Below are 72,089 nucleotides of genomic sequence, written 5' to 3'. Positions count from 1 at the left end.
TGTGTGTGTGCGTGTGTGTGTGTGTGTGTGTGTGTGTGTGTGTGTGTGTGTGTGTGTGTGTATTCACCTAATTGTACTCACCTAATTGTTATTGCAGGGGTCAAGACTCAGCCCTCCTGGCCCCGTCTTCACTGATCGCTACTGATCCTCTCTCTCTGCTTCCTGAGCTTTGTCATACCTCTTCTTAAAACTATGTATGGTTCCTGCCTCCACTACTTCACTTGCTAGGCTATTCCACTTGCTGACAACTCTATGACTGAAGAAATACTTCCTAACGTCCCTGTGACTCGTCTGAGTCTTCAGCTTCCAGTTGTGACCCCTTGTCCCTGTGTCCCCTCTCTGGAACATCATACTCTGTCTACCTTGTCTATTCCCCGCAGTATCTTGTATGTCGTTATCATGTCTCCCTGACCCTTCTGTCCTCCAGTGTCGTCAGTCCGATTTCCTTAACCTTTCCTCGCACGACATTCCCTTGAGCTCTGGGACTAGCCTTGTTGCAAACCTTGTACTTTCTCTAACTTCTTGACGTGCTTGACCAGGTGTGGGTTCCAGACTGGTGCTGCATACCCTCCAGTATGGGCCTAACATACACGTGTACAGTGTCTTGAACGATTCCTTATTAAGGTATCGAACGCTTATTCTCAGGTTTGCCAGGCGCCCGATGCTGCAGCGGTTATTTGGTTGATGTGCTCCGGTGATGTGCTCGGTGTTATGGTCACCCCAAGGTCTTTCTCCCTGAGTGAGGTCTGTAGTCTTGGTCCACCTAGCCTATACTCTGTCTGCGGTCTTTCGCCCCTCCCTCCCCTCAATCTTCATGACTTTGCATTTGGCTGGATTGAATTCGTGAGCCAGTTACTGACCACATGTCCAGCCTCTCCAGGTCTCTTTCTTTTGCAGTCCTGCCTCATCCTCGTCCGATTTAATTCTTTCTCATCAACTTCACGTCATCTGCTAACAGGGACACTTCAGAGTCTATTCCTTCCATCATGTCGTTCACATATATCAAAAATAGCACTGGTCCTAGAACTGACTGTGGGACCCTGCTCGTAACAGGCGCCCACTGTGATACCTCTTCACACCATGACTCGTTGCTGCCTCCCTGTCAGGTATTCCCTTATCCATTGCAGTGCCCTTCCTTTTACGTGTGCCTGATCCTCCAGCTTCTGCACTAATCTCTTGTGGGGAACTGTGTCAAAGGCCTTCCTGCAGTCTAGGAAAACGCAATCCTACCCAACCCTCTCTCTCGTGTCTTACTTCTGTTACCTTGTCATAAAACTCCAGGAGGTTTGTGATACAGGATTTGCCTTCCATTGAATGAACCCATGCTGGTTTTCATTTATAATCTTGTTCCTTTCCAGGTGTTCAACCACTCTCCTCCTGATAATCTTCTCCATGACTTTGCACACAATACATGTCAGAGACACAGGTCTGTAGTTTAGTGCCTCGTTTCTGTTTCCTTTCTTAAATATGGGGACTACATTAGCTGTCTTCCATTTCTCAGGTAGTTGCCCAGTTTCAAGGGATGTGTTGAAGATTGTGGTTAGAGGCACACACAGCATCTCTGCTCCTAATCTCTTGTGTGTGTGTGTTTGCGTGTGAATGTGTGTGTGTGTGTGTGTTCGCTACCAGGTCACTCTCCCTGAACCGTGGGCTTTATCATACCTATGCTTAAAGGTATGTATGGATCCTGCCTCCACTACAACGTTTCCCAAACTATTCCACTTCCTGACTACTGTGTAGCTGAAGAAATGCTTCCTAACATCCCTGGGATTCATCTGCATAGTCAATTTCCAACTGTGTTGTCTTGCTTCTGTGTCCCATCTCTGGAACATCCTATCCTTGTCCACCTTGTCAATTCCTCTCAGTGTTTTGTACGTCGTTATCATGTCCCCACTATCTCTCCTGTCCTCCAGTATCGTCAGGTCGATTCCCTTAACCTCTCCGCGTAGAACATACCCGTTAGCTCTGAGACTAGTCTTGTAGCATATCTTTCCACTTTCTCTAATTTCTTCATGTGTTTGGCCAGGTGAGGGTTCCAAACTGATGCTGCATACTCCAACATGGGCCTAACGCACCCGGTGTACAGGGTTCTCAACGATTCCCTGTTAAGATTTCGGAATGCTGTTCTGAGGTTTGCTAGGCACCCAAATGCTGCAGGTGTTATTTGGTTGATGTGCGCTTCAGGATATGTGCCTGGTGTTATACTCACCTCAAGATCTTTTTCCTTGAGTGAGGTTTGTAGTCTCCGGCCCCATAGACTGCACTCCGTCTGTGGTCTTCTTTGCCCTTCCCCAATCTTCACGACTTTTCACTTGGAGAGATTGAACTCCATTAGCCAATTGCTGGACCAGGTCTGCAGCCTGTCCAGATCCCTTTGTAGTTCTGCCTGGTCTTCGATCGAGTGAATTCTTCTCATCAATTTCACGTCATCTGCAAACAGGGACACCTAGGAGTCTATTCCTTCCGTCATGTCTTTCACAAATACCAGAAACATCACTGGTCCTAGGACTGACCCCTGTGGGACCCCGCTGGTCACAGGTGCCCACTCTGACACCTCGCCACGTACCATTACTCGCTGCTGTCTTCCTGACACGTATTCCCTGATCCATTGTAGTGCCTTCCCTATTATCCCTGCTTGGTCCTCCAGTTTTTGCACTAATCTCTTGTGTGGAACTGTGTCAAACGCCTTCTTGCAGTCCAAGAATATGGAATCCTCCCACCCCTCTCTCTCTTGCCTTACTGCTGTCACCATGTCAGAGAACTCCAGTAGGTTTGTGACACAGGATTTCTCGTCCCTGAAACCATGTTGGCTGCTGTTGATGAGATCATTACTTTCTAGGTGTTCCACCACTCATCTCCAGGTAATCTTCTCCACGATTTTGCATACTATACATGTCAGTGACACTGGAACTACATTTGCTGTCTTCCATGCCTAAGGCAATCTCCCTGTTACAAAGATGTATAGAATATTGTTGTTAGGGGTACACATAGCACTTCTGCTACCTCTCTCAGGACCCATGGGGAGATGTTATCTGGTCTCATTGTCTTTGAGGTATCTAGCTCACTCAGAAGCCTCTTCACTTCTTCCACGGTTGTCTGTACTGTGGTGTGCCCCACCTCTCCATCTTTCTGGAGCCCCTTCTCTCTCCTCTGTGAACACTTCTTTGACTCTCTTGTCGAGTTCCTCACATACTTCACGGACATTTCTTGTTGTCTCTCCTCCTTCCTTCCTTAGCCTGATTACGTGGTCCTTGACTTTTGTTTTCCTCCTGATGTGGCTGTATAAGAGTTTTGGGTCACATTTGGCTTTCGCTGCTATGTCGTTTTCGTATTGTCATTGGGCGTCCCTTCTTATCTGTGCATATTCGTATCTGGCTCTACGACTGCTCTCCTTATTCTCCTGAGTCCTTTGCCTTCTATATTTCTTCCATTCCCTAGCGCACTTGGTTTTTGCCTCCCTGCACCTTTGGGTGAATCATGGGCTCATCCTGGCTTTTTCATTATTTCTGTTATCCTTGGATACAAACGTCTCCTCAGCCTCCGTGCACATTGTTGCTACATATTCCATCATCTCATTAACTGGGTTCCCTGCCAGCTCTCTGTCCTACCGAACCCCGTTCAGGAAGTTCCTCATTCCCGTGTAGTCCCCTTTCTTGTAGTTTGGCTTCATTCATCCTGGCCTTCCTACTTCCCCCTCCACTTGTAGCTCTACTGTGTATTCGAAGCTTAAAACCACATGATCGCAGGCCCCAAGGGGTCTTTCATATGTGATGTCCTCAATATCTGCACTACTCAAGGTGAATACTAAGTCCAGTCTTGCTGGTTCATCCTCTCCTCTCTCTCTCTTGTAGTGTCCCTTACGTGTTGGTACATGAAGTTATCCAGCACCACCTACATCATCTTAGCCCTCCATGTATCTTGGCCCCCGTGTGGCTCCAAGCTCTGCCAATCGATCTCCTTGTGGTTAAAGTCACCCATGATCAGGAGCTTTGCACTGCATGCATGAGCTCTTCTGCCAACTGCAGTCAGTGTGTCAACCATCGCTCTATTGCTCTCGTCATACTCTTGCCTTGGCCTCCTGCTGTTCTGTGGTGGGTTATACATCACTGTAATTACCACCTTGGGACCTCCAGAGTGAAGCGTTCCTGCTAAGTAATCACTTGCTTCTCCGTTGTCTCCTTTCTCCAGTTCATCAAAATTCCATCGGTTTTTGATCAGCAGTGTCACTCTTCCACTCCCCTGTTCCCTCTGTCTTTCCTCTGGATCTGGTATCCCATTGGAAAGATGGCATCTGTTATCATACCTGTAAGCTTGGTTTCTGTGAGAGCTATGATGTCCGGTGATGCCTCTTTGACTCTTCCGTGCCACTCCTCCCACTTATTTGTTATTCCATTAGCATTTGTGTACCATACCTTCAGTTTCCTTTCCAACACTGTGGTCTGGGGGTCCTGTGAGGGTGGGAGACCTGGTAGCATACTGTGGGATTCTATAGCTGGGTTGTGGGGTTCTGAGGATAGTTGTGTGTGTGCTTTCCCTTGCTGCTCTGTTCTGCTCTGACTGACCTCTGCCGGTTCCATCCTTGTCTCCTTTCCTAGCTCCTTTCGCTTTTTTTGTCCTCTCCCTCAGCTGCTGTCATTCTGTTTGTGTTGTCTCTGTCTAGGAACACCCTCTTGTACTCTTCTGAGCATTTCAACCGTGGTTTCTCTTGGAGGATCCTGTTCCGCACTGTTTCTGTTCTGAGAATCAGCTTGATCGGTCATTTTCTCCCTTTCAAGTACTCCCCTATTCTCTGAAAATTTAAAATCTCGTCCATGTCTTCTTCATCTATTTCTGTGATAATTTTCTCAATCTCCTTTCTTTCTTGATGCCATCTTTCAGTGTGTGCCCTTTCCTCTCTCTCCTGAAGCCCATGGATAAACACTGATTTTGCCCTTTCCTCCTCCCATTACCTCTCCCTCTGTGACTCTGGTTCCTGTCTGTATGTGGTCATTTTCTTCCTTGATTTTTCCAGTGGCTTTTGGTAGCCTCATTTAGATTATGCTGCTCAGTTTTGGTCCCCTTAATACAGGATGGATATAGACTCATTAGAGAACATACAGAGAAGAATGACTAAAATGATTTACTGTGTAAGGAACCTCCCGTATGAAGATAGACTTAAAGCCTTAAATCTCCACTCTCTGGAGAGGCATAGAATGAGGGGAGATATCACTGAAGTGTATAAGTGGATGACAGGCATAAACAAGGGAGATATTAATAAAGTACTGAGGGTGTCGAACCAGGTAAGAACCAGAAATAATGGATTTAAGTTGGATAAATTTAGATTTAGAAAGGACATAGGTAAGTACTGGTTTTCTAACAGAGTTGTAGATGAGTGGAACAGTCTTCCCAGTAGGGTGATAGAGGCTAGAACCTTGGGTGGCTTTAAGAAGAGATTGGACAAATATATGAGTGGGAGGGGCTGGGTTTGATTGGTGTCATTGGGTACGGGAGTTATTTCTTGGGTAGCTTTAGGTAGAGATCGTTTTGATAAGGACCTGCCTCACATGGACCAGTAGGTCTTCTGCAGTGTTCCTCCATTCTTATGTTCTTATGTTCTTATGTTGTGCCTCTGCATTCGACCTACCGCCCTCTCTATCTGCACCCAGCTGCTCTTCCCTTTCACTCCTTGGCCCTTCTTGGCAGGCTGATATGACCTTAGCATAATTCATACCTCCTTCCTTCCTGTTTGACCTTTCAGTTACATATGCTGTGTCTTCTCCAGTCACTGCCCCTGTAACTCGCTTCAGCCTGTTTACCTCATCTTCTAAGACCCTTATCCTGGCTACTGCAGTTTCGACTTGTGCCTCCCAATTCTTCTTCTCCTTCTCCAACCTCTTTTCCAATTTCACAGAGAGCTCTTTCTCCATTTTTTTCAGAAAGCTCTCTTAATTTTCTCTCCCACTCTTGTTCCATCCTTTTCCACTGCATCTCCATCCACTCCTCCCTACCAGAACCATTCTCATCTGACTCTGATTCCTGTGAGTCCCCACCATTCTTTTTTTTTCTTTTTTTTGAGTGAGAGAGAGAGAGAGAGAGACAGAGAGAGAGAGAAAGAGCGAGAGAGAGAGAGAGAGAGAGAGAGAGAGAGAGAGAGAGAGAGAGAGAGAGAGAGAGAGAGAGAGAGAGAGAGAGAGAGAGAGAAGGGAAAGGCAGAAAGAGAGAGAGAGGGAGAGAGTGAGAAGGGAAAAGGGGGAGAGAGTGAGAGAGAGGGAAAGAGAGAGAAGAGAAAGGTAGAAGGAGAGAGAGGGAGAGTGAGAAGAGAAAAGGGGGAAGAGAGAGAGAGTGAGAGAGAGAGAGAGAGAGAGAGAGAGAGAGAGAGAGAGAGAGAGAGAGAGAGAGAGAGAGAGAGAGAGAGAGAGAGAGAGAGAGAGAGATAAAGAGAGAGAGAGAGAGAGAGGAGAGAGGGGAGGGAGAGAGGGGGCAAAGAGAGGGGAGAGAGAGGGGGAGAGACAAGGGAGAAGGGGGAGAGACAAGGGAGAAGGGGGAGAGAGTGGGGAGAGAGAGGGGAGGAGGGGATATAGAGGGGAGAGAGATAGGAAAAGGGAGAGGGGAGAGATGTTAGAGGGGTGGAGGTGTTAGAGGGAAGAGATGTTAGAGGGGAGAGATGGGAGAAGGGAGAGATGGGAGAGGGGACAGATGGGAGAGGAGAGAGAGAACTTGACAAAGTAGAGAACAGAGCGAGATGTCTCATCTCTCGCCTGGACCAATCCTGGATAGATCTGTCATTTCAGCAGAGCCTTCAACACAGGAGGGATGTGGGTGGCCTTACTGTTATGTACAAGGCCAATATTGTCAAAGTACCACACTTGGATCTACTTCGAGGACAGCGTGAAACAAGCTTTTATGCCACAAGACGGGCAGAAAGCAGCAACTTCACTCTGGCTATACCCTTCTCCAGAACATCACTCCATCTGAGATCATATATACCCAGGATGACTCGAGTATGGAACACATTCGTACAGCATAATGATGTCAACGAGGTAAATTCAGCTGATCAAATGAAAATGCTGGCCCACAGATGGCTCCAACTTCATCCTGTTCCCTACTTGTATGTCTCATAACAATAAAAATGCTTTCAAATGAGCTGATGTAGGTAACAGCTCTTAGCTTGTTAATAAAGCTAGGGATCCTTAACCTTGTCAAACCCTGTGTAAAAATAAAAAGAGAGAGAGAGAGATAAGTAGAAAGAAAGAGATAGGTAAAGAGAGAGATAGGTAGAGAGAGATAGGTAGATAGGTGTGTGTGTGTGTGTGTGTGTGTGTGTGTGTGTGTGTGTGTGTGTGTGTGTGTGTGTGTGTGTGTGTGTGTGTGTGTGTGTGTGTGTGTGTATGTGTGTGTGTGTGTTTGTAACCCAACAATTAATATTTGCACCAATAACTCATTACAGTTGTGACCGGGTGTGGACATGTGAATTGCTCATTACTGTATAATTTATTCATGATTGTAACCATTACTGTATAATTTGTTCATGATTTTAACGTAAGTAAGTAAAGTTACTTACTTACATGATACATTACCTTTGTAACTTGTTCAGCTATCAAATCTTTGGGGCCCAGTTCCTGGACCCATTATGTACCTCTGTAATCTTTTGACTACCGCCCACAGGATGGGTATGGGATACATAATAAATGTATTAAACTAAAAAAACCTAACCCACATATCGTTACTCCACTTTTTACTATTCCTATCTCTGAGTCTATTCCCTTACTTCATAATACAACAGTTACCATTGTGGAGGTTCATCCACCCCACGTACATTTGCTCCCTCTTCTGTCCTCACTCAAGTTTCTTCCTACCAATATACCTCTGATATCTCGTTATCTTCTCCTTATTTGTCAACTAATGATGTCTCTCCAATATTTCCTCAACCTACATCTTATGCCTCTAACACCATGTTTCCTGCAGCGTCCTTGTCAGCTGAAACAATTGAATACATCCCTGCATTTATTAAATAGATAAAACCAGTGGTGAACATCGACCCACTTACCAGAACTTCACAGTCACACTTTCCTCAACCTTCTACACTAACATCTACACAACGTCTCCTCAGAATTCTCGAAATTCACTTGCTATTTTCCCGCTGCCTCCACAAGTTGGCTTTACAGACTTTTTTCGTCCGATGACGACTCCTGCTTACTGTTATACCTCTAATCACAATTCATGGCTTATTGTGAAATATTAGAGGACTCAGGGGTAATCTAGAGGAGCTTCAGGTGTTGCTCTCTCAGTTTTCCCGCATGTGTCTGTCTATTCATAAGAATTAAAACTGCCCTCAGCTGTTGTCTTCCCTCCCCCTTCCTTCAGTCTTAGGCTGTGTTATTACCATCACCAGATCTGTCTCCTGATGGCACATTTAATGAAAGTGCGCTTCTTATGCGCATCGATATAGCACATTCTCATATCTTTGCTCATATTGCACTACATTATACTGTTACCCATACCTAATTTAACAAGTGGTATTCGAGCCACATTAACTTTCTCCTCTCGGCCGCTGTCTATTCCTGATGTAGATTTCCTCCCTATCTCCGCCATTCCTTTTATTATGTGATTTTAATGTTCATCATCTTTTACTGGGAAGAGTCCTAAAGTGACTCTTGTGGTGATCCGTTAGAGGCTTGTCTCACTTCTCTTCCCCTCGACATTTTAAATACTGGTACCGTTACACATTTTGAACATCGCACTCTTTCTTACATAGATCTTTCTATCTGCTCTTCCTCCACCGCACTTGACTTGGTCTCTAGTACCAGATCTACATGACAGAGATCATTTGGCTGTTCTTCTTACTTTCCATTCATATTCCCGACCTCATGGCTCACGTTGGCAGTTTGAACGAGCAGATTGGGCCCTTTACTCGAATCAAACATTTTTTAGTAAGGATCCTCCTCCTTTGTCTTTCCCAGATGACCTCTTAACCGCAGCTTTAAATGCAGTCCCCACAACCTTGGATAGACATCCTCGGAAATGCGCTCCTTGGTGGACTCCTACTTTAGCTCGTGCAGTGTGTAATGTACTTGAAGCGTGCTGCGTGTGGCTGCTACCATTACAGTAGGACCACAGAGCGGCTCTTTGATTTTAAATGAGCGAATGCGGTTGTCTGGCGTGTAATTCGAGAAGCAAAACGCACTTGTTGGTGGGATTATATTTCTACTGTCACTTCCACTACTTCTATGAGTGCAGTTTGGAAAAAATACGAAAATTAAGTTGCAGGCATGTATTATAACCTATGTAACCATATTTGTGTATACCTGAATAAACTTACTTACCTGGAATTAAGTAAGTTTATTCAGCAATTGGAAATCATCTTGTCCGTATATCTTAGGGGTCCATCTGTGCCCATCGTTTCTTTTCTTCAATTCTGCTAGATTTAACTTACGCTTCGCGAACTTCAGTCAACATTTTCCACTTTCCGACCTTCGGCGGCTGAGCTTGATGACATTCATATTTGTATGTTTAAACATTTACATCCGACGGCCCTTGTAGCTTCTTACGTCTCTAATCTTGTCTAGTTGCAAGGAGTTCTTTCTTGTCCATTGAAAACTGCCATTGATTTCACTTTCACAAGCCGGATATTTCAGACCATGATGCTCCTCCCTATCGACCTATTGCTCATAATAGTGCAGTTTGGAAGTTGTCGGAACGTCTAATAAATAAACGTTTGGTGTTTTATTTGAAGACCCATAACCCTTTCCACTCATCAATTTGGCTTTCGTAGTGGCCGATCTATTATTGATCCCTTAATATTTTTAGATACCTATATTCGTAATTGCTTTGCTAGTAAACACTTGATTGTTGCAGTCTCTTTCGATCTTGAAAAGAGTATGACTACCTGGCGTTATAACATCTTCAGGCCTATGTGCAACCTGCCGCTTTCCCTAAAAAAAAATTCGCGTCCAAGAGAAATTTCCGTGTCAGGGTTAATAATATTTTTCCCTTACTTTGCGCAGGCAGGAGTCCCTTAGGAATGAGTCTTTAGCACCACTCTTTTTCTACTTGCCTCTCTTCTTATATTTGATATTTGGCCGTCACTTTACATCGGCGATTTTGCTATAACTTGCGCAGGTGCTGACTGTAGCCTAGTAGCAGTCTCTATCCAGAATACTACCGACCGTGTTTCCCACTGGGCCACTACACATTGAATTAAATTTTCTGTTACTAAAACACATATGATTACTTTTACAAGACGCCCTGTTTTCCCTAATACCACGTTGTACCAGTATGGTTCCCGTATCCCTGAGGAAGATACAGTCGAGTTTCCAGGCCTTTTGTTTCGTCGCCGGTTTTCAGTGATACCTCAAATAACCTCCCTGAAACCAACTTCTCCATAGCCACTTTGAACCTCGTTAAAACTCTAGCCCATCTTTCTTGGTGGACTGAAAGACGAACTCTTTGTCTCCATTTTGCTCTAATCTTATCAAAATTGGGTTATGGTGACCAGCTATATTCTGCGGCTTCTCCCGCAACTTTTTCTAAACTTGATCTCATTCATTATCAAGAGTTGCGATTGTGTCAAGGTGCTTTTCGTTTTTTCCCGGTTTAGAGATTATATGCAGAGACGGATGTTCCAAGATCGTTGCAAAATTGGTGTAATGCCCATTGTCTCCGTTATTTTGTCCGCTTCCATGACCTTCACAATCCTATACTTACAGGATGGTAACAGACGTTAGAAGAAGTTCTTTGTTTGATAACCTCCCTTATTTACTACTTCCCTTTCTCTCCGTATTCACTATCTCTTGGCTTCTCTTCATTTACCCAGTCTGGATGTCCATCCAGCATCTAACCTTTCTATTTTCCCTTGGGAAGTTCGGAGGATTCGTGTCATGTTCTTCCCTACTTAAGTTTGCGAAAACTCAATTTCCTACTTAGCTTCTCACTCCCTTTTTTTTTTTAAATATTTCCGAACTCATTCTCGTGTCACTGCAGTTTACAATGATAATTCAAAATCCTCTGAAGATGTCGGGTTTGCAGCAATTTTTCCGGACAGAATTGTACGAGAGCCTTGATTAGACTCAGCTAGCATTTTCACAACTGAGATATTACCTGGAGTTTACCTGGAGAGGGTTTCGGGGGTCAACGCCCCCGCGGCCAGGTCTGAGACCAGGCCCCATGGTGGATCAGGGTCAGATCAACCAGGCTCTTACTGCTGGCCGCACGCAAGCTGACGTACGAACCACAGCCCGGTTGGTCAGGTACTGACTTTAGGTGCCTGTCCAGTGCCTTCTTGAAGACAGCCAGGGTCTATTGGTAATCCCCCTTATGTATGCTGGGAGGCAATTGAACAGTCTTGGGCCCCGGACACCTATTGTGTTCTCTCTCAGTGTACTCGTGGCGCCCCTGCTTTTCATCGGGGGAATGTTGCATCTCCTGCCGAGTCTTTTGCTTTCATATGCAGTTCTCATGGTTATGCGAACTGCATCCCTGCCTACCTCAACATTTGTAGTATTTTCAGACTCCTATAGTGCTTTGTAGGCTATTCAAGAATTTGATTCTCCTCATCTCATCGTTCTTCGTATACAGCCCTGGTTGTGCCGCATTCCTAGTAAACACAGACATCATTTTCTGCTGGGTCACTGGACATCTGGATGATCGAGGCCACTAGCTGGAGGACTCTACTGTACGGTCAGCCATTCATGACCTCATTTCATATAGGGGTATTCCATTCTCAGACTATTTTACAATAGCCTCTAGACAACCTCGCAAACCTGTTTGGGCTTCTGGTTTTCTTATCAACGCTGTGTTCGAAGGACTACGCTCTCTTGCCTACGTATGGGAGACACGTCTCTCTCATGGGTATCTCATGAAGAAATGCTCAGTGCCACTCAGTGAGAATTGTCAAGTTCCATTGTCAGTTCACGATTTCTTAATAGACTGCCCTGTCTATCAGCAGGCACACAGAATCTACTTCCGATGTCGCCACCCCCCTAATGCTCTTACACAAATAACCCGCACATAAAAGAGAGAAGCTTACGTTTCGGTCCGACTTGGACCATTCACTTTGTAAATGGCCCAAGTCGGACCGAAACGTCGTCGTAAGCTTCTCTCTTTTATGTGCGGGTTATTTGCGTATCGTTCCAGTCACGGTATTGTGCCTTTTTTGTTACTAATACTCTTACTTTATTTGACCTCGCTGACAGCCCCAGTTGGCAGAGAGGCCCTGGAGTTATCAGGTAGGGAGTTTCAGTTTTTGGGTCCTTTTATGCACATCGAGTTTTTACAAAGGTTTTGAAAAGCTGTGTTGTGTTGTCTGGCAGCAAGAGTGATCTTTTGTACTGCCCCTTTTGTTGAGTTATTATTGGGTTAATATTAATAAAATAATCTTTATTTGTGCAAGTACATGTACTAGTTATACAGGCCTAGCTGACATCAGTGACATACTACTATATAGAAAGCCCCTTGCTATGCAGAGCATTTCGCGCAAATTAGGTCGTTTTTGTCCCAGGATCCGACCCACACCAGTCGACTAACACCCAGACACCTATTTTACTGACAGGTGAGTATGGACAGCAGGTGTCTTAACCGGTGAAGGTGATTAGCTGTATCCCCAGGCAACAAATAACGCAGGTAATGCAGGGATAGATTAGAGAGTAGTATAATATAAATACAAGTACGGGTGTTTGAGGTATACGTATATATGTTGAGAGCCTATTTTAATCCCTACTTTAAAGATTAAATTCTTGAATTGGAGTTACTGGATTATGGGTTATCCTGGAAGGTTCTCTACACATATGCTGCTATGATAATCTATGTAACTGTATTTGTGTATACCTGTATAAACTTACTAACAGGTGATATGTAGCCTTAATGAGTGTAACTGATAGGCTTTAAACCGCACCAACCAAACAACTAGCTCTCTGATTAATTATTTCAACTATTCCATGAGAATATAACTGAGATCACAAAAGTGCTTAATAATCTCTCAGTGTATATATACACTCGGAGACACCCTTCACGGTGTATATATCCTGTTTCAGATGTAGTATACACAGACTTTGCGAAAGCCTTCGACAGGTGCGATCATGGTGTTATAGCACACAAATGCGTAATAAAGGAATAACAAGAAAAGTTGATAGATGGATCTATTCTCAGTAGTACCAGTTACCAGTAACCAGTTACCAGTAGATGACTCACTACCAACTGTCTGTGTGAATCACTGACTGTTATTCATGTTGCTGCTGACCATAGCATGTTTTTGAATGCTGTTCACCAACTAGGCACTGGTGGGTCAGTCTGAGATAGGGAGCAGAGAGAGGCAGGGCAGCTGATGGCGCTTCCCATACTTTCCGTTATAATTATACGTACTACCCAGCCTACATGAGTGTTTTTACCCCATCCACGTTATCGAACCCACATGACGCTATAACTTTCTAATAGAACACACAGAGAATTAGTAAATTAAGTCAGAGGTGGCTACAGTGGAAAGCTCTGTTCTGCTAAGCACAGTACTCGCTCCCATCCTGTTCCTTATCCTTATATCTGACACAGACAGTGATGGAAGCCACAGCACCGTGTCATCCTTTACGGATGACATCCGAATTTGCATGAGCGTCATCCGTGGAAGACGGATGACGCCGATGTCTCCGAGAGGACATCAACCAAATCTTTAAATGGGTCGCAGAAAATAAATTGAAGTTCAATGAAGACAAATTTCAATTACTTCGTTATGGAAAACTCGAGGAAATCAAAACTGTAATGGAGTATAAAACAAATTCCAACCACACAATAGATCGAGAAACTAATGTGAAGGACCTGGGAGTGATAATGTCAGGCGATCTTATTTTCAAAGATCACAACAATGTATCTATTACATCTGCTAGGAAAATGATAGGATGGATAATGAGAACTTTCAAAACTAGGGATGCCAAGCCCATGATGATTCTCTTTAAATTGCTTGTTCTCTCTAGGTTGGAATATTGCTGTACAATAAAGGTCCCTTTCAAGGCAAGCGAAATTGCAGACCCTAAGAATATGCAGAGAACTTTCACGGCATATATAAGTACAATACAGTACCTTAATTACTGGGAATGGTTAAAGACCTTGATTTGTACTTCCTGGAATGCAGGTGAGAAAGATACATGATAATATACACTTGGAAAATCCTGGAGGGACTAGTCACAAATTTGCACATGAAAAAAGCACTCCCTACTAAAGCAAAAGATTCAGCAGAAAATGTAACATCCCCCCAATGAAAAGCAGGGGCGCTACGAGTACGTTAAGAGACAACACAGTAAGTGTCAGCAGTCCAAGACTGTTCATCTGCCACCCTACATACATATGGGGCATTACCAATAGACCCCTGGCTGTCTTCAAGAAGGCGCTAGACAAGCACCTAAAGTCAGTACCGGGCTGTGGTTCGTACGTCGGTCTGCGTGCTGCCAGCAGTAAGATCCTAGTTGATCAGACCCTGATCCACCAAGAGACCTAGTCACAGACCGGGCCATGGGGGTGTTGACCCCCGAAACCCTCTCCACTCTGTACACTCAATGTGTGAGGCGAGACCATTGCCAACCATTCCACTGGATAACTTGGGCTACTCAGGTTCGTACACAGATTTTATAATATAATACGTTTATTTCTACATGTACAGGGTATACATCCCTAGCTGACATCAATGACATACTACTATATAGAAAGCCGCTTGTTATGCAGAGTATCTCGGGAAAATTAGGTCAGTTTTTTTTCCCAGGATACGACACACACCAGTCGACCAATACCAGTTTTATTGATGGGTGAACATGGACAACCGGTGTAAGGAAACACGCTCAATGTTTCCAACCCTTCGCCGGGAATCGAACCCGGACCCTCACCGTGTGAAGCGAGAGCTTTAACCACCAGGCCACGGAACACCGTGATGAAGGGCTATGAAGAGTAGACACACTTGAAGGGAATAATTTTTCTCATTATTCCAGAGATTGAGAAAGTGGTATTGCTTGTATACCAAATGTTTCCTGAGAAATATAAACGAACATTCAGGAAGTTAAAACTTGGGGACTAACATTACGTGTCCCGTAGCTCGATCGCTAGCTCACTCAGCTCACACATTGGGGTCCGGGATCAATCCCCTGGTACGGCTGGAAACATTAGGACGTGTTTCATTAAGACACCTGATGTCCCTGTTCATCCATCAGTAAAATGGATACCTAGGCGTTAGTTGACTGGTGTGGGTCGCATCCTGGGACAAAACTGACCTAATTCACCCGAAATGCTCAGCATATTATTATTATTATAATCAAGGGGGAAGCGCTAAACCCGGAGGATTATACAGCGCCTGAGTGGGGGGATGTGGAAGGCATTCAGGCTTAATTCGGGGAACTGGAGCACAGATCCAATTCCTTAAATCAAGAGCCCCTCACCAACATCAAGGTGGCCCGGTGGTCTGGTGGCTAAAGCTCCCGCTTCACACACGGAGGGCCCGGGTTCGATTCCCGGCGGGTGGAAATTCCGACACGTTTCCTTACACCTATTGTCCTGTTCACCTAGCAGCAAATAGGTACCTGGGTGTTAGTCGACTGGTGTGGGTCGCATCCTGGGGGACAAGATTAAGGACCCCAATGGAAATAAGTTAGACAGTCCTCGATGACGCACTGACTTTCTTGGGTTATCCTGGGTGGCTAACCCTCCGGGGTTAAAAATCCGAACGAAATCTTATCTTATCTTATCTTATCTTAACCTTCCTTGAGGGGATGCTCAGCATAACAAGCGGCTTTATATATAGTAGTATGTCATTGGTGTCAGCTAGGACTGTATACCTCGTACTTGTACTTGTAGTAAATAAAGATATAATTATTATTAGCATTCATTATTGACTTTGAAAAGAAGAGATTGTTTCTCTTTAATAAAGATGTACAAATAGGAATTTTGAAAAATTAGATCTTGTAGATGATCTGTATAATACACTCTCTGTTTACCTCGGAAGTTATCTGCAGGAAAAAGATCAAGATAATTTTAATGTAGCTTTGGAATTAGATGAGAAGTTCCTAGCTAATAAAGAGCTAGGAGGTAATAATCATTCTCATTAACATTTGCTAGGTTCCAATTCATTAGCATCTTAATCCCTTCAAGTTATTTATTAAATTTTACTAATAGTGGGTAAGCGATTTGATATCTAAATTATTTTACATTTCATACCTTTGCTATACCTTTGAAGAGTTTCGAGAGTTTCACTACTCTCGGAGCCCGGCCATGGGCCAGGCTCGTCTGGTGCTTGCCTGATTAGTCAGACTGTTGTTGCTGGAGGCCCGCTGCCCCACATATCCATCACAGCCTGGTTGATCTGGCACCTGGTGAAGATATTTGTCCAGTTTCCTCTGGAAGGCTTCTACACTTGTTCCAGCTGTGTTTCCTGTGTTTCTGATATCTTCTAGTAAGATGATGCTGACAGATATTTCATCCAATCTGCTTGATTTGTTAACATTTAGCTTCTCCAAGTGTTTTATTATATCTACTCTGCAAATTTCGTCAATACTTAATTTGTCAGTGTCAGGTCCTGAAAGAAAGTTTTGGGTCCTGGGAAAGTTAGTGTCACATTCACTTGTAAATACCGACTCAACGGCTGTGTGTGTGCTGAGCACAAACACCATTTCCCTGTTATTTATTATTCTGCTATTATAAATAAGTTTATTCAGGTATTCACAAATACAGTTACATAGATTATCATACATAGCAACATTAGTCTCTCAACCTGCAGGCTGGGAGGAGGCTTTCTGAGCCTGCTCCTGCATACACCTGGTGGCAGCCCGTGTACTACAATACCCAAGATGGCGGACCGTCAAAGTCGGAGAGTAAACACAATCTGTGTTGAGTTCATCCGTGGCTCCCTCAGTAGTGCTACGATGCATGTATTACTGCCGTGCATTATTCGCGATATTTACGGCTTCCCCAACGAGGAATTATATAGTGTAGCTCTCAATGGGATGTCGATTATATTGTGAAATTTGTGAATGCTGGCTTTTACACCAAGATTGTGCAAGCTTTTCAAGAAAGAAGAATGGTGGTGAATTCAGCTGTAGAGGTTTGTCTACATGATGTCTCCACATATGTTACCTGGGTCAAGGTGAGGAATGTGCCTTTCGAGGTTGGGGAGTACGATCTTCGGAAAGGTTTTGGCAGATATGGAACGGTGCATACAGTGGCCAAGGGAGCGTGGAGAGAGGGCCCATACGAGGGGCTCCCAGAGGGCTCCTTCACCATTAAGATGTTAAAACAGCCAATTCCTTCTTATGTACGTCTGGAGACATACAGGACCCAGGTGTTTGTTCATTATGCAGGCCAACGGAAGACATGCAGGTTATGCAACTCATATGACTATATGGCTGCTCAGTGCTCCCGTCACCTGGTTGTCCACACCTGGGACCCTTCACCTGTGGGCCTACAAACTGAGGCCTTCGAGCATGAGTCTGGTCTCTAGGTTGGGCAAGGTACCAAGCTTTGGAGTGAAGAGATGCAACAAGAAGAAACGCAGTCTACAATGTATGCCACCCTGTCGGTGGATGCCACAACCATGCTCGGGCCTTCTGTGGGATCTGAGGGTTTGACACAGGAGAGGTTGCTGGAGGACGTGCTGCACAACCTGCTGGATGGGACAGAGCATGGTCCTGTTGTTCACTGGAGTGTCGTGAGTTGGCAATGGAGGAATCGCAGAATGTGGGGGAACAGGACGAAACCATGATGGCACGAATGCATGGGGTGGTGGTGGAGGTCCACCAGGAGGCTTCATCTGGCGAGGAGATGTATGTGGATGGTGGCTCCTGCAAACGATCGGCGGGAGTGTCGGATATGGACAAGGTCTTGACACCAGGACAGCGTCCGGGGAAGAAATCGTGGATGAAAGTGGCTGAGGTGCCTCTCACGGAAGGGGTAGTTGCATGCGCCCAGCATACGGGTAGGGCAGAGGGGAGTGAGGGGTCTTGAGAAGTCAAATGCCAAAGAAGGTCAGTGTAATGTATGAGTGGGAATGGGAAAGATCCACAAACATAGAGGAAAGCCACCATTTTTGTAAATTCAAGTGTGTAACCATCAATGACAATGGCCAGCGTGTGGAGGTTAAGTGTGTATGGATGGAGTGGTTTTTGCGACGTTATGCTGTGGATGTATGTTTTATACAAGAAAACAATTACAGCTTTGGTCGAGAGTTACGGTTAAAAGGCTACCGAATGTAAGTAATTCTTTAAAATTTAAGGGTGGGGTGGCTATAGCGGTGAAGGAGTCCAGCCCTTGGTGAGTCTTGGGATGGGAGGAGGGGGAGGTGGGAGGGTAGGAAGGGTGGATGGGTATTGGTGTGGGGTTAGAGTTTGTTTTATTGGAGTTTATATGCCCACAGAAAGCAACAAAAAAGTAAAAGTGGATTTCATGAGGAATGATTTAATGTATCACATTCGGGGCTTGCCTTTAATGACAGTCATGGGTGGGGATTGCGTTATACGACATGGCAACATTGAGCCGAGGGGGGCTGGATGCATTTTGCCTGTCTTACCGAATCTGCTGGGGGATGTAGGGGTCAATGACGTGGTAGGGTGGGGAGGATGGGGGTGTGGAACATACGTTTATGTGAAGAGGCTACTCAGCTCATCTGGATAGACTGTATGTAATGCAAGGAATTCGGGTAGGGTGTGTTCATACCTCTGATGTGGGGTTTTCAGACCATCGTGCAGTGCTAGCGGACTTTAGGGTAAGACAACAGGCAACATCCCTCTTGCAATTGAAAGTATAAACAGGTTTGGGTGGTTACCTGCCAGGTCAGATACTCACCACCACAGACAACATGAGTTTTTATGCTGATCTTTGGTTTGGGGAAAAGCTCCAGCAGGGCATAGGGGGGGTTCATTCAGGTGGCCTGGTAGGGGGGGGGGCAGATTTCAGAAAAGTTATAAATGACAAGGATCGGCCGGTACTAGAAGGTAGGATTTGAGTGGAGGTGGAGGAGGCGATTTTTAGGATGAGTAAAGGAAAGGCACCAGGTATGGAAAATTTTTTGTGGTGGTTACTTGTACATACCTCAACATTACATGCATATGAGTAATCTTATTGGGAGACTACAACTATATTGTTTACCGTAGTCACCCGTGTAGACATGTGAGAAAACTTAACCACCTCTGGTCACTGCAGGTGGCCCCTCGACCCTCACAATCTTATCCATATATATCCGAGACCAGTATAAATTGGATAGCACCCTCAAGTATGGCACTACTAATTAATTGTGGACTGTATAGATTATATTAGTTTAACTGAATGAAGGGGAAGGGGGGGTAGGTTACACATGGATACATCCATCAAGAAAAAACATTTGTACATAATCCCACCACTTAGCAGATATTCTCTGGTGGTCGCTTGATGTAGCTGGATCACCCATAACTTATCCAATTACAACATACCTAACTGGCCATTATCAGTCTGCTATAACTAGAAGGGTTACTTAACTGTGGGTGATTGATACTCCTTATTTCCTCCATTCACTATCTCATTTCAATGTCCTGCTACACCGACACGGTTCTTATTCTAGCAAGACGAGGTATCCATTGGTTTGTCCTGGTTTAGAAGTCATGACTCCATAAAAGTTCACTATCCTCGGACCAATGAGTAATTACCTTATTTAACATCTTGAACTTATCACTCAACACGGTCACATTATTGTAATCCTCATCACTTCCCTCGGGATTATCTCTATAGATAGGTGCAGCTTCTAACCTTTGTCCACATATTAGGTGAGAGGGAGTCAGGATCTCGCTCATGTATGACAGAGGGCGATTGTTTATCCGATTCTCTGCCTCCACCAACACTGCACGGAATTCCTCCAAATTAATTCTCTTCCTGTGTAGCACCTTACGAAGACATCTTTTCACTGTACCTATCATTCTTTCGTACAGTCCTCCCTGCCAAGGGGCTCTGGGAGTAATAAATTTCCAGACACATCCTCGATGGGTCAACAAAGACTTTACATCATCACTCTTATTTAATTCCATCAAGTGTTGAGCACCCGCTACAAAATTGGTGGCATTATCTGAGATCATCAATCTTGGACAGGATCTCCTAGCTGCAAATTTCTGGAACAGCTGTATGAACTGTTCTGCAGACAAGTCCTGAGCCACTTCTAGATGAACAGCCCTAGTAGCTGTACAAGTAAATAGACATACATACACCTTCAAAGGAACACCATCTGAAGTACCTGCAGAAATGACTGGCCCACTATAGTCCACTACGGTCACATCAAATGGTTTTACCAACTGCACACGTTCCTTGAGCAATGGTGGAGGACCTGGGTACATGTAGGTTCTGGCATCCACCCGGCGACATATTACACACGACTTGATAACCCTTTTTACAATTTGCCGTCCTTGTGGAATCCAGAAGGTTTCCCGAATACAGTTTAAGGTATCCTGTACCCCACCATGCATCACGTTATTATGGGCATTAAAGACAATCAAGGTTGTCAGGTGATGAATTTTGGGCAGCAAGATAGGGTGCTTAGCACATTTCCCCAATTCAGCATTTTGTAACCCGCCTCTGCACCTAATTACATCATCCTCTAAATACAGCCCCAGCTTTTCTATTATTGAGCCTTTCACAATTTTTCCTTCCATCATTAATTTAATCTCATCTCTGTAGGTTTCTTCTTGTACCCTCTGTAGCCAGTATTTCAGGGGATGGGGAAAATTATATGAGATATTCATCTTACTTATAAATTTAAACACTAACCTTGTCACGCTAATCAGCTTGGATAAGGAAGAATACCTATTCATATCAATGGCTAAGGAGGGACTACTGACTGGAGCGGTGCTCACCGTAATTTCGACAGGAGCAATATGTGCCTTTTGCACCGGCCAGTTAATTTTGTCCACCAGCCAACTTGGCCCTTTAAACCACGACAAATTATTATTATTATTATTATAATCAAAAAGAAGCGCTAAGCCACAAGGACTATACAGCAAACCACGACAAAGCACTCATAAATTTTTCATAAGTCAAGCCTCGAGACAAGAAGTCAGCCGGATTCTCGTCACCAGGAATGTGATTAAAGGTTAACATATGCTGACCCAAACTGTTATATTTCTCCTGTATTTGATTAATTTCAGCGACTCTGTTTTGTATGTACACAATATTACTGTTGCCATTACGAATCCATTGTAAGGATACCTCATTATCAGACCAAATTACGGTGTCGCTCATACTTATCTCTCGCAATTTATTTCTTATATAATTGGCTAATTTGACACCTACATAAATGGCCGTTAATTCCAACTGAGGTAAGGTACGTGATTTGATTGGAGCCACCCTAGCCTTAGACACAACAAGAGAAATGGCACTATTACATTGAAGGTAAGCAACTGCTCCATCTGCTAATTTCGAAGCATCGCAAAAAATGTGGAGTACATTTTCTCCATCTTGACTGGCCACATTACGTGGGAACTCCAACATTGGTAATTTTACATATTCACCTATTAGTTCTTCCCACCTTCCAACAAATTCCTCAGGTAGGGTTCCATCCCAAGCACACATAAGCTTCCATGCTTCTTGTATTAAAAATTTTCCTCTTATGGTAAGTGGCGACACTAAGCCTAGTGGATCGAAGCATTTTGAAACTTCTGCAAGTAATACTCTCTTGGTTAATTTATTGGACATGCTGTAGTTATTCGACTTTAACGATAACAAGTCTATCTCTGTGTCCCAAGACAGTCCCAGCACATTACTATATTTAGACACTTCAACTCCAGGGTTGTCTTTATTTATTTGAGCCCTTAAATTGGACGAATTACTGTTCCATTCCCTCAGGGGCATATTTGCACCTTGCATTATTTCATTAGCCCCTTCATATATGCTTATTAGTTCCTCTTCAGTAGACATCACCCCTAGGAAATTGTCCACATAAAATTGTTTACCCATTACTCCACTCAGTGGACCACCCGTACGCTTAAGGTGTGCATTTATCGTTGCCTGGAGTAGGAACGGACTGGAGGTAGCACCAAACAATACACTCCTGAACCGAAAAGTCTTCAGGGGACTAAGTGGGTCACTAGGATTCTTGGGCCGTAAGAACCTTGTGCAATCCCAGTTAGCCTCCTGCAGACCCACTCTCAGGAAAGCTTTACTTATGTCTGCCATAAAGGCATAATTCTTAACCCTGAAGTTTAATAATATGTCTACCAGTTTTTCCGTCAACGACGGACCTGTCATCAAAGTCATTCAAACTAGGTACATTTTTGTTACTCCTGGCACTACAATTAAACACAATCCTCAGAGGAGTAGTCTTAGAATCCTTCTTCACTCCGTGATGTGGCAAATAGTGACCATAAATCTGGGCTTGCTCGGGAGGTACCTCCTCTATGAATTTATTAATTAACTGCTCATTAATTATATCATCGTAAGCAGTCAACAGTTCTGGTGTCTTGCTCAGTTTGCGGAGCTGAGCCTTTAATTGTCCATACGCCGAGACTTTGTCCAGGTAGTCAGGAATTATACGCAGGAAGGAATACATATAAATGACCTCATAGGGGATAGGAGCCATAGTAGGGAAACAAGTGTAGTCAAAAATAAGATAAAACCAATATTGCAAACTAGAAATACCGCAGGAAATAGCAAACAAGAGGACTCCACTAGCAATAGTGAGGATATATTACCAAAAACAACTGGTGGGAGCTCCACTGTTGGTGCTAGGTAGGATAGAAGTAAGACAGGGAAACATGCACCAACAGGGAATACAGTCACAGAAACCCAAGGCAAACGGAAACCAAGCCTGTGCACATACTATGCACTTGGTATCTGCTGGCATGGGAAATCTGGAAAAACAGATGGGACGTGCAACTATGACCACCCTAGAAAATGCCATGCCCATATGACAACAGGAAAATGCAAACTCCCTTCCTGTAAGCTTTTTCACCCTGAACTGTGTACCTCTTCAGTACAGGAAAGACTGTGCTATAACTTAAATTGCCAGGCATACCATCTAAAGGGGACAAAAAGATACAAAACATCCAGGCCATGGGAAAACCTGGGTAGCCACAGCCACTCAAGAGGGAGAGGTTTTTTAGTGCCAGGAAGGAAAAAAAACTGGCAGGAAATGGCAGAAATCGTACACCAAATCCAGTCATTCCTGAAGTGGAACCACAGTCGATGGCCTCCACTCCAAACCAACAGATACAGATACTAATGCCGGAAAAAAAATCCCCCCCCAGTACCAACAATACCACCAGTCCGATAACATTCTTCTTGGCAAATATACAGGGTCTAAAGCCAGCAACAAACAACAAAATACCTTTCATCCGTGGACTGCTTGCAGAGGCAAAGGCAATGTTCGCGGCTTTCACTGAGACCCACATAAAGGATCACTTGGACAACGAAATATGGATCCCATGTTACAACCTATACAGATGTGACAGAGTGAACAGGCAAAAGGGGGGGGTTGGCCTGTGCATTGCAGAGTCACTTGTTTGCACAGAACTGCTAAATGCCTCAAATGATGTAGTGGAAGTTTTAGCAGTAAAGGTCGAGAACCAAAACCTAGTTATTGTGGTAGTCTACAAGCCTCCGGATGCAACATCCCAGCAATTCCAGGAACAGCTGTTAAAAATTGACCACTGTCTGGAAAATCTTCCAGCTCCTACACCCAACATCTTGCTCCTGGGGGATTTCAACTTAAGGCACCTAAAATGGAGGAATATAGCAAATAATATTGTTGCAGTAATAACACCAGGAGGCAGCTCTGATGAAAACTCACACTCACGCGAGCTTTTAAATCTCTGCACAAAATTCAATTTAAACCAGCAAATAATAGAGCCTACTAGACTGGAGAATACACTAGACCTCATCTTCACTAACAATGATGATCTGATAAGAAATGTCACCATATCAAAAATAATATACTCAGATCACAACATAATTGAGGTTCAGTCATGTATGCGCTGAGCCCCAGACCGACATAATGAGATTAGTCATGAGGGAGCATTCACCAAATTCAACTTCAATAACAAAAACATAAAGTGGGACCAAGTAAACCAAGTCCTAACCGATATAAGCTGGGAAGATATACTAAGCAACACAGACCCCAACTTATGCCTAGAACAGATTAACTCGGTGGCACTCGATGTATGCACAAGGCTTATTCCTCTAAGAAAAAGGAGGAGTAGATGTAAAATAGAAAGAGACAGGCGCTCCCTTTACAGGCGACGGAAAAGAATAACAGAGCGGCTAAAAGAGGTCAATATATCTGAAATGCGTAGGGAGACACTGGTCAGAGAAATAGCAAGCATCGAACTTAAGCTAAAAGAATCCTTTAGGAGTCAGGAATCGCGGGAAGAACTAAAAGCCATAAATGAAATCGAAAGAAACCCAAAGTATTTCTTCTCCTATGCCAAATCAAAATCGAGAACAACGTCCAGTATTGGGCCCCTACTTAAACAAGATGGGTCCTACACAGATGACAGCAAGGAAATGAGTGAGCTACTCAAGTCCCAATATGACTCAGTTTTTAGCAAGCCGCTAACCAGACTGAGAGTCGAAGATCAAAATGAATTTTTTATGAGAGAGCCACAAAATTTGATTAACACAAGCCTATCCGATGTTATCCTGACGCCAAATGACTTCGAACAGGCGATAAATGACTTGCCCATGCACTCTGCCCCAGGGCCAGACTCATGGAACTCTGTGTTCATCAAGAACTGCAAGAAGCCCCTATCACGAGCCTTTTCCATCCTATGGAGAGGGAGCATGGACACGGGGGTCGTCCCACAGTTACTAAAAACAACAGACATAGCCCCACTCCACAAAGGGGGCAGTAAAGCAACAGCAAAGAACTACAGACCAATAGCACTAACATCCCATATCATAAAAATCTTTGAAAGGGTCCTAAGAAGCAAGATCACCACCCATCTAGAAACCCATCAGTTACACAACCCAGGGCAACATGGGTTTAGAACAGGTCGCTCCTGTCTGTCTCAACTATTGGATCACTACGACAAGGTCCTAAATGCACTAGAAGACAAAAAGAATGCAGATGTAATATATACAGACTTTGCAAAAGCCTTCGACAAGTGTGACCATGGCGTAATAGGGCACAAAATGCGTGCTAAAGGAATAACAGGAAAAGTCAGTCGATGGATCTATAATTTCCTCACTAACAGAACACAGAGAGTAGTCGTCAACAGAGTAAAGTCCGAGGCAGCTACGGTGAAAAGCTCTGTTCCACAAGGCACAGTACTCACTCCCATCTTGTTCCTCATCCTCATATCCGACATAGACAAGGATGTCAGCCACAGCACCGTGTCTTCCTTTGCAGATGACACCCGAATCTGCATGACAGTGTCTTCCATTGCAGACACTGCAAAGCTCCAGGCGGACATCAACCAAATCTTTCAGTGGGCTGCAGAAAACAATACGAAGTTCAACGATGAGAAATTTCAATTACTCAGATATGGTAAACATGAGGAAATTAAATCTTCATCAGAGTACAAAACAAATTCTGGCCACAAAATAGAGCGAAACACCAACGTCAAAGACCTGGGAGTGATCATGTCGGAGGATCTCACCTTCAAGGACCATAACATTGTATCAATCGCATCTGCTAGAAAAATGACAGGATGGATAATGAGAACCTTCAAAACTAGGGAGGCCAAGGCCATGATGACACTCTTCAGGTCACTTGTTCTATCTAGGCTGGAATATTGCTGCACACTAACAGCACCTTTCAAGGCAGGTGAAATTGCCGACCTAGAAAATGTACAGAGAACTTTCACGGCGCGCATAACGGAGATAAAACACCTCAATTATTGGGAGCGCTTGAGGTTCCTAAACCTGTATTCCCTGGAACGCAGGAGGGAGAGATACATGATTATATACACCTGGAAAATCCTAGAGGGACTAGTACCGAACTTGCACACGAAAATCACTCACTACGAAAGCAAAAGACTTGGCAGACGATGCACCATCCCCCCAATGAAAAGCACGGGTGTCACTAGCACGTTAAGAGACCATACAATAAGTGTTAGGGGCCCGAGACTGTTCAACTGCCTCCCAGCACACATAAGGGGGATTACCAACAGACCCCTGGCAGTCTTCAAGCTGGCACTGGACAAGCACCTAAAGTCAGTTCCTGATCAGCCGGGCTGTGGCTCGTACGTTGGTTTGCGTGCAGCCAGCAGCAACAGCCTGGTTGATCAGGCTCTGATCCACCAGGAGGCCTGGTCACAGACCGGGCCGCGGGGGCGTTGAACCCCGGAACTCTCTCCAGGTAAACGCCATCCGGTAATTAGTTGGTAGGTCTGGATGGTTCAGCTTCCACGGAAGTCTCACCCAGTATTGTCCAGATTCAAATTTAACATCCTTCTGGCATTGTTCTTGAGTAAAGGAATCATCTGGACTTTCTTCATTTACATTGATCCCTATGCTGTCCAATTCCCATAATTTATACACAGGTTCAACTTCATCCTCTATTGAAGTATATTTATACTGGGGTGATATTTCATGAGTAAGACACATCGTAACTGTATTTATGGCTTCCTCCAGTCATTCATTATCAGTACGAGGAAGCCTACCATACATCACGTGACCTCCTGCAGTCCTTAGAAGGGTGACTCCGCATTTCTTTGTCATACCCTTTACAAAGGTGGCATAATGGTCACTACCTATCAAAATATTTATTGGCCCCACAGAATCATTATTTACACCAGAAGATGCCAAATTTACCTTACTTGAAAGCCTTTCAGTAGCGTTACCAAGCCCTATTGTAGATATTTTCTCTGGAAGCCTATCCACAATTACGGCATTAATACATTTTCTCTCATTGCCCAGCCTGACAGTTACATAAACAGTGTCGTATGACTGGGCCTTCTTATGCGAGAGAAAGCCAGATAACTTGAGTATAGCAGGATCTCCCATTTGTACCTTCATTCCATTAAAGCAATTATGTTTTATGAAGGTACGTTGTGATCCCTGATCCAGTAATGCTGTTACAGTTTTGGATTTATGCCGTTTATCATTAATCACCACATCCAACACAGGTAAAGCTACCTCAGCTAGGCCATCATTACCGACATTAGCTGCAATCTTTAGGTTGGCTACTGTTGTGTCCGGGTTATTATCTCTATCAGTACTATTGTTACCATCATTACGATTAGATCCGCCCTTACACATAGCTATGTGGTGTCTTCCCTTGTTACACTGATAACAATGGTTCAAGTTAGCATGGCAATCCCTTACATTATGATTTCCTAGACACCTGATACATCTAGCAAGCTCTTCCAATCTTTCCACTTTAACATCCCATGAATTATAGGCATTACAGTTCTTAGAGAAATGAGTACTGTTGCAGAAGATACAATCTCTCCTTTCTTTGCCTGACCTCTTATCAATTGGGCTACCCTTATTGTGGTACTTTCTCCTCTTGCTTTGATGGAGAACCACTATTACTGGCCCCTGTCACTTGATATGTGCCTACATAACCCCATTTAGTAGGTGACTTATGATTATTGATATTGGGATAAAGTTTCCTTTTGTGGAACTTGACAGGTGCACTGGGGTCTGTAGACGTGGTATTCCTATGACAAAGTCTTGGGCCATTTTAGGGAAGTGTTAAAGAGATGCCAGAAACAGAGCTCTCTCCACAGTTATTTTGTGAGACAGGACTCCAGTGACTCTCAAGGTTGTCCTAGTGGCGTTAAGAAACAGAGAAGAGAAGCAACCCCAGAAAAGCAAATGGTACCTGAGGTGTTGATGGAAGGGGATTCCCCTTCCAAACTATAAACAATCCACTCTCTCTCCTCCTCCAGTCTCCCATACACTAAGAAGAATCTCCAATAAAGGTAAGTGTTATGCTGTTAATGTTTCATTCATCATTTCCCATTGTATTGTTTATGTACTACATGCATATTTCATGTTAAAATTTTTTTGTTTTAATACTTCTGGGTGTCAGGAACGGATTAATTGTATTTACATTATTTCTTATGGGAAAAATTGATTCGTAAATCGTAAATTTCGTTTATAGTAACGGCTCCAGGAACGGATTAATTATGAACGAGGGACCACTGTACAACTGTGAAATAAGCTACCATGGTGATGGATGGTGGTGGTGGTGGATGGTATTGGCAGATGGTGGTAGTGGATGGTAGTGGTGGTGGATGGTGGTGGTGGTGGATGGTACTGGTGGATGGTGGTGGTGGAAGGTGGTGGTGGTGGTGGATGGTATTGGTGGATGGTAATGGTGGTGGATGGTATTGGTGGATGGTGGTGGTGGTGGATGGTGGTGGTGATGGATGGTATTGGTGGATGGTGGTGGTGGTGGATGGTATTGGTGGATGGTGGTGGTGGTGGATGGTATTGTTGGATAGTGGTGGAGGTGGATAGTACTGGTGGATGGTGGTGGTGGATGGTATTGGTGGATGGTGGTGGTGGGTGGTGGATGGTGATGGTGGAGGTGATTGATGATATTGGTGACTGCTGGTGGTGGTGGTGGTGGTTGATGGTATTGGTAGATGGTTGTGGTGGTGGTGGATGGTATTGGCAGATGGTGGTGGTGTTGGATGGTGGTGGTGGATTGTGGTGGTGGATGGTGGTGGTGGATGGTGATGGTGGTGGATGGTGGTGGTGGTGGATGGTGGTGGTGGTGGATGGTATTGGTGGATGGTGGTGGATAGTGTTGGTGGATGGTGGTGGTGGATGGTGGTGGTGGATGGTGGAGGTGGATGGTGGTGGTGGATGGTGGTAGTGGATGGTGTTGGTGGATGGTGGAGATGGTGGGGGTGGTGGTGGTGGATGGTACTGGTGGATGGTGGATGATGGTGGTGGTGGGTGGTATTGGTGGATGGTTTTGGTGGTGGATGGTGGTGATGGTGGAAGTGGATGGTTGTGGATGGTGGAGGTGGATGGTGGTGGTGGATGGTGGTAGTGGATGGTGTTGGTGGATGGTGGAGATGGTGGGGGTGGTGGTGGTGGATGGTACTGGTGGATGGTGGATGATGGTGGTGGTGGGTGGTATTGGTGGATGGTTTTGGTGGTGGATGGTGGTGATGGTGGAAGTGGATGGTTGTGGATGGTGATAGTGATAGTGGTGGTGGCGGTGGATGGTGGATGGTGCCTTCTTCAGAGATTAAGGAGATTTGTGTCATGTGGAATAGGGTGAAGGCATTTGCTGAAAAATATCACCTTGAGCAAGCTGAAACAAGCGATCTCTGCAACAAGTTCAGTGACAGAACCATGTCCCATTTTAGGGAAATCTTAAAGAAGGGAAGTAACCCCAGGTAAGGACTTGTTACCTAAAGTCTTTATGGAAGGGGATTCCCCTTCCAAACATAAGTGCTCCCTCACTCCTCCCTAACTTCCAGATGCCATCAACAATCTTCAATAAAGGTAAGTAAAAATGTTATTTTACAGTGGAACCTCAAATTCCAAACTTAATCTGTTCCAGGAGCTAGTTCTAAAGTCAAAAAGTCTGAAAGGCGAAGCAATATTTCCTATAAGAAATAATGGAAATACAATTAATCCGTTCCAGAACCCCAAGAATATTCACAAAAATACATTTTATAGACAGTATTGAATTATAGTTTTACATACACACAACAAATATAGTGTACAATTATTAATAAATTTAAATAAACATATAAAATAACATTTTTACTTACCTTTATTGAAGATTGGTGATGGCATGTGGAAGATAGGGAAGAGGAGAGAGGGAGTTGGGGTTAGCATTTGGAAGAGGAATCCCCCTCCATAATGACTTGAGGTATGAAAGCCCTCTCTGGGGTTAATTCCTTTCTCTGTCTTTTATTACCACTAGGACCAGCTTGAGAGTCACTGGACCCGTCTCACAAAATAACTGTTCACGGTCCTCTGTTTCTGGCGCCTCTAAGATTTCACTAAAATGGGACATGGTTCTGTCACTGAACTTGTTGCAAAGATGACTTGTTTCAGCTCACTCAGGGTGGTACTTCTCCAAAAACATTTAGACATCATTCCACTTGGTGCAAATCTCCTTAATCTTTGAATTAGCATGCAACCTCCTTGCCTTTTCACAAATAATCGTCTCTGAAACACTATCACCTGCCATCTCTTTATCCTTGATCCACACCAGCAACAATTGCTCAACCTGATTGATTTTCTGTGGTCTTTTTTTGGTTAGCATATTAACACTTTTTGCAACATCAGCTTCCTTGATTTGTTCTTTCTTTGCCAGGATAGAAGCGATGGTCGACTTGTTTTTCCTGCACATCCTGGCAAGCTCAACAAGTCGCACACCACTCTGGTACTTCTGCATTATTTCCTTCTTCACATCTATGGTGTTTCTCACTTTCTTTACCACAGGGGTACCACTAGCAAGTTTCTTTGGGCCCATGGCAGCTTATTTCCCAATCCCACAAGCACTAAACACAATGAATTAATCGTAAAATGTTTGAATGAGACCGCAGGGTAGTGTTCACTCAAGCATCAACAAAGCCAGACTGGCTCACAGCACCTGCACGGGGACGCAGACAGAGCAGGCTGGCGGACAGGTTCGGTACCCGGTGGTTCAAAAGAAGAGGCGAGTTCAATAATAGGGACAAAGTTGGTTCAAAAAAAGCGATCAAAAGGCAAAGAGTTCAATAAGTGATACGTTCGAAATTTGAGGTTCCACTGTATATGTTTATTTATCTATTACTAATTGTACAATGTATGTTTGTTGTGTGTATGCAAAAATATAATTCATCTCTATAAAAAGTATTTTTTTGTGAATATTTTTGAGTTTCTGGAACCAATTAATTGTATATTTATATTATTTCTTATGGGAAATATTGCTTCGAGTTTCGAACGATTCGAATTGAGAACTAGCTCCTGGAATGGATTAAGTTCGAAACTCAGGGTTCCACTGTAATTTTTTTATTAGTGTACATAACATACATGTAATTAATGTGTATCTAATTCCCATTACTGCCTTTTTATAATTCATAACTTTAAACCATGGAAACCATTTTATTAATCATTAATATTTTTTCTATTCTGCCCAAATTTTATGTAAGTGTGGACAAACCAACACTTTAGTATATTTTTATTTTGGGTATGTACTTTAGATATATTTATTTAAGCATTTCCCATCCATACAACTGAAGGATACCTTAAATTTTCTCAGTGAAGCATACAAGTTTATTATAATTTTATTTTATGAAAATCTAGTGACAATCTTTTCTCAATAAATAATCCTACATCCCTATCCTATTAATAATTTATCACAATCTATATTGTTCATGCAATTTGTTATCACTTTTCCATTTCCATTAACAAATTTGATTCTTGTAAACTCTCACGTGTTTCATTAGTTGTATTTTTATTAGTCTATTAAACACTCTAAATGCAGATATGTTCTTCTTTATGAATTCTCACAGATTTTAATAGTTTTGATTTATGTGAAAAGTCTTTTACACTCTGTGAACCCTCATACAGTTTATTTCGTGTATGTATTTTCATGTGAGTTATTAGATATGATTTTCGTGAAAAGCCTCTTTGACACTCGGAACACTTAAATGGTTTCTCTCCTGTATGTATCCTTTTATGTAACATTAAATGCGATTTATGTGAAAAGCCTTTTAGACACTCAGGACAGTGATATGGTTTCTCTCCTGTATGAACTCTCATGTGTGCTAACAGATTAGAGTTACGTGAAAAATCTTTTAGACACACTGAACATCTATGTGGTTTCTCACCACTGTGAACTCTCATATGTCTTAGTAGACTTGATTTGCATGAAAAGTCCTTTAGACACACTGAACACTTACATGATTTTTCTGCTGTATGAAATTGCATATGTGATAACATATATGATTTATGAGAAAAGTCTTTAAGACACTCTGAGCACTGATATGGTTTCTCTCCTGTATGAATTTTCATGTGTGTTAATACACTTGATTTATGTTTAAAATCTTTCAGACACACAGAACACTGATAGGGTTTCTCTTCAGTATGAACTTTCATGTGTTCTATTAGATGTGATTTTTTTGAAAAGTCTTTTAGACACTGCAAGCACCTGTATGGATTCTTGTCTGTATGAATTCTCATATGTATTAATAATTGTGACTTATGTGTAAAGTCTTTAACACATTTTGAGCACTGATACTGTTTCCCTCTTGTATGAATTGTCATGTGTCTTAAAAGACTTGATTTACATGAGAAGTCTTTAAAACACTCTGAACATGACCATACTTTTTCTGTTGTATGAGCTCTCATTTGTGATAGCATACTTGCTATACACTCTGTGAAAGCCTTTTAAACACTGATATTTTTCCACCTTCATTAACTTACTTATGATTTATTAGAGTTTTACTAAAGATTTAATAATAATTTATCAAAATATAATTTGTTATTTATGTTCATATCAATAGTTGTTATAATTTTAACATTACAGATGTTCATAATGTAAATGATTTACGTATTTCATGTTAAAGTTATTACTGAAGTTCCATCTAGAAGCTTTTGATGTAACCAGTAATGTTGAAGTGAACTAAGATACAAAGGTTTAACACTCAGAATGTAGTATTTCTGACAGTGTGGTGCATTTCATTAAATAGATTGGTAAAACTTTTAACCTGCAATATTTCTGCCACTTGCATGGGCTTTAAAACACCAGCTGCTGGAAAGCCAAAGTATTAATTTTTTCTGTTGTAAGATTGATCTGAAAAAAGAAAGAATAGATAGATTAGCAGGGCTTTAATTTAGAGAATGTGTAACAGATAAAACCTCTTTCAAATCATTAGCAGAAAGGGTAGTAAAACTTTCAAGAATATATCATGTTAACTCTTTCACTGTCTCTCACATATATCTACGTTACTGCTGCAAGTGTCGCTCACATTGATCTGTGTTTTAAGCCCATTGCCTTTCAATATGGTGCGAATGGTGAATTTTGGCCAAGATGTCAGAGAATAGGTCTGTAGAGTAAGTGCGCAAAGTATAGAAAATGTCCTGCCCTATGTGATGTATGATGGGAAAAGCAAATATCTGTCCTTATGGTTGGATTATAATTGCAACTTAGAGGTGTTTTCTAGGATGGTTTTATTGGCTGTTTTTTGGTATTAATTGATATAATGGAAGAGATGATAATTTTTGTCAGTTTCATGAACAGAAGTAGCTTAAAACAGAGCTCAAATTAGCAAAAATATTTGATTTTTGATGATTTTCCTGAGGAAGAATAAGGGCATCCCTGCCCTCTCTAGTATGTTTCAAAGGTTTTGTTCTACTTCAATTACTGGGATGACCTAAACTATGACCAACCATTATTCAAGAAATAGGGTTAAAATTGATAGATTCAAGTATAATATAGGAGTGGCCTGGGGAAGTGATTAACGAACAGAAGGTTTACCTGGAGTTTACCTGGAGAGGGCTTCGGGGTCAATGCCCCCATGGCTCAGTCTGAGACCAGGCCTCGTGATGGATCAGGGCCTGATCAACCAGACTGTTACTGCTGTCAGCAAGCAAACTGACGTACAAACCGCAGCCAAGTTGGTCAGGTACTGACTTTAGGTGCCTGTCCAGTGCCTTCTTGAAGACAGCCAGTGGCTTTAGTGGCTAGAATGTAAAGTGTTCATTTTAGACTGTTTTTAACCCTTTGACTGTTTTCGACGTATAAATACGTCTTACGAGCCAATGTTTCTGACGTATATATACTCAATAATTCTAGCGGCTTCAAATCAAGCGGGAGAAAGCTGGTAGGCCCACATGTGAGAGAATGGGTCTGTGTGGTCAGTGTGCACCACATAAAAAAAATCCTGCAGCACACATTGCGTAATGAGAAAAAAAAAAACTCTGATCGTTTTTTTGGAATAAAACGCCGACTTTGAGGTGTATTTTCGTATAGTATTTATCGTTGTATTCGCGTTTTCATGGTCTTAGGTGATAAAATGGAAAACATATTACAGAAATAGAGATGATTTTCATTACTTTGACAATGAAAATGACCTTGAAACTGAGCTCAAGGTAGCGGAAATGTTCGATTTTTACCAATGTTCAGGAGTAAATAAATCACACCACACGTCCAATACACGTCAACTGGGGAGTCTAATATTCTTTCACTAGTGCACTGATATTATTTATACCATTTTTACAATAATGCAGTAGTCTGCATAACAGTATATTTTGTATTTTTTTGTATGAATAAAAAATCAAAATAGAAAGCAATAATAATATAAGAGGGGCCTAGAGATATGACTAATGAACAGAGCATATGTTATTTTAGTGCCACGAATGTCTACCTTGTTTATTCTGGACCCTATTTTGAAATAGGCATCTTTTTTTGTTTGCGTGAAATTGGCAAAACTGCCAATTTCTGACCACCATATTGGGTAGTCCAAATTAGTAAATGGGAGGTTTCTTGTACTCAGCTGATAGATAAAATGGAGTTCTAAAGAAATAGCTATGAGTTTGGTCAACTGGAACAATGGAATTGGCTGAAAACAGGGCTCAAAGTCGGCAAAATCGCTGATACGCATATGTCGCCGAGACCGCTAACTTCGCGGGAGCATAATTCCATGAGTTTTCGACCAAATTTCGAACTTTTGGTGTCATTACCATCGGGAAAAGATTCTCTATCATTTCATAAGAAAAAATAATTTTTTTTTTCAAAAATTGAGCGACATAGAATGACAGTTTCAGAGAGGGGCCTGAAACAGTCAAAGGGTTAAACTGGAATTTGTTACAATTTGTGTAAAAGTGCCTAAATTACTGTCTTATGTGCACGTTATAGATGGCTTTTGGACTCAGTCAGCAGAAAGCAGAGCTTAGTGGCAAAAAAGGTGAAACAACTGACATGCAAATTGTGCCCAGACTGCCAAATTTACACTTGTAAGATTCCATAAGTTTTCCATTAAATTTCATATTTCTGGTGTCATTACCTTCAGAAAAAGATTCTCTACCATTTCAGATTTTTTTTTAAATATGATGCTGTTAGCACTTTTAATTCTGGAGACTGCAACAGTGAAAGTGGTTTTACTGACTTACTCAGATAACTGATAGTACCTAGTAATGGCTGGAATGACAGTGAAAAATCAAAGGAAGTGAGGATGTAAGTTTTCCATTATTTCTATATTCATGGAAATTGCTAAACCTGAAAACAGTGCTTTATGGCTTGGGAAGGGAAAGTTTAAAGAAACATGAAGGGAGAAGGTGGTGGGTGTAAATGCTGAAGTATGAAAGAAATGAAAAATAGCAACTAATTTTTTATAGATACAGTAGACTGTCATTTAACATGAGTTTATTTGGCACGATTCAGTCATAGCACGATTGAAGAATTGTGGCACTATTTTATACAACACTTCATAAAATTAACTTATCACGGTTCAGTTTGCTGTAGGGGAAAAAATTTTGAGTGTGCGGTCGCCCGCGGAATTGGCTATGGGTTACACCACTGAGTCAACCAGGAAGACCTACCACCATCCCCCACCACCCTCAACACCCTCCCAGCCTTCAGTTTGTTTCATAGGTGTGTAGGACAATCTTCTGGGAGCTCGCTGTGTTTTAGATACACATTTTAATTGCCATATCTTAAATCTGCCAAGCAATCATGGCACCCAGTAGGCATACAAGTGTTGTTGAAAGTGGCAAGAAAAGGTATAAGCATTTAAGTCTTAGAATTATCAAAGAAAATAGACATTAGACAAGAGATAGCCAGTGGCCATAATGAAGCATCACTTTGTGCACATAAGAATGAAGTACAGTGGAACCTCAAAAATCGAATGTATCACATATCGAACGTTTCGAAAATAGGACCATTTTTTTGGACAAACTGTGTCCCTATTATCGAACACGCCCCTATTTTCGGACCACCGGGTACGGGACCTGTCTGCCGCCCACTCTGTCCGCGTCCCCGCACAGGCACTGTGAGCAGTCTAGCTTTGTTTATGCTTGAGTGAACACTAACCTGCGCTCTCATTCACGCATTTTACGATTATTTCGTTGTGTTTAGTGCTTGTGGGACTGTGAAATAAGCTGCCATGGGCCCAAAGAAACTTGCTAGTGGTACCCCTGTGGTAAAGAAAGTGAGAAACACCATAGATGTGAAGAAGGAAATAATACAGAAGTATGAGAGTGGTGTGAGACTTGTTGAGCTTGCCAGGATGTATGGGTAAAACAAGTCCACCATCGGTTCTATCCTGTCAAAGAAAGAACAAATCAAGGAAGCTGATGTTGCAAAAGGAGTTAATATAGGGAATGGATGAGGTGCCTTCTTCAAAGATTAAGGAGATTTGTGCCAAGTGGAATGATGTCCAAATGTTTGTGCAGAAGTACCACCCTGAGCAAGCTGAAACAAGCCATCTTTGCAACAAATTCAGTGACAGAACCATGTCCCATTTCAGGGAAATGTTAAAGAGGTGCCAGAAACAGAGGACTGTGGACAGTTATTTAGTGAGACAGGGGTCCAGTGACTCTCAAGCTGGTCCTAGTGGCATTAAAAGACAGAGAAGGGAAGTAACCCCAGAGAGGGCTTTACATGAAGTCCTCATGGAGGGGGATTCTCCTTCCAAACACTAACCCCAACTCCCTCTCTCCTCTTTCCTATCTTCCAGATGCCATCACCAATCTTCAATAAAGGTAAGTAAAAATGTTATTTCATATGTATTACTATACATAATTAAAAACTATAGTATTTATTGTATGTAAAACTGTAATTAATCTCTATAAAATGTATTTTTTGTGTGAACATTTTTGGGTTTCTGGAATGGATTAATTGTATTTCCATTATTTCTTATGGGAAATATTGCTTCGAATTTCAGACTTTTCGAATTTAGAACTAGCTCCTGGAACGGATTAAGTTCGATTTTTGAGGTTCCACTGTAAATATGAGTGTGTGATGACTGACTGACTTACTGAGTTACTGAATTACTTACTAAATGATTGACATACTGATTTACTTACTGACTTGACTGATTTACTAACCTGACTGATTTAATGACTTATGACTTGACTGACTGACTGACTGACTGACTGACTGACTGACTGACTTACTGACTTGACTGATTTACTGACTGACTTACTGACTTAACTGATTTACTGACTTACTGACCTGACTGGCTTACTGACTGACTTACTGACCTGACTGATTTACTAACTTACTGACTTGACTGACTTAAAGTTAGACTTTTTCACTGAAGAGGACCCTGAAACAGTGTCTAGAGCAGCTGATGCCTTACCGTCAGTTGCATAATGTACTGCTGGGTAAAACAGAACAGAAATCTATTACAGAATTTATGCACACTCCAGTACAACCATCAACTTCAGTACCAGAACCTCTACCATCCACCTCAGCCTAGCAGGGCCACAGCATAAGTCTCCACTCTCCACAATCATCCACAAACACCAGCACCCACAATTTAAGGTAAGAAATACTTTTATTTCTGTTGCATTTGTAATCTTAAGCAGTAAAAACAACTTAATACATCATGACAATAAACTACAATTACATATTCACTTTTATTTTTGTAAGATGTGGAATCCTAAAAAAAGTTGTTTGGCTCTTTTGGGGCTCCCAGGATTGTAACCCTATTTTTTCTATAAGTTCTTCAGTTCATCTAACACAGTTTTACCTATCTGGAGTTTATCTGGAGAGAGTTCCGGGGGTCAACGACCCCGCGGCCCGGTCTGTGACCAGGCCTCCTTAGGTCAGTGTCCCAGGATGCGACCCACACCAGTCGACTAACACCCAGGTACCCATTTTACTGATGGGGAACATAGACAACAGGTGGAAAGAAACACGTCCAATGTTTCTACTCTGGCTGGGAATCGAACCCAGGCCCTCACCGTGTGAAGCGAGAGCGTTAACCACCAGGCCACCAGAGCCTAACACAACATTTTCAGAAACGTAACTTTCATGTTAAATGACGGTCTACTGTATAAGAAAAAATAAAATGTATTAATTTTATCTTGCCAGATAATGGATGAAATATAATCTTGCATACCTCACATAACACAGAAGTTACATTCTTAAAATCTGAATGAAAAACAAGGCACCTTTTAGAAAGTCACACAATTTTTTAAAATGTTTTTGTCAAAAATAATGAAGATTTTGATATTGCAGTTCACACAGATTGTGTACCTAGAAATGTATATTATGTATCCAAACCCTAAATAAACACTTACAAAATAAATTTAACCCTTTCATTGTCTCTCACATAGATCTATATTATTGATGTCAGCATCACTTACACAGATCCATATTTTAACCCTTTCAGGGTCCCTAGGCCCTCTCCCAGACTTGTTCTCAGGGTCACCCAAATTTCAAAAAAAAAAAAAATATTTTTTCTTATGAAAAGATAGAGAATCTTTTCCCAATCATAATCACACCAAAAGAATGAAATTTGATGGAAAACTTACGGAATTATGCTCTCGCGAAGTTAGTGGTCTCAACGTTTATGCATCGGCGATTTTGCCCACTTTGAGCCCTATTTTCGTCCAATTCCAGTGTACTAGAGACAAAAATCATAACTATTTCACTAGATCTCTATTTTTTCTATTGAATGAGTACAAGAAACCACCCATTTACCAATTTTAACTATCCAATACAGTGGTCAGAATTTAGCAATTTTGCCAATTTCACACAAATTTCAAAAGATGCCAATTTCCAAATAGGGTCCAGAATAAACAAGAAAGACATTCCTGGCACTAAAATAACATTTCCTCTGTTCATTAGTCATGTCCCCACGCCCCTCTTACCTTCTTTTGCTTTCCACTTCGAATTTTTATTCTCACAAAAAATAGAAGATTTACTGTTATGCAGACTACTGCATTAGTGAAGAAATGGTATAAATAATATCGGCACACTTGTGAAAGAATATTAGACTCACCAGTTGACGTGTATTGGACGCTTAGCATGATTTGTTTACTTTTGAACTTTGGTAAAAATCGAACATTTCTGCTACTTTGAGCTCAATTTCAAGGTACTTTTCATTGTAAAACCAGTCAAAATCATCTCAATTTCTGTAATATGTCTTCCATTCTATGAAATGAGACCAGGAAAACTAGAATACAACAATAAATACCATACAAAAATACAGTGCAAAATTGCTGTTTTAATCCAAAAACACGGTCAGGAAAACTAGAATACAACAATAAATACCATACAAAAATACAGTGCAAAATTGCTGTTTTAATCCAAAAACACGGTCAAAGTCTTTTTCTCATTATGCACTGCATACTGCAGGATTTTTTTATACTGCGCACACTGACCACATAGACCCATTCTTTCATATGTAGGCCTACCAGCTTTCTCTCACTAGAATTGAGGGAGCTAGAATTTAGGCGTACTAGTACGTCAAAAACCTTGGTGCGTAAGCCGTACTAGTATGTTTGAAACCCTGAAAGGGTTAAACACAGCACCCTCAAGCATGCTATGATCACTAAAATTTGGCCTAAACATAAGAGAATGTCTGTGTGGTAAGTGTGGTGTGTTAATTTCAACCTCTTCAAATATCAGGACAACTGTTACAAACAAAGCTTTGGGATGACATCTTCATGGAAAACTTAGAAACAGAGAAATTCCCAATATCGTTGCCTGGCTAAGATACATTGATGATATATTGGTTTTCTATCCGAGACATCTCAATATCCAGGTCTTCATCAACAAGATCAATGCAGCTGAACCATCAATAAGGTTTACACTTAAACTCGAAAAAGATGGCAAACTTCCTTTTCTCTGCATCCTCCAGTGCAGATCTCCCGACAGTGACAAACTTTTCTTCAAAGTGTATAGAAAACCTACCAACAAGGACGATCTTATACACTTCTATTCACACCAAGACATCCACATTAAAAGAAGAGTACTGTACTCACTGGCTTCTTCTTGAGAGCACTTCGCATCTGCACCCCTTGTTTTCTTGAAGAAGAATGTATTTACATAAAACAAGCCTTTACACATTTCAGTTTCCATCTTTCTTCATCTGAGACTGTAGACTCAAGGGACAGGCTATCCTCAACAAGCCGCCCATGGAACAGCCCTCTAAGCAGTTCATAGTGTTCCCATGTGACGTTGCCACGAATACTTGCCGGGCACATGTTAAGAGTAACATTAATGTTTCCACCATAAACACATCATCTTTCACAGACCTCACTACGAAATGCAGCCACACATCTCTAACTCCCACAGCAGGCATCCACACCATCCCCTGTGGATTCTGTCCCAAGAAATATGTAGGTGAAACAGGTAGAGATCTTGCAGTCCGCCTGAATGAGCATCGAAATGCCAGTAACAGAGACGATTTAAGGTACACCTGTGTCCTCCACAGAGGGTCCACAAGGCATTTGATGAACTGGGATCAGACACAACTCATTCTCACCAAACAAGACTTTGGATGCTGACTGTCTAGAAGCTTCGCTAATCGCCATCACCGACACAATAGAATGCAACACTGGAAACCATAAAATTTCTAAAACATTAGCATACGTGATAGTCAACCAGGCAAAGCATCACCTACTCAGAAACACAGGAGTCACATGATCTCATCGTCTACCCATCTTCATCCCAAAATGGCATTCTTCAGGCCACCATGTGTCACCCCTCACTCTCCACCTATATATAATGTCTTTCAACCTCTGTATGTTATAAGTGATCAAAGTTCCACAACTGAAATGTTTTCTAATAAATATGTCCTAGTGTTTGCTTACATGTTTTTCTAAACCAACCACAGAGGTAATAATTTGCTCAACCTGGTCTTGTCAAATAAGGAAACACTCGTAAATAATCTGGAGATCACTGAAGAACTAGGCACAAATGATCACAATTCCATTATTTTATAGCATTACCTGGGAATGAGAGAATAATGATAATATGGTAAAAGTCCCTGATTTCATTCTTCCAATTACAGTGGTCCCTCGCTTTTCATAGTTCCCGGCAATCGTAAATTTCGCCAATCATAAAGTTATTTTCATATAAACATGGACTCGCTTTTCGTAAGGTGACTCGCGAGTCGTAATTCGTCCCGGATGTGTACCCACGGCATGAGCTGTGGCGGCAGCCAGTCTGGCATTGTTTACCAGTGAGCGAAGGTCCCCTCACGTGCTCCAGCGAAATATTTCATAATATTCCATTTATTTTAGTGCTTACAAGTACTAAATAAGCTACCATGGCTCCAAAGAAAGCTCCTAGTGCCAAGCCTGTGGTAAAGAAGGTGAGAAATACGAATGAATTTAAGAAAACCATCATTGAACAATATGAAAGTGGTACAAGTGTGGCTGAACTGTCCAGGATGTATAAGAAACCCTACACAACCTTATGTTCCATAGTGGCCAAGAAAAAGGAAATCAAGGATGCTGTTGTTGCAAAGGGAGTACATGTACTATGCTGACAAAAATGAGATCACCAGTACTCGAAGAGGTTGAGAAGTTATTATTGGTGTGGATAAATGAGAAACAATTAGCAGGAGATACTCTTATGACTTCGATTATTTGTGAAAAGGCTAGGCAGTTGCATGAAGATTTGGTAAAGAAACTGCCTGAAAATAGTGGTGATGTGAGTGAATTTAAGGCCAGCAAAGGCTGGTTTGAGAGATTTAAGAACCGTACTGGCATACACAGTGTGGTAAGGCATGGTGAGGCTGCCAGTTCAGACCACAAGGCGGCTGAAAAATATGTGCATGAATTCCAGGAGTACATAGAGGCTGAAGGACTGAAACCTGAACAAGTGTTCAATTGTGACGAAACAGGCCTCTTTTGGAAGAAAACGCTAAAGAGGACCTTCATTACACAAGAGGAAAAGGCAATACCAGGACACAAGCCTATGAAAGACAGGCTGATGCTAATGTTCTGTGCTAATGCTAGTGGGGATTTCAAAGTGAAGCCATTACTAGTGTACCATTCTGAAAATCCCAGAGTGTTCAGGAAAAACAATGTTATGAAGAGTAAACTGTGTGTGTTTTGGAAATCTAATAGTAAGGCATGGGTCACGAGGGAAGGAGTATCTCCTGGAAAAGAAATTGGATCTCAAGTGCCTGCTAGTAATGAACAATGCACCTGCTCATCCTCCAAACTTGGATGACCTAATTTTCGAGGAGTTTGGGTTCATCACAGTAAAGTTCTTGCCTCCGAATACCACTCCTCTCCTCCAGCCCATGGACCAGCAGGTCATTGCAAACTTTAAAAAACTCTACACAAAAGCAATGTTTCACAGGTGCTTGACTGTGACCACAGACACTCACTTGACCCTAAGGGAATTTTGGAGAGAATGCTTCAGCATCCTCCATTGCATAACCCTTATAGGTATGGCTAGGGAGTGACTACCAGGACTTTGAACTCTGCTTGGAGAAAATTGTGGCCAGATTGTGTCGACAAGAGGGATTTTGAAGGGTTTGGGACTGACCCTGATGAGCGTGTGTCTGTTGTAAAATCAATTGTGGCACTGGGGAGTTCCATGGGGTTGGATGTGAGTTTGGAGGATGTGGAAGAATTGGTGGAAGACCACAACGAAGAGCTCACCACTGAGGAGCTGCAAGAGCTTCAGCAGGAAGAGCAACACATCGCAGCTCAGAATCTTGCTGCAGAGGAGGAGGAAGAGAGATGGAAGAAGGTGCCTTCTTCAGAAATTAAAGAGATTTTTACTATGTGGGGTAAGATGGAAAGCTTTATGGAGAAACATCACCCTAACAGGGTTGTTGCAAGCCATATTGGCAACATGTACAGTAACAAAGTCTTGGGCCATTTTAGGGAAGTGTTAAAGAGACACCAGAAACAGAGCTCTCTCCACAGCTATTTTGCGAGACAGGACTCCATTGACTCTCAAGGTGGTCCTAGTGGCATTAAGAAACAGAGAAGACAAGCAACCCCAGAAAAGCAATTGGTACCTGAGGTGCTGCTGGAAGGGGATTCCCCTTCCAAACTATAAACAATCCACTCTCTCTCCTCCTCCAGTCTCCCATACACTAAGAAGAATCTCCAATAAAGATAAGTGTTATGCTGTTAATGTTTCATTCATCATTTCCCATTGTATTGTTTATGTACTACATGTATATTTCATGTAAAAATTTTTTTTGTTTTAATACTTCTGGGTGTCAGGAACGGATTAATTGTATTTACATTACACCTACCATCCGACTTACGACCGAGTTCGGTTCCGAGAAACCGGTCGTAAGTCGAAATGGTCGTAAGTTGAACTTTACTACTGAATATCAACATCACATTTTTGTAATGACTTTATTTTATTGTTTTATTTTGGTATTTCATGTTTTACTTTACTTTTTATGATGTTAGTACTGTATTTTATACTGTAAGGTTTAGGATAAACGCTGTGTACAACACAAATAGTTGTTTATTTCCCAGAAATTTGGCATAAAAAACACGGTTGTAAGTCGAGTGGTCGTAAGTCGAGCAGGTCGTAAGTTGGATGGTAGGTGTATTTCTTATGGGGAAAATTGATTCGTAAATCGTAAATTTCATTTATAGTAATGGCTCCAGGAACGGATTAATTGCAAAAAACGAGGGACCACTGTATAGTGGACGTAGGGAATACCTATCTAATCTTGATTGAGGTAATCTAGCTAATAATTTTATTGACAATGATCATACTTACGATTATGAAGGGATCTGCGTTTATGATTTTTTCTTAATAATGTACACTGTATATTCACCAAAGAGAAATTAAGTCAAATAATAACAATCCTAAATGGGGAGGCAAAAGCATCTATTAGAGGAGAAAAGGGGAATTTATAGGCAAATCTAAAGAGGAGAGATTAACCTTGTTGACCAATATGTTCAGTTTAAAAGGGAAGTAAAAACAGGGGATTAGAAAAGCTAAATGTGACTATGAAATTAGAGTTGCTAATGAATCAAAGACTAATCCAAAAGCATTCTTTCAAGTGTATAGGACGAAGGCGAGTGAAAAAGTAGGACCTCTAAAAATTGGGAATGGACAGCTGATGGATAATGAACTGGAAATGTGTTCTCTATTTAATGATTATTTTTTGTCAGTCTTTACACAAAAAGATGCAAATGAGATTCCAGAAATTAACAATTATTCAGTTCCTGAAGAATTCAAATTAACGAATATTACTGTCAAGAGGGACATGGTTATCAAACAGATAGATAAACTTGTTGTTTTCCAGTGTACTTAAAGAATGCAAGATGGAACTTAGTCAGCCATTAACGAGCATGTTTAACCCTTTGACTGTTTTGGTTATATATATACGTCTTATGAGCCACTGTTTTTGACGTATATATACAGTGGACCCCCGACATTCGATGGCGTCGACATTCGATAAATCCAACATTCGATAAATCCGACATTCGATGCATTTTAACACAAAAATTTCGCCTCGACATTCGATGGAAAACCCGACATTCGATAGGATTCATACAAGACGTGTCCACGTGTGGCCTGAACTGCCCCGTGTGTGCCAGTGTTTACAAGCCAGCAAGTGTGCGCGCATCTAAGGATACATTCGGTACATTCCATATTATCCATATTATCACTGTTTTTGGTGCTTGTTTCTGCAAAATAAGTAACCATGGGCCCCAAGAAAGCTTCTAGTGCCAACCCTTCGAGAAAAAAAGGGGCTAATGACTATTGAAATGAAGAAAGAGATAATTGCAAAGTACGAAAGTGCGTGTGTCGGAGTGCATGATGATTTGGTAAAGAAATAGCCTGCAACTAGTGGTGATGTGAGTGAAGTTAAGGCCAGCAAATGTTGGTTTGAAAGATTTAAGAATCGTAGTGGCATACACAGTGTGGTAAGGCATGGTGAGGCTGCCAGTTCAAGTCCTAATGGAAGGGGATTCCCCTTCAAAACACTAACACCATCCACATTCTCCCCTCCTATCAATCATCACCAGATCTTCATTAACCCTTTGAGGGTTTTTGTCGTACTAGTACGTCTTACGCGTAGGGGTTTTTGACGTACTAGTACTCATAAATTCTAGCGGCCTCAAATCTAGTGGGAGAAAGCTGGTAGGCCTTCATATGAAAGAATGGGTCTATGTGGTCAGTGTGCACAGTCTAAAAAAAATCCTGCAGCACACAGTGCATAACGAGAAAAAAAAAACTTTGACCATTTTTTTTTAATAAATCAGCGACTTTGCAGTGTATTTTCGTATGGTATTTATTGTTGTATTCTAGTTTTCTTGGTCTCATTTTATAGAATGGAAGACATATTACAGAAATTGAGATGATTTTGACTGGTTTTACAAAGAAAGGTGCCTTGAAATTGAGCTCAAAGTAGCAGAAATGTTCGATTTTTACCAAACTTCAAAAGTAAACAAATCGTGCCAAGCGTGCAATACACGTCAACTGGTGAGTCTAATATTCTTTCACCAGTGCACCAATAATATTTATACCATTTTTTACACTAATGCAGTAGTCTGCATAACAGTAAATCTTATATTTTTTGTGAAAATAAAAATTCAAAGTGGAAAGCAAAAGAATATAAGAGGGGCCTTGAGACGTGACTAATGACTAGAGGAAATGTCATTTTAGTGCCAGGAATGTCTTTCTTGTTTATTCTGGACCCTCTTCGGAAATTGGCATCTTTTGAAATTTGTGTGAAATTGGCAAAATTGCTAAATTCTGACCACTGTACTGGATAGTTGAATTTCATAAATGAGTGGTTTCTTGCACCCATTCGATAGAAAAAATGGAGTTCTAGCGAAATATTCATATTTTTTGTCGACTAGTACAGTGAAATTGGCCGAAAATGGGGCTCAAAGTGGGCAAAATCGCCGATGCATAAACATCGCCGAGACCGCTAACTTTGCGAGAGCATAATTCCATAAGTTTTCTATCAAATTTCAAACTTTTGGTGTCTTTATGATCGGGAAAAGATTCTCTATCTTTTCATAAGAGAAAATATTTTTTTTTTTTTTTAAATTTGGCCGACCCTGAGAACGAGTTTCGGAGAGGGCCTGTCGACCCTCAAAGGGTTAAAGGTAAGTGTCAATTATTCTATTGTTATTAATCTATTGTTATTGTTGTTATTGTATTTATTCTACTGCATTAACCCCTTCAGGGTCCAAGGCCAAAATCTGAAGTGGTGCTCCAGTGTCCAAGAAATTTTGGAAAAAAAAAAAAAATTATTTTTTCTTACAGAATTAAAGAGCATATTTCTGTGAAGGTAATAAGACAAAAAAAAAATTCTGATCAGTACTTACCGAGATACAGTGCCGAGAAGTTTGTCCAAAATGAGCTGGTGGCGGCAACATCGACAATTTCCACATACGCGCATTACTTTATTTAGCAGTTTTTGTAGTTTTTTTCTTTTCTTTTCCAATTTTTTTCTTTTCCTACTAACATTTGGGGCCTGAGAGACCAATACTGTATATAATGTATATATATAAACTCATTGTATTGAACACAATAACCGCACTAAAGTTATTATCATATTATTGTTTACCACTGTTGTTTATTACAATAAACATGCACAAATCTTGTATAATACTAATGTTCTATTATATATTTACATATTTACAATCACTGGACATGGTTTTAGAACTGCTGGAGCTTGTGGAACTCCTTGAAACAAGGCATCATGCACAGAGGTACCTTACATTCCTCACACATAAACCGAGTGTCTTTGCGTCTTTGTTGCCGTCGTTTTGTTTGTGCACAGACGATGCATTTCTTCTGAGCAAATTTCTTCTGAGTTGAAGAAAGCTGTATTATGAAATGATCACCTTCCCTCCTCAAACGCTTGGGTATATCCTGAGGAGTTCGAGGACCTTGTTGTATAGCAGGTGTTGTTACCTGGTACTTCATTATGAGTTGTCTGACAACAGACAAACAAAATTCACCATACGGTGGTCTGTTGCCAGTCTTCATTTGGTACATATTATATGCATTGAGCATTGAAATGTCCATGAGATGGAAGAAAAGTTTCATGTACCACTTGTAACTTTTACGAACACAATCAACAAAGCCAATCTGCATGTCACATTTGTCAACCAAGCGCATGTTTTGTGTATAATCAATCACTGTCACTGGTTTTCGAATACGTTCATTAGTCACTCGATCAACTTTGCCACTGTCTTGCATTTCATTACGGTGAATGGTTGTCAACAATGTGACATCTCGTTTGTCATGCCACCGTAATGCCATGATGTCATTGGCAGTAAACACCTGCACGTCATCAACACGAGCACCTGCGTTGAGCCTGGGCATATGTTTACGATTAGAACGCACTGTGCCACACACATCTGTCTTGTTCACTCGCAAGAAATCACTGAGTAATGGGCTTGTGTACCAGTTATCGGTATATAATGTATGCCCCTTACCAAGATAAGGTGACATCATGCTTCTCACTACGTCACCTGAGATACCCAATAACATCTTGGTATCTTTCAATGTTTTACTTCCCGTGTATACAACAATATCCAATACCAGGCCACTGTCTCAGTCACAAAGTACAAACAGTTTTATACCAAAGCGTTTCCTCTTGCTCGGTATATACTGCTTGAATGACAGCCTACCTTTGAACAAAATCAAAGACTCGTCAATTACAAGATTCTTGAATGGATAAAAGTATATGCTGAACTTTTGTTTGAGATACATAAAAACATTTCTAATCTTGTATAACCTGTCACTTCTGTCAGGCCTGGTTTTGTCAGAGAAGTGCAACATATGTAACAGTAAGATAAACCTGTTCACTGGGATGATTTCACTGAAGACCGGGGTAGAAATTAGCCAATCTGTGGACCAGTATGCTTTTATAATATGCTTATAGACATGAGGCATAAGCATTATTGTTGCAAAAAGCAAATACATTTCTGCAACAGTCGTCTCTTTCCACCGGTGTAGTCTTGACTGTGGTGATATGATCGTATTTGCCATGGTGTACTCAAAATACTTATTACTTTCCCTGACAATAATTTCCATCAATGGCTGGTCAAAGAATAATTCAAAGAATTCCAGTTCACTGGCCATGGTTCCAAGGGGACAAGTAGGTAGAATTCCACTTTGAGAGTCATCAAAGTGGTGGGGCTTGGGAACAAAATTGGGATTTTGCTGCCAATCCCAGATACGGTTAGCTGGTGGATACTGGACACCATAGGCTGGTTGTGCGGGTAGTTGTGGTTGTGGTGGGCTGGTGGCTGACGCTCCGCTTTGTCCTTGAACTGAGGAGTCAGCAGCGTGGGTCCCAGCCTGGGCTGGTGAGTCACGCATGGCCGTGCCACTACCATCACCACTACCACCATCTGCTGATGCCTGTGGTCTATCCATGCCAAGTGTAGCCACATCATCCTCACTATCACTATCTATACCTGGTGTAGGGCCACGGGATGTACTCCGTCCCTTGGGCACAGCATAGGGTACACTACTCGAGCGCATGCGGCAGCGTACATACCGACGCTTCACTGGTGAATATGATTCCTCACTATCACTACTCGAATGATCGTCAAGAGCAATAAAATCACAATCCACATCACTATCATCATCATTACTGAAGTCAGAGGCCTGGCCACACGAAAATATTAGTTTTCTCTTGCGTTGAGGTACAACTGACCGTGACTGAGGAGTGCCCACACCAGAGGTAGAAGATTGAGGATCGTCAGGGTTTTCTGCACTATTATCGATATCCTGGTCATTCCTTTCGGTCACTAACTGATCAAAGCCAAAGAATTCGTCTTCATTTCCACTTCCATCAGTGTCAGAACTATCAGATAGGAAGAGGAGAGTCCCAATTTCCGTGGAGTGAGAGCTGCCTTGCAACGAGGCATGGTGAGCAAGGGTAACTGAGCCGGCGTTCCCACAATGCTATGCGGGTGCCTACATTTTTTGTTTATGGCGCACACCCACTATGCAGACCCGTTCTCTCACATGTAGGCCTATGAGCGCTTTCGTGCTAAATTTGACGGCGCTAGAATTTTGGCATAGATCTACAGTTTGGACACTCAACGTTAAGCCGTAGATCTACAGGACAAACCCTGAAAGGGTTAAACTTAATATTTCATGTGGTAAATTTTTTTTTCATACTTTTGGGTGTCTTGCATGGATTAATTTGATTTCCATTATTCCTTATGGGGAAAATTAATTCGACGTTCGATATTTTTGACATTCGATAGCTCTCAGGAACGGATTAGTATCGAATGTCGAGGGTCCACTGTACTCATAAATTCTAGCGGCTTCAACTCAAGCAGGAGAAAGCTGGTAGGCCCACATGTGAGAGAATGGGTGTGTGGTCAGTGTACACTATATAAAAAAAATCCTACAGCACGCAGTGCATGAGAAAAAACTCTGACCTTTTTTTTTTAATTAAAATGCCAACTTTGTGGTCTATTTTCATATAGTATTTATGGTTGTATTCTTGTTTTCTTGGTCTCATTTGATAGAATGGAAAACATATTATAGAAATAGAGGTGATTTTGATTGTTTTTTCTATGAAAAGAACCTTGAAATGGAGCTCAAATTAGGGGAAATGTTTGATTTTTGCAGTTGCTCAAAAGTAAACAAATGATGTCATTTTCCAATAAATGTCCAAGTAGCCACTCTAATATGCAGTCATGAATGGGTTGACATTATTTATACAATTATTACAATATAGCAGTAGTTTGCATAACAGTAAATCTTCTATAAATAACAAAAAAAAGGCACAATACCATGACTGGAACGATACACAAGTAACCCGCACATAAAAGAGAGAAGCTTATGACGACGTTTTGGTCCAACTTGGACCATTGACAAAGTCACACTAACCAGAAGTGGAGCAGGACGGCTACATATAGGCAGGAAGAGGTGGTGGTAGTAGTAGTAGTAGTAGTAGTACAAGAATGGTATATAATACCGACAAGATGAAATTAAGACACATGCGCAACACCCGGGCATCCCTATCGTAGACGTTTCGCCATCCAGCCAGCCACTGGATGGCGAAACGTCCACAACAAAGACAACCAGACGCCGCACATGTGTCTTAATTTCATCAGTAGTTGTAGTAGTAGTAGTAGTAGAAGAGGTAGTAGTAGTGGTAGAAGTGGGAAATAAGGAGGACGAGCCAGTCATACAAAGAAAGGGGAGCACTGCAGGAGAGCTAGGTGCCCACTGAGGGAGAGCAAGCGTACAGAGGTGCGTGAAAGGGGAAGTGGTGAAATAAATGAAGAAGGAACAGAAACACGAGACAGAAGAGAGAAAGACAACCCAGAGGAGAAAAGGAAAGAGGAAAGGGGAAGAGGGAGAAGAAGAAAAAGAAAAAGTAAAAATGAGGAGTCAGGTTAAGTCACGGGTGTTCTGAAGTTTGCGGCATCTGGTTGTCTTTGTTGTGGACATTTTGTCATCCCGTGGCTGGCTGGATGGCGAAACGTCTGTGATAGGGATGCCCGGGTGTTGCGCATGTGTCTTAATTTCATCTTGTCGGTATTATATACCATGATGATGATGATGATGATGATGATGATGATGATGATGATGATGATGATGATGATGATGATGATGATGATGATGATGATGATGATGATGATGATGATGATGATGATGATGATGATGATGATGATGATGATGATGATGATGATGATGATGATGATGATGATGATGATGATGATGATGATGATGATGATGATGATGATGATGATGATGATGATGATGATGATGATGATGATGATGATGATGATGATGATGATGATGATGATGATGATGATGATGATGATGATGATGATGATGATGATGATGATGATGATGCTGCTGCTGCTGCTGCTGCTGCTGCTGCTGCTGCTGCTGCTGCTGCTGCTGCTGCTGCTGCTGCTGCTGCTGCTGCTGCTGCTTCTGCTGCTGCTGCTGCTGCTGGTACTACTACCTATATATAGCCGTCCTGCTCCACTTCTGGTTAGTATGACTTTGTCAATGGTCCAAGTCGGACCGAAACGTCATCATAAGATTCTCTCTTTTATGTGCAGGCTTTTTGTGTAAATCTTCTATATTTTGTTTGCATAAAAATTCAAAACATAAAGCAAGAGTAATATCAGAGGGGCCTGGAGACGTGACTGATGAACAAAGAAAATGTAATTTTAGAGCCAGGAATGTCTGCATTGTTCATTCTTGACCCTATTTTGAAATTGTCATATTTTTTAATTATTGTGAAATTGGCCAAATTGCAAATTTCTGGTGATGATGATGATGATGATGATGATGATGATGATGATGATGATGATGATGATGATGATGATGATGATGATGATGATGATGATGATGATGATGATGATGATGATGATGATGATGATGATGATGATGATGATGATGATGATGATGATGATGCTGATGCTGATGCTGCTGCTGCTGCTGATGCTGCTGCTGCTGCTGCTGCTGCTGCTGCTGCTGCTGCTTCTGCTGCTGCTGCTGCTGCTGCTGCTGCTGGTACTACTACCTATATATAGCCGTCCTGCTCCACTTCTGGTTAGTATGACTTTGTCAATGGTCCAAGTCGGACCGAAACGTCATCATAAGATTCTCTCTTTTATGTGCAGGCTTTTTGTGTAAATCTTCTATATTTTGTTTGCATAAAAATTCAAAACATAAAGCAAGAGTAATATCAGAGGGGCCTGGAGACGTGACTGATGAACAAAGAAAATGTAATTTTAGAGCCAGGAATGTCTGCATTGTTCATTCTTGACCCTATTTTGAAATTGTCATATTTTTTAATTATTGTGAAATTGGCCAAATTGCAAATTTCTGGTCACGTTATTGGGTAGTTGAAATCAGTAAATGGGCAGTTTCTTGTACTCGATCGATAGAAAAAATGGAGTTCTAAAGAAACAGCTATGAGTTTGGTCGACTGGAACAATGGAATTAGCCGAAAGTAGGGCTCAAAGTGGGCAAAATCACCGATTCATAAATATCGCTAAGGTCGCTAACTTTGTGAGAGCGTAATTCCGTTAGTTTTCCATCAAATTTCATTCTTTTGGTGTCACTACAATCAGGAAAATATTCTCTATCATTTCATAAGAAAAAATAATTTTTTTTTTTTGGGGGGGAAATTTTGCGACCTCAGGATTTGGGTTGTGACAGTCAAGGGGTTAATGCATCCATCCTAACTGGTGTTGTGCCAGAGATGTGGAAGACAGCTAATGTAGTTCCTATATTCAAATCAGGGGATACGTCCATTCCATCAAATTACCGTCCAATAAGCCTGACGTCTATAGTAGGCAAATTAATAGAATCAACTATAGTTGATATTATTACAAGTCATCTTGAGGAGCATAATTTGATTAATAAATCTCAGCATGGGTTCACAAGAGGCCATTCCAGCCTGACAAATTTACTGATGTTCTTCAATAAAACACTTGAAGCAGCAGACAGCAATAATGAATATGATATTGTTTATTTGGATTTCAGTAAAGCCCTTGATAGAGCACCACACAAAAAGACTCTTAAGAAAAGTGCCATCGAAGTTATAAACTAGGTGAAGCAGAGCTTGATCATACAGAATATGAAAAGGACTTGGGAGTCATGGTAAGCAGAAATCTAAAGATATGACAACAGTGCCTAAGTCTGTGCAATAAGGCTAACAGATTAATGGGATTTATTTCAAGAAGTGTAAGCAACAGAAGTCCAAAAGTTATTTTACAGCTGTATACATCACTATGAGACCTCATTTGGATTATCCCGCTCAGTTTTCGCCTCCTTAATACGGGATGGATATAGATTTGTTGGAGAACATACAGAGAAGAATGACTAAAATTATTTATTCTATAAGGAAGTGTATAAGTGGATGGCATAAACAAAGGAGATATTAATAAAATACTGAGAATAGCAAACCAGGTAAGAACCAGAAAAAACAGATTTAAGTTAGATAAATTTAGATTTAGAAAGGACATAGGCAAGTATTGGCTTTCAAACAGAGTTGTGGATGCGTGGAACAATCTTCCGACAGGGTGATTGAGGTTAGGACCTTGGGTGGCTTTAAAAAGAGACTGGACAGATATATGAGTGGGAGGGACTGGGTCTGAATGGTGTTGTGGGTAAGAGAGAAAATTCTTGGGTAGCTTTGGGTAAAGGTGGTTTTGATAAGGACCTGCCTTGTATGGGCCAGTAGGTCTTCTACAGTGTTCCTCCATTCTTATGTTCTTATGTAACCTAATACTTATAAAATTGAGACACTTAAGAAACATATGGAAATCTTTATTGAAGAAACGTTTTGCCACAGAGTGGCTTCATCAGTCCAGTACAAAGCAGAAAGTTGTAAGGAGTGGACGAAGACCTACTTACACTATCGGATGGTTCCACTGTGATCCCACCTCCTCCTGCTTTGACTCACCTGACTACAGTATATAAGACACTTCTCTGGCCCTATGCTGCACTTTCTACAAGAGTGATGGACTGAACACATCGATTCCAGGCTGAGGGACTGATTACCTCAAACTTCTCCACTCCTTACACCTTTCTGCTTTGTACCGGACTGATGAAGCCACTGTGTGGCAAAACGTTTCTTCAGTAAAGATTACCATATGTTGTGTAATGTCTCAATCTTCAACTTGTCAGTTTTCAAAACCATTTATCACACTAATACTTATAGACTACTTAAGTCTAGACAAGTGAAGAGTGGCAGAATACAATACACACTCTTCTCACTCAATGACGGAGTTCCATTCCTAAGACCATGTTGGTAAATGAATACATCATTAAGTGAGGAGAGGCTGCATTCAATATTTTACTTTATTATTAATATGAGGTAGTACAATTTATGATACAAACATACATTTTAAAGTTTGTAATAATGGCTTAATAGTTAAGGGATAATAAAATATTTGGGAGAGTTGCTTTAAATTCGGTTAGTTTAGCATTGTGTGGGTATGGCTGTTATTGAGAGATGAGATGATTTTTTAGTATAATCCTAAATTGATTTGTGGGCAGGGGACCTCTTGCTGTTTCAGGCAAAGAGTTCCAGATCTTCGGGCCCTTTATGTGCACTGCATTTTTGCATGGTGTGAGATGGACACGAGGAATGTCAAAATGTGTTTTGTGCCTCGTGTTATGCCTGTCTGTTATGTTGAAGCTGTCTAGAAGTTTGAGTAGAGGGATGATATTGGAGTTTAATGTTTTGTATATATAGTAGGCACAGTAATAAGTGTGTATATTTTGTATATTAAATAGGTTCAAGCTTTTGAAGAGTGGTGGGGTGTGTTGTCTGGTGCTGGAGTATGTGATCATCCACACTGCCACTTTTTGTTAGGTTATTAAAGGTTTAAGGTGATTGGCTGTCGTAGATCCCCAAGCACAAATACCATAGGTGAGATAAGAGTATATTAGAGAGTGATATAATTTAAGGAGTGCCAGTTAGGGTACATAGTATCGTATCTTGGAAAGGATACCTATTGTATTGGAAACTTTCTTATCTATATGCTCAATGTGCGTCTGAAATTTAAGATTGCAGTCAAGGTGGACATCTAGAAATTTGCCCTCGGTGTGTCTTGTAATATGTGAACCATTTATTGATATGTTTAGCTGGATATTTAATGTTCTGTTTCCAAACAGATGAAGTAGGTTTTGTCTATATTGAGAGTAAGTTGCTGGTCATCATCCAGTTAATATTTTATGTTGCTCGCTGTTTACAGTGTTACTAAGCATAACCAGGTTTGGGTGGGAGAAGGTGTAAGTGGTGTCATCTGCGAATAGTACTTGTTTAAGGAGTCACAATGCATTTGGGAGGTCACTGATGTAAACAGAAAGAGTAGAGAACCTAGGACACTTCCCGCTGACACTCCAACAACTACAGGCTGAGTATTGGAGGTCATGCTAAAATTAGTGGAGGTGCCGCTTCAGAAAATTTTTAGCCACTGTTTCAATATTGCGTAAAATGAAACAAGCATATAAAATAGCTGGAAGCATGATAATCATCTAATTCTACACTTTATCACATTCAAGAATATGGTACAGTGGAACCTTATATTTCGAACTCAATCCGTTCCAGGAGCTAGTTCTAAAGTCTAAAAGTTTGAAAGGCGAAGCAATATTTCCCACAAGAAATAATGGAAATACAATTAATCCGTTCCAGAAACCCAAAAATATTCACAAAAAAAATACATTTTATAGATAGTATTACATTATAGTTTTACATACAACAAATACAAGTCTCCTTCAACATTCGCGAGGGTTAGGGGATCAAGAGCCTCGCGAATGTTGAAAAATCGTGAATGTTTGGTGCCCCAATATATTGTTGGGAAATATAATACAATACTGCTTCCTTAACTTGTTGAACCGTGAACAATCATAAAATACATAAAAACAACATAAATTGTACTAAATACATGCATGTTATGGTTTAATAACATGTATGTTATTAAATACCACTGCCTCCACCACTGCCTCCACCACTGCCTCCACCACTGCCTCCACCACTGCCTCCACCACTGCCTCCACCAATACCTCCACCAATGCCTCCACCACTTCCTCAACCACTGCGAGTCCTTACTACCCTCCCTCTGACCCCCACAACTGGCAGCCAGCCCTCCCACCACTGTGTGGTGAGTGTTTTGTTTGTTCATTATTTGCTATTAAACTACAGTATAAATAATGTAAACCCATTCATGACTGCATATTGGAATGGCTATTCGGACAGGTACTGGACGGTGACATCATGTGTTTACTCTTGAACACAGCAAAGAATCAAACATTTCTGCTACTGCTAATAATAACAATACATAGTAATAATAATAATAATAATAATAATAATAATAATAATAATAATAAATACGATAGAATTGAAGAAGGAAATTGTACAAAAATACGAGGAAGTGGTTGACACATTGTCAGTGTGGCTTTGTTTATGCTGGAGTGAGCATTAGTCTCTGTGCTCTTCCAAACATTTCACAATAATTCATTGTGTTTGGTGCTTGTAGATTGAGTGTGACTGGAGTGGTAGAGGCACTGGTAGAGGCAGTGGTTGAGGAAACGGTTGAGGCAGCAGTTGAGGCAGTGAGAGAGGCAGTGAGTGAGGCAGTGAGTGAGGCAGTGGGTGAGGCAGTGGGTGAGGCAGTGGGTGAGGCAGTGGGTGAGGCAGCGGTTGAGGCAATGGTAGAGGCAATGGTAGAGGCAGCGGTTGAGGCAATGGTAGAGGCAGCAGTTGAGGCAGTGGTATTTAATAACATATACAGTGGACCCCCGAGTTTCATGATTAATCCGTTCCAGAGAGCCTGCTGAAAGTCGAAATTCACGAAACTCGAAACCATTTTCTCCATAAGAAATAATGGAAATAAAATTAATCCGTTCCAGACACCCAAAAATATTAAAATAAAATATTTTTTTTAAAATTAAATAAAGATTTACATACTGAAAACAATCAGAAATCAAGTACATGGATTTAAAAAGATAATAATAACATTACACTTACCTTTACTGAAGACTTCTGAGTGGATGGAAGACAGGAGGAGGGGACAGGAGGAAGGTGTACACTATTGTTTGGAAGGAGAATTTCCTTCCATTAGGACTTCAGGTATGAAGTCCTTATCTGGGGTTACTTCCCTTTGTTTTTTAAAGACACTGGCACTGGGAACAACTTGAGAGCCACTGGACCCCTGTCGCACAAAATATCTGTCCAGAGAGCTCTGTTTCTGGCATTTCTTTACGATTTTTCTGAAGTGGGACACAACACTGTAACACGCACTCCACTCTCGTATTTTTCAATGATTTCCTTCTTGAATTCGATCGTGTTCCTCACTTTCTTTACAAAAGGGCTTGCACTAGCTTTCCTTGGGCCCATGGTGACTTATTTAGCAGTTGCAATCACAAAAAACAATGGATTATTACGTATGAACCCGCGTGGTGATGGTCACGTGTTGGTAAACAATGGCACACTGAGTATGAATGGCGTGGGAGACTGGCTTTGTGTGTGAGGTGACGGGCGGAGGGGTTCCGGACGGTCGCCGAATCACGAGTCTAATCACGAAACTCGAGGCCAAATTTTGCCAAAAAAAACTTGACGAAAGTCGAATTTCACGAAAGTTGATGCTGCTGAAACTCAAGGGTCCACTGTATGTTATAAATAATAATAGTACATGTTATTATTAATAGCATGTATTATTATTATCATTATTAATAACATGTATGTTATTAAATACCACTGCCTCAACCACTGCCTCAACCGCTGCCTCAACCGCTGCCTCAACCACTGCCTCAACCACTGCCTCACCCACTGCCTCAACTGCTGCCTCGCCCACTACCTCAACCACTGCCTCAACCACTGCCTCACTCACTGCCTTGCCCACTGCCTCAACCACTGCCTCAACCACTGCCTCACCCACTGCCTCACCCACTGCCTCACCCGCTGCCTCAACCACTGCCTCAACCGCTGCCTCAACTGCTGCCTCGCCCACTGCCTCAACCACTGCCTCAACCACTGCTTCACCCACTGCCTCACTCACTGCCTCAACCACTGCCTCAACCGCTGCCTCAACCGCTGCCTCAACCGCTGCCTAAACCGCTGCCTCAACCACTGCTTCAACTACTGCCTCAACCGCTGCCTCACCCACTGCCTCACCCACTGCCTCACCCACTGCCTCAACCGCTTCCTCAACCGCTTCCTCAACCACTGCCTCTACCACTCCAGTCGCACTCAATCTACAAGCACCAAACACAATGAATTATTGTGAAATGTTTGGAAGAGCACAGAGACTAATGCTCACTCCAGCATAAACAAAGCCACACTGACAATGTGTCTGTAGTGTGGTGAATGTGCAAAGGAATGTGACCAGGATATATACACCATGTTATGTATGTCTCTCAGTATACATAATGCTGAGAGTTTACTTTAATCCCTAAGTTTGGGATTAATTTATTCTTGACTCAAGATAAACAAGAGAGATAAAACCTTAATGGCCTTCATGTAGTCAACAGACTTTAAAGTCTCATTAACCAACCCTACACCTGTTACTCTTGTTCATTTAGCATTAAGTAGGTACCTATGTGTTACCCTTGTTAGTTGCATCCTGGGGAGAATTTTAAGGAACCATAGTGAAATAAGCCAGACTAAGTGGCTTTCTTGGATTACTCTGGGTTACTAATTCTGTGATAGTAATCCAAATTAAATCATTAATGTTACCTTCTGCTAGGTTCTGGAGCCCCTACCTTCAAGCTCTCCTATTTATCATGAAAATAAAATACTCAATAATTAATGAACATTAATGCCTTGACATATAGTGAATGAAGTTGTCTGTTGTAGCACTAACTGCTGTTCAGGTGTTAGTCTGATAGTTTTATTATATACCGCAGAACCATCATGTGGATCATGGTTGTCAAAAACATTATATGGAAACTTCGTAGGTTCCAAGGACCCCAATGGAAATAAGTCACTTTGACTTTTTTTTCGGATTATCGTAGGTAATCTACACATATACTGTTATGTGGGATAACCCAAAAAAGTCAGACTTATTTATATTACGGTCCTTGGACACATCATTCCTATTATTCTTATTATATATTAAAAAAAAGCACCAAACCCGTATGATAATTCGGTGTTAAAGTAGTAACGAACTGTTTACAAAAATACTGTTCAGTATAAGTAATAAGCTGACTAAAGTAGGTCAGAAAGTGAGAGAGAAATGTTCAACTTGCACAAGCAACAAATTTACTTCTACGTATTATAATAAAATATCAAAGTTTTTGCTGGAAACATTAACATAGCGAGATTCTTACGTACCTCAGTTATCAGCTGGTTAATAATGAAAGGGCATCAGTGATTATTTAATGAAGACAGTCAGATAAATGGTACATAATGTCTGTGTCAGGAAAGGAAAGTAATTTTCTGTGTTGTTGTGAATCTATCAGCCATCATACACTGCTGCTGTCCCTTATTGTACCAGCACTTGCTCTTATTGTACCAGCACTTGCTCTTATTGTACCAGCACTTGCTCTTATTGTACCACCACTTGCTCTTATTGTACCAGCACTTGCTCTTATTGTACCACCACTTGCTCTTATTGTACCACCACTTGCTCTTATTGTACCAGCACTTGCTCTTATTGTACCAGCACTTGCTCTTATTGTACCAGCACTTGCTCTTATTGTACCACCACTTGCTCTTATTGTACCAGCACTTGCTCTTATTGTACCAGCACTTGCTCTTATTGTACCAGCACTTGCTCTTATTGTACCAGCACTTGCTCTTATTGTACCAGCACTTGCTCTTATTGTGCCAGCTCTTGCTCTTATTGTACCAGCACTTGTTCTTATTGTACCAGCTCTTGCTCTTATTGTACCAGCTCTTGCTCTTATTGTACCAGCACTTGTTCTTATTGTACCAGCTCTTGCTCTTATTGTACCAGCTCTTGCTCTTATTGTACCAGCACTTGCTCTTATTGTACCAGCTCTTGCTCTTATTGTACCAGCTCTTGCTCTTATTGTACCAACTCTTGCTCTTATTGTACCAGCTCTTGCTCTTATTGTACCAGCTCTTGCTCTTATTGTACCAGCAATTGCTCTTACTGTACCAGCTCTTGCTCATACTGTACCAGCACTTGCTCTTATTGTACCAGGACTTGCTCTTATTGTACCAGCTCTTGCTCTTATTGTCCCAGCACTTGTTCTTATTGTACCAGCTCTTGCTCTTATTGTACCAGCTCTTGCTCTTATTGTACCAGCACTTGTTCTTATTGTACCAGCTCTTGCTCTTATTGTACCAGCTCTTGCTCTTATTGTACCAGCACTTGTTCTTATTGTACCAGCTCTTGCTCTTATTGTACCAGCTCTTGCTCTTATTGTACCAACTCTTGCTCTTATTGTACCAGCTCTTGCTCTTATTGTACCAGCACTTGCTCTTATTGTACCAGCTCTTGCTCATATTGTACCAGCACTTGCTCTTATTGTACCAGGACTTGCACTTATTGTACGAACTCTTGCTCTTATTGTACCAGCTTGCTATTACTTTCTATTATTGTACCAGCACTTGCTCTTATTCAAATTCAAATTCAAATTCAAATTCAAAGTTTATTCTCTATAAGGATTACACTGCTGAGTTTACAGAATTTGGTTGTGTGGTTTACATGTACTGTAGTAGAATACTAATTACAGAGGGGGCCACTAGAACACCTAGCATTGCAGACTTAGATTAATTCTTAATTTTAAAATATTACAAATTATGAGGTAAGTTAGTATTATGGCTAAGTGACTAAATACTAGTTTGTGAGTTTAGCAATGTGAATGCTTTTGTTTTGGCACAATACATAGTTTCAGTATTGGAGTATCACAGGCCAACTTATGACTAGTTAGGATTCATTATTTTAAGATTGAGATTGATATTTCTGTTTATGGTCAAATGGGTGAGTGAGTGTAAGTGTGAACCACCAGGTGGTATTCGTGTAATTAGTTGACAGGGTGTATCAGGGAGATAAGATGTTTTTTAATGGTAGTTTTGAAGGTGATGAATGTGTCTGCAATTCTAGAGTTTTCAGGTAGGGTGTTCCAGATTTTAGGGCCTTTGACATACATTGAATTTTTGTAAAGGTTTAGTCGGACACAGTAAGGCCTGAGTGGTTGAGGGGAGAGGACGAGTGTCAGAACTGCTTATCTCACCCGACTGATAACTCATCATGCAACAAATATCGTTGGAGCGCAGCTGAATTGCTGCTGGAACTCTTATGTGTGAACTGTGACTAGTGATATACCTAGTGAAACACAAACATCCTGATTTGAAGTGGCTGTAGGAGGCTACACCTTCACTCCACCTCGCCTGTCTCCCCTCCTTCCTCTATTTGGAACTCAGCCATTCGCCTCTATTTACTTATGGTCTAGAGGCGGTTTTTGCCAGACACATAAATGCTTGAGTGCCCGTGTCAGTCCTCCGTGCCGCACTCCATTCATCTTACGAATATGTCTCCTGTGTGCCTACCTGCCTGCTACAAGCAAATATCCAAGTGGTTGACACGGGCTCAGCAAGCACATTCAAGCAGGCTTGAAAGCAGCATTCCAAGGCCCAGCATGTCTACGTATACGTTCTACAGTGCTGCTGGCATACCAGTGTTTCCTGTAGTGGCTTAGTTAAGAACAATTTAACGAGCATTGCAGTACTAACTTTTTAAGTGGGACATGCCAGAGGTTCACCTATAAACATAGTAAGTTTGTGCTAGAAGTGCTGCAGATTTGTTGTAACTATTTGCACGAGTGGATTTCACTGACTTAGGACATTGTGCTACCATCAGTACCTACGTAGGCTTAAAATGAGTGAGGAATGTCTGCCCTGCTGGATTGATTTTTTTAGATTTTGCCACCGAAGTGGCTAGTTTATTGTGCACCCCATATCCATCCTGTGGACGGTAGCGCGAGAGCATATGGATACACAAAAGGCCTAGGAACTAGGCCCCAAAGGGTTAACAGGAATACATATGGATTTATATCTACATATCTATAGTTCACTTATGTGTTACAAGCAAATTTAGGAAATTTGCTTAGTATATCTGGTATCTTATTTTCATTAATAAGATATCTTGACATGTCACATAGGTTATTATACTGTCTGTCTCTGTATTCCTCAATAAGTGGACAATTAAGCACATAGTGTTCAAGAGAATGACCATATGCCTGATCACATAATTTACATTTAGTTTGATCATCATCTGTGTGTCTCCCAAGCTGCCAGAAGTACTTATAACCAAGCCTAAGCCTGGCCACTACAACATCAGTCAGTCTGTTCACATTGCAAGTTGCTCCATAAACATACTTATCTACGTTCATGTTATCATAGCGGGTTATAGATCTACTCAGGCTTCTAACTGCATTCCTATAACAATCATTTTCATTATTTACTTCTCTCCTAATATTATTCCTAATGCTAGACACAGTTATACCAAAGTTATATTCTACATTCTCCTTCTCGATACTCTTCTTGGCTAACATATCAACTTTATCATGAAGGAGTAATCCAATGTGTGATGGGATCCATAGCAATTGTACATTAATTCCTTTTTCCCTAATTTTTGAGTATCTATACCTGGCTTCCCCAATGAGCATGTTGTTGGAGTCATTATATGAGCCAAGAGCCTTCAATGATGACATAGAATCAGTAATGATGATAGAGTCAAGCTCAGTGTCATAGGTTAGCTTTAGCGCCATTAGGATTGCAAACAATTCAGTTTGCAGTGTAGACGCCCAGTTGTTAATTCTTATGCCTAACTCAACAAATTTATTATCGTTCTTAACTAGGGAGGTGGCAACAAGAGCAGATGCAGCCCTGCCAGAAGACTCCTGTTTAGATCCATCAGTGTATATAACTTGTGATAACTTATTACTACCGGCTAGGTGAGAAATTTCTTCTTGAGCAGTTGCTCTAACAAGAGATTTAAGGAAGGGATTACTAGCAATGAGCTTCTTGGGAGGAACTTGTAGGTATGTGATATTAAATGAACACATCTTCCATGGAGGGGTGAAATGCTCTTGTTGCCTACAGTGATACAGTTCATGGAGGTTATAAAACTTAATGCAATTGCACGTTTTCACAATCCATTTAGATCTGTGTGTATTTACCTCTAGACACTTGGTAAGATTCACTGTGACAGTGTCTGGTTCGTTTCTCAACATTCTAATACCGAGTACAGTGTTAATTTCAAGCCTGCTGGGTGACCTTGAAAATGGCACTATAAGACCCGCATGCCACTTACACCCATACTGCGTGTGTCTAGTGAGGTGAATGTCCCTTCCTCGCCTTTCCTATTCACCGGTATCCCATAACTCGTCGCCATTACCTGGAGTTTACCTGGAGAGAGTTCTGGGGGTCAACGCCCCCGCGGCCCGGTCTGTGACCAGGCCTCCTGGTGGATCAGCGCCTGATCAACCAGGCTGTCGCTGCTGGCTGCACGCAAACCAACGTACGAGCCACAGCCCGGCTGATCAGGAACTGACTTTAGGTGCTTGTCCAGTGCCAGCTTGAAGACTGCCAGTTGTCTGTTGGTAATCCCCCTTATGTGTGCTGGGAGGCAGTTGAACAGTCTCGGGCCCCTGACACTTATTGTATGGTCTCTTAACGTGCTAGTGACACCCCTGCTTTTCATTGGGGGGATGGTGCATCGTCTGCCAAGTCTTTTGCTTTCGTAGTGAGTGATTTTCGTGTGCAAGTTCGGTACTAGTCCCTCTAGGATTTTCCAGGTGTATATAATCATGTATCTCTCCCTCCTGCATTCCAGGGAATACAGGTTTAGGAACCTCAAGCGCTCCCAGTAATTGAGGTGTTTTATCTCCGTTATGCGCACCGTGAAAGTTCTCTGTACATTTTCTAGGTCGGCAATTTCACCTGCCTTGAAAGGTGCTGTTAGTGTGCAGCAATATTCCAGCCTAGATAGAACAAGTGACCTGAAGAGTGTCATCATGGGCTTGGCCTCCCTAGTTTTGAAGGTTCTCATTATCCATCCTGTCATTTTTCTAGCAGATGCGATTGATACAATGTTATGGTCCTTGAAGGTGAGATCCTCCAACATAATCACTCCCAGGTCTTTGACGTTGGTGTTTCGCTCTATTTTGTATCCAGAATTTGTTTTGTACTCTGATGAAGATTTAATTTCCTCATGTTTACCATATCTGAGTAATTGAAATTTCTCATCGTTGAACTTCATATTGTTTTCTGCAGCCCACTGAAAGAGTTGGTTGATGTCCGCCTGGAGCCTTGCAGTGTCTGCAATGGAAGACACTGTCATGCAGATTCGGGTGTCATCTGCAAAGGAAGACACGGTGCTGTGGCTGACATCCTTGTCTATGTCGGATATGAGGATGAGGAACAAGATGGGAGCGAGTACTGTGCCTTGTGGAACAGAGCTTTTCACCGTAGCTGCCTCGGACTTTACTCTGTTGACGACTACTCTCTGTGTTTTGTTAGTGAGGAAATTATAGATCCATCGACCGACTTTTCCTGTTATTCCTTTAGCACGCATTTTGTGCTCTATTACGCCATGGTCACACTTGTCGAAGGCTTTTGCAAAGTCTGTATATATTACATCTGCATTCTTTTTGTCTTCTAGTGCATTTAGGACCTTGTCGTAGTGATCCAATAGTTGAGACAGACAGGAGCGACCTGTTCTAAACCCATGTTGCCCTGGGTTGTGTAACTGATGGGTTTCTAGATGGGTGGTGATCTTGCTTCTTAGGACCCTTTCAAAGATTTTTATGATATGGGATGTTAGTGCTATTGGTCTGTAGTTCTTTGCTGTTGCTTTACTGGCCCCTTTGTGGAGTGGGGCTATGTCTGTTGTTTTTAGTAACTGTGGGAAGACCCCCGTGTCCATGCTCCCTCTCCATAGGATGGAAAAGGCTCGTGATAGGGGCTTCTTGCAGTTCTTGATGAACACAGAGTTCCATGAGTCTGGCCCTGGGGCAGAGTGCATGGGCATGTCATTTATCGCCTGTTCGAAGTCATTTGGCGTCAGGATAACATCGGATAGGCTTGTGTTAATCAAATTTTGTGGCTCTCATAAAAAATTCATTTTGATCTTCGACTCTCAGTCTGGTTAGCGGCTTGCTAAAAACTGAGTCATATTGGGACTTGAGTAGCTCACTCATTTCCTTGCTGTCATCTGTGTAGGACCCATCTTGTTTAAGTAGGGGCCCAATACTGGACGTTGTTCTCGACTTTGATTTGGCATAGGAGAAGAAATACTTTGGGTTTCTTTCGATTTCATTTATGGCTTTTAGTTCTTCCCGCGATTCCTGACTCCTATAAGATTCCTTTAGCTTAAGTTCGATGCTTGCTATTTCTCTGACGAGTGTCTCCCTACGCATTTCAGATATATTGACCTCTTTTAGCCGCTCTGTTATTCTTTTCCGTCACCTGTAAAGGGAGCGCCTGTCTCTTTCTATTTTACAGCTACTCCTCCTTTTTCTTAGAGGAATAAGCCTTGTGCATACATCAAGTGCCACCAAGTTAATCTGTTCTAGGCATAAGTTGGGGTCTGTGTTGCTTAGTATATCTTCCCAGCTTATATCGGTTAGGACTTGGTTTACTTGGTCCCACTTTATGTTTTTGTTATTGAAGTTGAATTGGTGAATGCTCCCTCGTGACTAGTCTCATTATGTCGGTCTGGGGCTCCACGCATACATGTCTGAACCTCAATTATGTTGTGATCTGAGTATATTGTTTTTGATATGGTGACATTTCTTATCAGATCATCATTGTTAGTGAAGATGAGGTCTAGTGTATTCTCCAGTCTAGTAGGCTCTATTATTTGCTGGTTTAAATTTAATTTTGTGCAGAGATTTAAAAGCTCGTGTGAGTGTGAGTTTTCATCAGAGCTGCCTCCTGGTGTTATTACTGCAACAATATTATTTGCTATATTCCTCCATTTTAGGTGCCTTAAGTTGAAATCCCCCAGGAGCAAGATGTTGGGTGCAGGAGCTGGAAGATTTTCCAGACAGTGGTCAATTTTTAACAGCTGTTCCTGGAATTGCTGGGATGTTGCATCTGGAGGCTTGTAGACTACCAAAATGACTAGGTTTTGGTTCTCGACCTTTACTGCTAAAACTTCCACTACATCATTTGAGCAGTTCTGTGCAAACAAGTGACTCTGCAATGTACAGGCTAACCCCCCCCATCTTTTGCCTGTTCACTCTGTCACATCTGTATAGGTTGTAACCTGGGATCCATATTTCGTTGTCCAAGTGATCCCTTATGTGGGTCTCAGTGAAAGCCGCGAACATTGCCTTTGCCTCTGCAAGCAGTCCACGGATGAAAGGTATTTTGTTGTTTGTTGCTGGCTTTAGACCCTGTATATTTGCAAAGAAGAATGTTATCGGACTGGTGGTATTGTTGGTACTGGGGGGGGGGATTTTTTTCCGGCATTAGTATCTGTATCTGTTGGTTTGCCGTGGTCTACTGTGTCAAAAGCTTTTCTTAGGTCAATAAAAATTCCTAGTGGATATTCCTTATTTTGATAATTGCATCATTAGTGCTTTTATTTTTTTCTGAATCCAAATTGGCATGGGATGAGCATGTTTTGTGCCGTTATAAATTAATATAATCTCCTGTGCACGAGTTTCTCAAAGATTTTGGATAGAAATGGTAAGTTTGATATATTGTACCAGCACTTGCTTTTATTGTACCAGCTCTTGCTCTTATTGTACCAGCACTTGCTCTTATTGTACCAGCACTTGCTATTATTTTACCAGCACTTGCTCTTATTGTACCAGCACTTGCTATTATTGTACCAACACTTGCTATTATTGTGCCAACACTTGCTCTTATTGTACCAACACTTGCTCTTATTGTACCAGCACTTGCTCTTATTGTACCAACACTTGCTCTTATTGTACCAGCACTTGCTCTTATTGTACCAGCACTTGCTCTTATTGCACAAGCAATTGCTCTTATTGTGCCAGCAATTGATCTTATTGTACCAACACTTGCTCTTATTGTACCAGCACTTGCCCTTATTGTACCAGCACTTGCTCATATTGTACCAGCACTTGCTCTTATTGTACCAACACTTGCTCTTATTGTACCAGCAATTTCTCATATTGTACCAGCACTTGCTCTTATTGTACGAGCACTTGCTCTTATTGCACCAACACTTGTTCTTATTGTACCAGAACTTGCTCTTATTGTACCAGCACTTGCTCTTATTGTACCAGGACTTGCTCTTATTGTACCAACACTTGCTCTTATTGTACCAACACTTGCTCTTATTGTACCAGCACTTGCTCTTATTGTACCAACACTTGCTCTTATTGTACCAACACTTACTCTTATTGTACCAACACTTGCTCTTATTGTACCAACACTTGCTCTTATTGTACCAGCACTTGCTCTTATTGTACCAGTAATTGCTCTTATTGTACCGGCACTTGCTATTATTGTACCAACACTTGCTGTTATTGTACCAGCACTTGCTCTTATTGTACCAGCACTTGCTATTATTGTACCAGTACTTGCTCTTATTGTACCAGCACTTGCTCTTATTGTGCCAGCACTTGCTCTTATTGTACCAGCACTTGCTCTTATTGTACCAGCACTTGCTCTTATTGTACCAGCCATTGCTCTTATTGTACTGGCACTTGCTATTATTGTACCAACACTTGCTGTTATTGTACAAACAGTTGCTCTTATTGTACCAACACTTGCTCTTATTGTACCAGCACTTGCTCTCATTGTACCAGCACTTACTCTTAATAATAATAATAATAATAATAATAATAATAATAATAATAATAATAATAATAATATCTTTATTTACTACAAGTACATGTACATGGTATACAGTCCTAGCTGACAACAGTGACATACTACTATATAGAAAGCCCCTTGTTATGCTCCGCATGTCTGCCTTTTCCATCCTATGGAGAGGGAGCATGGACACGGGGGTCGTCCCTCAGTTACTAAAAACAACAGACATAGCCCCACTCCACAAAGGGGGCAGTAAAGCAACAGCAAAGAACTACAGACCAATAGCACTAACATCCCATATCATAAAAATCTTTGAAAGGGTCCTAAGAAGCAAGATCACCACCCATCTAGAAACCCATCAGTTACACAACCCAGGGCAACATGGGTTTAGAACAGGTCGCTCCTGTCTGTCTCAACTACTGGATCACTACGACAAGGTCCTAAATGCACTAGAAGACAAAAAGAATGCAGATGTAATATATACAGACTTTGCAAAAGCCTTCGACAAGTGTGACCATGGCGTAATAGCGCACAAAATGCGCGCTAAAGGAATAACAGGAAAAGTCGGTCGATGGATCTATAATTTCCTCACTAACAGAACACAGAGAGTAGTCGTCAACAGAGTAAAGTCCGAGGCAGCTACGGTGACAAGCTCTGTCCCACAAGGCACAGTACTAGCTCCCATCTTGTTCCTCATCCTCATATCCGACATAGACAAGGATGTCAGCCACAGCACCGTGTCTTCCTTTGCAGATGACACCCGAATCTGCATGACAGTGTCTTCCATTGCAGACACTGCAAGGCTCCAGGCGGACATCAACCAAATCTTTCAGTGGGCTGCAGAAAACAATATGAAGTTCAACGATGAGAAATTTCAATTACTCAGATATGGTAAACATGAGGAAATTAAATCTTCATCAGAGTACAAAACAAATTCTGGCCACAAAATAGAGCGAAACACCAACGTCAAAGACCTAGGAGTGATTATGTCGGAGGATCTCACCTTCAAGGACCATAACATTGTATCAATCGCATCTGCTAGAAAAATGACAGGATGGATAATGAGAACCTTCAAAACTAGGGAGGCCAAGCCCATGATGACACTCTTCAGGTCACTTGTTCTATCTAGGCTGGAATATTGCTGCACTCTAACAGCACCTTTCAAGGCAGGTGAAATTGCCGACCTAGAAAATGTACAGAGAACTTTCACGGCGCGCATAACGGAGATAAAACACCTCAATTACTGGGAGCGCTTGAGGTTTCTAAACCTGTATTCCCTGGAACGCAGGAGGGAGAGATACATGATTATATACACCTGGAAAATCCTAGAGGGACTAGTACCAAACTTGCACACGAAAATCACTCACTACGAAAGCAAAAGACTTGGCAGACGATGCACCATCCCCCCAATGAAAAGCAGGGGTGTCACTAGCACGTTAAGAGACCATACAATAAGTGTCAGGGGCCCGAGACTGTTCAACTGCCTCCCAGCACACATAAGGGGGATTACCAACAGACCCCTGGCAGTCTTCAAGCTGGCACTGGACAAGCACCTAAAGACAGTTCCTGATCAGCCGGGCTGTGGCTCGTACGTTGGTTTGCGTGCAGCCAGCAGCAACAGCCTGGTTGATCAGGCGCTGATCCACCAGGAGGCCTGGTCACAGACCGGGCCGCGGGGGCGTTGACCCCCGAAACTCTCTCCAGGTAAACTCCAGGTAAGTGTCCCAGGATGCGACCCACACCAGTCGACTAACACCCAGGTACCCATTTTACTGATGGGGAACATAGACAACAAGTGGAAAGAAACATGCCAAATGTTTCTACTCTGGCTGGGAATCGAACCCAGGCCCTCACCGTGTGAAGCGAGAGCTTTAGCCACCAGCCCACCAGGCCACCATAGCCCCTTATTGTACCTGTAGCAAAACACTGCAAATTTTCCAGAAATACAATGTATTTTGTATGTAAATTGATGGATTATATTGTAGGTAATAAAAATTAATTTGTAAATAAATAAAGAACCAGCTATGGGTGAGCATCGCTGGGGGAGAGATGCCATTGCTTGCAATGGGGTAAAAGCACGCTAGTGAAATGTGCATAAATTTCGTCGCTCTGGAAGTTAAAGTGTGGTTGAAACTTCCCAAATAGGAGCCGAAATTGTTGGATTTGCAGTCCTGTATAACATGAGCATTAAGCAGATGGACAGGACAGCTTTTGAACCCCAGCTAAGTTGTATATTTATGTTGAAATTCTGACCAGTATTTTCTTCATAGTTTAGGCAGGGAAGTTTTGAGGATGACTCACCGTAATCTCCAGACTAATTGGTGAGTCTTATTATTATAAATTCTCCTTCAATGTACATGTATTCACATTTTAAACTTAATATAAAATCCACATATTTATATTAATGTGTTTACCAGAATTCCTGGTGATGTATATTTCATTTGAAATTAATGTAGGTCCAGAGTGACATGTGGAGAGATAGATTATCGTAGGTATTGAAGGGGGACATTTCTTGTGACCTAGGTGTCCTAAAATTCCTACTTGTCTCTGTAACCTTGATAAAGAATAATTATCTTGGTTGTGGAAAATTTTGTATTGGTGATTACCTGTACGTACCTCAACATTACACGCATACAAGTAACCTCATTGGGAGACAACCATATTGTTTACCGTAGTCACCCCATGTAGACATGTGAGAAAACTTAACCACCCCTGGTCACGGCAGGTGGTTCCTTCGACCTCACAATCTTATTCATATCTATCCGAGACCAGTATAGATTGGATAGCACCCACAAGTACGGCGCTACTAATTAATTGTGGACTCTATAGATTATATTAGTGTAACTGAATGAAGGGGGGGATAGGTTACACATGGATATATCCATCAAGGAAAAACACTTGTACATAATCTCACCACTTACCAGATATTCTCTGGTGGTCACTTGATGTAGCTGGATCACCCATAACCTATCCAATTACAACATACCTAACTGGCCAGTATCAGTCTGCTATAACTAGAAAGGTTACTTAGCTGTGGGCAATTGATGCTCCTTATTTCCTCCATTCACCATCTCATTTCAATGTCCTGCTACACCGACAGGGTTCTTATTCCAGCAGGACGAGGTATCCGTTGGTATGTCCCAGTTTAGAAGTCGTGACTCCATAAAAACTTCACTATCCTCGAGACAGGAACAACAAGGTAAACATGTGCACACACACTCTGGGTATGGCAGCTCATATCGCTTCAACGATTCCTTAACTTAGTGTTATTATCACTGATTCCATTACAATTCACAAGACAATTTAATGTCTCATAATTATTGAACATATTAGAGGTCACTCCATTAAGATCTGAGACCGATGAGTGAGGATTAACTCACAGGTATTTCCCCTGGACACACACCATGGCCGCGCACAAGTCACCCCCGGTCGAACCATTATTCACTAATTTTACCACCCTTTTACAGTGGTCCCGTAAATCATGTTCCCTCACTCTTCACCAGGAACAGTTACGACACTTCCTATTATGAAGTGACGCCTATATTAATCCTTAGGCCGCCGTGAATGCCAATTTCCTGGTCCCATGTTTTCAATTAAACTGTCAATCTTTGATACATAGATGCATTTCAGTGCAAGGAGTATGGCAAACAGTTCTGTCTGAAGGGTAGAGGCCCAATTATTGATGCATGCTCCAATTTCTTTAAGAGAGCCATCACTCTGTACGACAACAGCAGCACTACCAGCTGCACCAGTGGATTGGTGAACAGAACCATCAGCGTAAATAATTTGCGAGAGTGTGTGCTGTGTGACTTTTTGCATATTTAAAATTTTGGCAGTACGAGGGCATCCTAAAATGATCCTCATTGCTTCGTTCTGCAGTTTTTCCAGCCCTCCAAGCTTCCAGTCAGACACAAGAGCAAGTAGTGGCGCAGCATAATCAACCAATGATCTAATATAAGCAAGACACATCATTTTCACAATTTTAACATTAGCACCATACCTGGGGTGAAGCCCTGCCACAACTCTAAGTGCTCTTAGTCGTTCTTTGTATTGGCGACAAAGTCTTGTTGCAACAGGTCCAAGTAGTGGAACCTCAAAACCTAGATACCTGTATCTGCTTACATATTCTAGAAGAGACCCATCATGCAATTGGATCTGACGAACTGTGCCTCTCTGTCGAGGAGGACGCCTATTGAGTATCTTTGTTTTATCAGTAGAGATTATCAACCCCAGGTCCTGACACGAGGCTAGTACATGATTAAGAATGTTTTGGGTGTTGGAGAATCCGTGTATTCTCTGTCATCCATAAATGCTCTCAACTCATTAAGCATAAATTGTTGCATGCTTGTGTCAGAAGTCAGACACAGGTATGGTAGGATTGTGGACAGTGGAGTCAGAGTGCACATGCTGTGGATTCCATCTCACATTGGTCTTCAGATGCATGATAGAACTGATAAATTGGCAAAGCTGTATGCTTTCAAAGAGGGAGTAGATTACAATCTTGGCTTGTCAGGTAGTAGTTTGAGAACAATAATACGAAAAGAGCTTCAACTGAATTTTATGGACTTAAGGCTCAGGGAGATTGACACCAGTGAGTCCATCTATCATCATTCTATCATGCAGGAGGAGCCACATGTCTATGGTGCATCCAACAAAATAAGCAGACTCTTGGATGTCACTACTGCCCGGCTCCGGCTGGGTTACAAGTATCTTTGGCAGGTTAAATCACAACCACCAGAAGTAGACCAAACGAAATGTAAACTTTGCCAGATGGACTATTGTCACACCCTCGACATTATGTACTGGAGTGTGATAAAATTAATGAATTTAGAAACAACTCGCTCATAAATGTTCAAAAAATGGCAAAGTACTTTATCCACAGTGGTATATTGCAGACCATTCTGGAGAAATACCCTGACTTTGCTAGCTGTAAATAAAGCATTACCACATGTGTGCATGTGTGTGTGTGTGTGTGTGTGTGTGTGTGTGTGTGTGTGTGTGTGTGTGTGTGTGTGTGTGTGTGTGTTTATGTGTGTGTGTGTGTGTGTGTGTGTGTGTGTGTGTGTGTGTGTGTGTGTGTGTGTTTGTGTATGTGTTTGTGTG

At 41.7% G+C, this 72,089-nt stretch overlaps 1 long non-coding RNA gene across 1 annotated transcript; it reads right to left on the bottom strand.

Moving 5' to 3' along the window:
* Positions 1–31,114: 31,114 nt before the first annotated feature.
* LOC128698115 (uncharacterized) lies at positions 31,115–58,799 on the bottom strand. Its single transcript, XR_011393635.1, has 2 exons — positions 58,551–58,799; positions 31,115–32,650 (listed from the first exon to the last, which is right to left on the bottom strand). It is a non-coding gene; the product is annotated as an uncharacterized lncRNA (long non-coding RNA).
* Between the last annotated feature and the right edge of the window lie 13,290 nt (positions 58,800–72,089).

Source organism: Cherax quadricarinatus, chromosome 58 (genome assembly GCF_038502225.1).
Source record: "Cherax quadricarinatus isolate ZL_2023a chromosome 58, ASM3850222v1, whole genome shotgun sequence".
Classification (NCBI taxonomy): Eukaryota; Metazoa; Arthropoda; class Malacostraca; order Decapoda; family Parastacidae; genus Cherax; species Cherax quadricarinatus.
Note: the sequence above shows the minus strand (reverse complement) of the source record. Positions and strands in the feature narration are given on the sequence as shown.